This window comes from Spinacia oleracea, chromosome 5 (assembly GCF_020520425.1).
Source record: "Spinacia oleracea cultivar Varoflay chromosome 5, BTI_SOV_V1, whole genome shotgun sequence".
Lineage (NCBI taxonomy): Eukaryota > Viridiplantae > Streptophyta > Magnoliopsida > Caryophyllales > Amaranthaceae > Spinacia > Spinacia oleracea.
Genome location: NC_079491.1, coordinates 123,158,354 through 123,230,442, shown reverse-complemented (window position 1 = coordinate 123,230,442; position 72,089 = coordinate 123,158,354). Strand labels below are relative to the sequence as shown.

The following is a 72,089-nucleotide window of genomic DNA, read 5'->3' as shown; positions in this document are numbered from 1 at the left end:
AAGGGCGATTCGTCTGACTCTGATTCTGCTAGTACTTCGGGTTCTGATTCGAGCAGCAGTGGTGAGGATGATGCTGGTAGCCATGTTGATGTCGTTGACCCTTAGGCGGATGGTTGTTATTTTCTTATGTTGCTTTTGTAGCTTTCTTTTCGTACCTAGTATGATGTAATCTTTGAAGATTTGGTCCTTCGTAGAGGAACATTGATATTGAACTAAATTTGATCCTTCGTAGAGGAACTTTGTTAAGAAACTAAATCTAAGTACTTTTCGAGATTTTGGCTCAAAACTTTCTTTCGTTTCATTCAACATAGCCTTACACTTTATTTATTACAATGATGAAATTACTTATCATTTGGAGACAATGCCCCTATTATGCCCCTATTACATCATTGATACTTAAATACATACCAGACACTTTAGATGTAGAATTCCTTAAGGTTGTCGGCATTCCATGGTCGAGGAAGTTGCTTGCCTTTGGTGTCGACGAGGTTGTAGATGCCAGGTCGAATAACTTTTGCAATCTTGTAGGGGCCCTCCCAGTTAGGTCCCATTTTTCCGAGGGTGCTTCTTCGGCCAGTTGCCTCAATTTTCCTCAGTACCCAATCTGAAGGAAATAATGCCCTTGGTCCAAGTATGCATATAATGTTAAGTCTAATAAATGCGGTTCAGTATTAATTAACAAATTAATAATTCAGTAAGATCAAGTGAGCTGAATGCCTAGCTAGAGGCCGCTTCAGTTCAAGTGGAATTAGTGATATTAATCCACAGCTTACTCTTGACTGAACCCGTAGGGTCACACAAATAGTACGTAAACGGATCAAGTATTTAATGGCATTAAATACTCCATCTATGGATATTCGGAATTGACGGATCTTGGTTTCAGTGGGAGCTGAGATCGTCAAAGGCAAGCAAGTGAATACTCTGGAAACGATGATATTGCCGGAAACGGAAATATGGATCGTATAGGAAATATAAATATTATCCAAGTCGTAGATGTTGCCGGAAACGGAAACATGGTACATATCGGAAAATATTATTGGAAATGGAAATATTGTCGGAATCGGAAATATTGCCGGAAACGGAAATATTGTCAGAATCGGAAATATTATCGAAATCGGAAAATAATTCCGGAAACGGAAATATTAAATATTCATTCGAAACGGAAATTAATTCCGGAATCGGAAATATTAAATATTGTTCGTATCGGAAATGAATTCCGGAATCGAGAATTTAATCGGAAGCGTATCGTACGAATTAGCATCGGACGAGACTTGCTAGACGAAGGCCCAGCACGAAGCCAGGCCCGCGTCCAGCAAGCCAAGCGCCCAACACAACGCAGCCAAGGCCACGCCAGGCCCAGCGCAAGGCCAGGCCCAGCAAAGGCCAAAGGCGCGCGCGCGCGGGCTGACGCTCGTGGGCTGCGAGCAGCGCCTGCTCGTGTGGGCCGCAAGGCCTGCGCGGGCTGTGCGGTACGCTCGTGGTCGTGCAACGTTTGTGTTCGATACGAATCCTAAAGCTGATGGAATTCGTTCATTGATTAAATCCTAATCCTAATGAAGATAGAATTAGTTTAAAAGAGTTTTTATATTAAACTAATTAGTATCCTAATAGGATTGTAATTCCTTTCCATGAACTCTATAAATAGGTGCCTAGGGTCACATATTTACATCGAGGATTGAAGTATTCAAAGGTAAGATTTTGGAACAAAATCAGCCAAACACTTGTAGCCTATTAGCCGAAAATTCTTAGAACCTTAAGGGCGATTCTAGTTGGTCAAGCTTAAGGCGGATCCGGACGTGTTGTGGATTATCTACGGAGGGACGACACTTGGAGTCCTAAAGACTTGTTCTTGTTCGGTTCGGGCGCAGCTAGGGAGGGCACGCTACAAAGTGTATGCATCTAAATTATGCTAAATGATTATGTGTAAATAATATGTTTCCTGGCATTAAGGTTTTTCCGCATGATTTATGTTTTGTCATATGTATCATAACCTAACAGTGGTATCACGAGCCTCTTATTATTTTCATAATATAAATTGCATAAACATGGTCAAATTTTACAAATTTGCAAGGAATTAAAGGGGTGATTAGTTTTCGTAATTAATTGCAAATTGCGTTTATTTAATTATATGTACGTAGTTTTTCGGCAGAATATTCGTTACTCAACCAAATCGAGTGATTTTTGTGTCAATTTCGGCCGAACCCAGAATTCCCAAATTCGAAGCCTAACTATGACTTTTCGGAGGTTTAAGTTTTTCGAACGCAAAAGTTTGTAAATTTTGGATGTTAAATTGAATATTTGCGATTCTTGTTGATAAATCTTGAGTTTTTGATTGACCTACAGTATATGTTTTACAATTATGAATGCCTAGACTTGTTAATTTTACAACCTAATTTGTAATTATGATTAATTTGTTGAAATTCGAATAATTTAGAATTGATTTGTTTTTCATAATTAATTAATAATTTAATTAGGTATCCATGATTAAAATCCACCATAAAAATTGTTAATTTATGTTAAATTTTAAATTTTTATGACCTAGATTTGAATCCATGATTAATCGGAAATTAATTAATTAATAAATTTTCGATTTTTAGCCCTAAAATTATGAAATTAGTATGATTTATTAATTTGTCGTTAATTTTAAATTAAAAATTCTAAATTTTTATGAAAACGCTCATAAATGTTGCACGCACAAAACAAAGGAAGCTACGTGTTACCCTTAAGGGGTGTTGTATAGTGCGGGCACGCGACGATGAGCAACGGAGCTCGTCGCCCGTGCGGTACGAATGCAGCGAGCAGCAGAGCATGGCGCGCGCGCAAAGCAAAGGTGCTGGCCGTGTGTGCTATGCGATGGGCGTGGGCGAGGGGCAGGGCAAGCGAGCAGTCGACGTGTGGGCAGCAAGCGAGCTGCGCCACAACGCGCACTTCCTCACGCCAGCGAGCGCTGGCTCGCGTGCAGCGAGCGATGCATCGCGAGGGAAAGCAGCAGCAGACGCGACACAACACAGAGGCTGCGCGCAGCGTGGCCAACGATGGCTGCGTGTGCGTATGGCCTGTGGCTGCGTGTTGCGTGGAGCTATGTGTGCCTTGTGCAGCGACCAGTCGTGCACACGATGGGACTTGGGCGCAAACCCAAGTGCTCGTCGTGTTACGATTGAATCGTTTTGAATTTTAATTTTGAGATTTTCAGTTCGGAAATAATTTTAAATAATTTTAAAATTAATAATTTAAATTGTTTTCTTGGATTTTAACTTTGAATATTATAATTATTATAAATTTTATTTATACTAATTATTTTACTAAATTAAACCTTGAATTAATTTAAATTTATTTAATTCAACTGAAAAATAAAATAAATAAATGGATTCGATTATAATTTTATATGAGCTTTAAATTTTAATTAAACTTGTATGTTTCCGGTTAGACTAGAAATACAATTTTATGTTTAAAATTAGTAAAGCATATAAAGTTATTGGTTTAAGTGGGAGAAATTTTAGTCATAAACTCTTGATTAGGTCTACAAATCCTTTAAGGTTAAACAACTCGATTAGAATTAATAAGGACTTAATAATTGGTAGATTATTGGTGCCCTTGATTAATTGCTGCAAATATTTATGTGATGCATACAACGTGTTTTACTAACCAGCTATGTGGGCCATTCATGATAATGAATGGGTGAATGGTATATATTGTATATGTACTGTTTTGCAGGTTATGAAGTAACTAGTATGGCCCAAATATGATAGAAAATATGGTCTGCGTACCATTAATTTGAATGTAATTGGTCTAATGCACCAAATTTGTTTTTCAATTCAAATATGGTCTGCGTACCATCAAATAGTTGTAATTAGTTTAATTATAGTTGATCCTATTTGAAGAAAATGGCGCCTCCCACGGTGAAATTCAAGATGGAGTTTCCAATCCATTTTCAAGACGGACTTTGAAGTTGAAGCTTCAAGATGAAGTCGGGCCATACTAGATCACATTTATCTTATGCATGCTTTAAGTTATTTATTGCTTTTAAATATGTCTTAAATATGCATGAGATTGTGGCTTGATTTTGTTGCATGATTAAGGATTTTAGTTCACTTAAAATCTAACCCACATAGTAAGAGCCTTAAATTTCAAACTTAAAAATTGAGTTAAAAGGTGCCATGCCAAAATAACACTTACTTGGATAACCTTTACATCAATCTAGTAATAGTTTTACGCTCAGCGAGGTGTTACTTAATGATCCTAAAGGGGTAAGGTACACAAATAATTGTGAGTACATGTTAGTTTTGGTGAAACTCAACGATATAAGTAAGGAGTCCTTTTATGTCGTGGCAAAATTGATAGGTTTACCTAATAAGCTCTTAGACGTACCTATTAACCAAGAGTAGTTTCTAGACTATTAGCAAAAGGCTTTTGCTTACCTAAAAGATTTTAGAATTGAGTCTAAATACATAATGTGCTTAATTCTTCAATGGTTTTTAGGGTCTTGGAATCATTTTATTCACACCTGCCGGAACAATAAAATCGAATAAAATGCTAATAACTTGTTTGAATTGCATGATTGCTTTAATTTCAAGTTATTATTCATGATAAATGTTTAGACTTTGCATGCTTCAATGTATGTTTTAATTATTGTTTATAATTAAATATCTTACACTGCAATAAATCCTTTTAGAAAGGTAACAGTAAATTTCCTCGATTGGTAGTGAATCCAAGAACGATTCACGGAAATGAGAGAAAATGAGCAATTTAAAATGTACGTTTCTTTTAGCGACTTTTATGGTTGTTTTCGAGTATCAAAGTCGAATGGCAAACCGATTGGTGCTTGTCAATTCAAAATACAATGTAGTTTTGAGATTATAAAGCATTGAGTCTAAACACTCAGCTTTACCAATGGTTAACAACCTAATATCTTTGTCCATTTAATTCTCGAATGAGTCTAGTCCCTAGACATTCGAATAGATCGATGCTTAGAGAACTTTAGAAGCTTCTGGTAAGATCATCTAGTTGAAAAGAACATTCAACATAAATAAAATGGTAAGAACTTTGTTGGAGTGACATTGGACATGTCTAAACAAAGTATAAAAGTCAACACTAGAGAATTCAATTCTTAAGGCTATTAGAAAGGGTACAAGAAATAGGAAAACAAGGAACGAATGAAAGGAATTTACGATTCCGTTTCTACCTATAAGTTTATGTTTAAAGAGCAGTGACCTAGAAATTAAACTTCCTTGGTATCATATACCGCTTGAGGTTCTTACTTCAGTAATAACTCAAACAATGGAAGCTAGGATACACTAATGACCTACAAGTGGGAAATGAAGCATGGCAATGCTACATTAGTTGTAGGGTCATCTAGTTTGTTTTAAGTCCTTTCAAAGGCTTGAACTTAATGGCTATTTTGTTCCACAATCAGCATACCTAAATATCTGTTTTCAAACACAGAAAGACTCACATTCAGAAGAACGAAAACAATGCTTGTTTGTTTGTTTGTTTATTTGAATGAAATGGTCATTTACGGGTTGAGTCAATATGCTTGATTAAAACAAACAACTCTTTACAATAAAAACTTTACTAGGTTCAAATCAACCCCTTGATTTGAGTTCCACTAATCTTTGGCATTGTTTCTTAGACCATATCAACAAGTTAACATTCATAAGCTCTATTTCGATGGACTTTTGAAAGTTGATTGATTTCTAGATCAATTCAAGACAAGCTAGTCTTACTTGTTGAAAGTAACAAAATATATGAACTATTGTTAGAATGCCTAGACAATAGAGTTCAAAGCTAAAGAAAGATTTTATGACTTTATTATTTCACCTGGATTTGAGTGATATAAATTTGAATCTGTTTGGCTAGTTCAAAGATTCAGAAGTATAAAATCCACTTGGCAAGAAATCATAAAGATCTAGGTTAGATCATGACGATGATTACTTTAAGAACAAATATGATCATCAATGATTGTGCGTTGTAATTTCACGATCGAGCTCCATAAGATATGAAATATCTACGTTGGAATGATCGAAGTCAATTAGTACTTGATTCGATCAATGATGAATCATAAAGACTTTTCCTATAATTTCTAAAACAAAATGCTCAACTACCACCAAACTAAACCAAATTCGTCAAAGCTATTGAAAAGTAATTTCAGAATATCTTTTCATAATTATATATCTAAAGAGTTGCTAAACTCAGTGGGAGCTTAGTGTTTGTTATTCAACAAACGAAGGCCCGAGTATAGATATATGTTTCATTGTGATTTATTCAAATGAGACACAAGGGTATTATTTCTACCACGAATTTTTGAGAACATAATGTTTGTTTGCTCGAAATGATGTCCTTTTGGAGATTCGTTTCCAAAATGACAAGTGGGAGAAAATAGACCTCGAAAGTCTTCGAGGCGAACAACAAACATAGACGGACATTCCGGAGGCTTTTCGAAGTTCTTTAGAAAATACGAACATGTATTCTTTAAGGACTTTAGAAGTGGCTTTTAAAGAATAGGCATCTCTTAGAAGACTTTATAAGTGCTTCAAGGAGAACAGAATATTCAAAGGACTTTCAAGTGGCTGTTGATATTCTATTGTTTGATCGATGTTCTATACCCAAGTAGGCATAGAGTTCAAGTCACTGAAACTATGAGATTCTTCTATTAGATAGTGAAGAATCATGGAGTTCAGGTCACTGAAGCTATGTGATTCTTCTATTAGATAGTGAAGAAACCTACAACTTGCAGTCAAACTATTATCATGTAGATTAATAAGTTTGTGACTTGTAAGAAAACTATGACGAAACCTAGATTCCCTAAAATGGTTAAAGGCCATATATAGACTCAAATGTTTTAGATGGTTAAAGGCCATAAAACATAACCAATGTTTTGGTGACAAAATTGAAATTTTGTTGATTTGCAAGAATGGGTTAACACCTATTGGTTGCAAATTGGTTTTAAGGATAAAAACCATCAAACATGGAATTGTGTTCACTCACAAAGCTAGATTAGTTGCAAAAGGTTACAATCAAATTCACGGCGTGGATTGTGTTGAAACCTCATGCATAATCGTAATGCTTAAGTGTATAATTCAAGCAATGATTGCATATTGGTACATATGGCAATTGGATGACAAAAACAAATTCCTCAATAAAATGTTGGAAGAAACTATGTACATGGTATGTCATAGGATTTGTGGATCCTAATAAATACTTGAAAAGGAAAGCTAGCTTATGAAATCTAAGACAGATTTAAGCAAGCAAATTGGGAATTAAAACTGTATTTTAGTGAAGCTAATAAGTATTTTAGTTTCATAAAATGTACATGATTCTTATAGATATATAAAAAGTTTAGTGGGAGTACATAAAAACTTAGTTGGTCCTATGTGTATCACACACATATCTCTCTATTGTGAAATAACATTCAAATGCTAATAACTTAGGTTTGAAATTATTCATCAATGATGGACCAAGGTGAAACTTATTTACAAAGATCTTATGATATTGTTTTGGATTAAGTAATGGCATTTACTAAATCAAACACGAAAGACTCCATTGGAGATATTCGATCCATATGAATAAATCTAAGTAATGAATCTTTGAACTATGTATAAGCATTTACTAAGTTAAACATCAAAGGATCTAAGTGAGATTCTTAACCTATATTATATGTCAAAGAATTTAGCTGGATTTAGTATCTACTGAAACTAGAATGAGCTAAAGTTACATGAATAGAATTCAATTGGGAATTATTCTGCAAAAGAATTTATCATGTATGATATAATATGAGGATCGCCAAAAACGTATCGTATGACTTTAGGCATGACGAACATATACCAATCTCTATTGATCTAAGTGAAGATCAACTAGATTGAGATCAAGAATACTTATGGTACTTGAAAAGGTACATAAGAATAGTTCTTGATTCAAGGAAATAAAGATATGCTAAATATTGATGCTACACGCATAAACAGTGGTAAAGGATCAAGCAAGATCCCTTTGGAGTTAACCATTGGCAAGGACGACCTATGGAGCATCGTGTTTTGAAATGACAACATGGATCGGAGACCATGAGTTGTTGCGTGGGAAATTAAATATTAATTTCTATGTTCTAAGATACAGCTGGAAAGTCTTCCACATATCTGTGGACTACTTGGACAAGTAAATCCAAACAAAGCATCACTAGCAACCTAAACAATTGAAGAAAAAGTACTTATTTCCTAAGAAGCAATAAAACAGAGTTGTTTATATTAATGAGTGCTTCATTGAACTTGGGAAGATCACATGTCTGTTGACTTAATGGTTCTTCATTGCAAAATTCGTAGAACCACTAATGTAGCAAGAAAGACTAGATCACAAAATAAACATACTCAAAAGATCTTATCATCATATCTCGAAGAACATTCGATGAAAAGGATATTAAGATTGGCAAAGCATGATAACTAAACCTATGCAACAAGTGAGAAGCAACACTCACGTTGTAGCACTGGAAATCAAGCATAGCTTAGAATTCTATGAACTGTTTTAAAGATGGGTTTGAGGCCCATGGTTGTAAAACATTGGGGTTGAACATTTATCATATATGAAATGTATTTTCATATTCCATTTAATCTTGGTTTAGTATTAAATGATGAGTCCCTTCAATTTGACAAAATATTCAAAATAGACTGTCAGGACCAGTCCCGTGACTAAGAAATGTCTATCAAGTGAACTTGAATGTCAAAAGTTGAAAATGGTCCCTGGTCGGAGTTTTCTATAAAGATGGACGCATAGAAAACGTTAGACGACTAGAATGCAAGATGACTAGTAGTTCTGTTTCTTGAACTATGTGGACATGACAATGTCGTAATCATTTGCATAGATACTTACTTTGGGAAGACTAGTATCGGACAGACCTATGAAACTTAACTGTAAGAGATGAAAATCTGTCATAAGTAAATTTCATTAAAATTATTAGACACTAATCCTCAATACCTGAGTGATTTGAGATTACTTGTTTGAGAACTGCTTACTTTGACGTTGACCAACCGTCGCACCGTAAAAGGAGGCTATAAAGGCAACGCTCAAGTAATCACCTATCAAACGAAGTCTAATCTCAAGATCGCAAGATTGGGATTGTCCTCCCATAAATCGGGATGAGATGCTTAAACGTTGTACAAGGCCACTCGGAGAGCTAGAAACTGTAAAATGCATGGCCGTGCTCAGATGAATCATAGGCTATGATTATCTGTTGAACTCTGAAACCGAGAAACACCTCTGGACGTAATAAGGATGACAACGCTTACCTTATGTTCAAGAGCAAGCATCGAGCGACAAAGGAATTAGGAAATGCACACTTGTCCCTAAGGAAAAGTGGGAGACTGAAGGAAATAATGCCCTTGGTCCAAGTATGCATATAATGTTAAGTCTAATAAATGCGGTTCAGTATTAATTAACAAGTTAATAATTCAGTAAGATCAAGTGAGCTGAATGCCTAGCTAGAGGCCGCTTCAGTTCAAGTGGAATTAATGATATTAATCCACATCTTACTCTTGACTGAACCCGTAGGGTCACACAAATAGTACGTAAACGGATCAAGTATTTAATGGCATTAAATACTCCATCTATGGATATTCGGAATCGACGGTTCTTGGTTTCAGTGGGAGTTGAGATCGTCAAAGGCAAGCAAGTGAATACTCCGGAAACGATGATATTGCCGGAAACGGAAATATAGATCGTATCGAAAATATAAATATTATCCAAGTCGTAGATGTTGCCGGAAACGGAAACATGGTACGTATCGGAAAATATTATTGGAAATGGAAATATTGCCGGAATCGGAAATATTGCCGGAAACGGAAAATTGTCAGAATCGGAAATATTATCGAGATCGGAAAATAATTCTAGAAACGGAAATATTAAATATTCGTTCGAAACGGAAATTAATTCCGGAATCGGAAATATTAAATATTGTTCGTATCGGAAATGAATTCCGGAATCGAGAATTTAATCGGAAGCGTATCGTACGAATTAGCATCGGACGAGACTTGCTAGACGAAGGCCCAGCACGAAGCCAGGCCCGCGTCCAGCAAGCCAAGCGCCCAACACAACGCAGCCAAGGCCACGCCAGGCCCAGCGCAAGGCCAGGCCAAGCAAAGGCCAAAGGCGCGCGGGCGCGGGCTGACGCTCGTGGGCTGCGAGCAGCGCCTGCTCGTGTGGGCCGCAAGGCCTGCGCGGGCTGTGCGGTACGCTCGTGGTCGTGCAACGTTTGTGTTCGATACGAATCCTAAAGCTGATGGAATTCGTTCATTGATTAAATCCTAATCCTAATGAAGATAGAATTAGTTTAAAAGAGTTTTTATATTAAACTAATTAGTATCCTAATAGGATTATAATTCCTTTCCATGAACTCTATAAATAGGTGCCTAGGGTCACATATTTACATCGAGGATTGAAGTATTCAAAGGTAAGATTTTGGAACAAAATCAGCCAAACACTTGTAGCCTATTAGCCGAAAATTCTTAGAACCTTAAGGGCGATTCTAGTTGGTCAAGCTTAAGGCGGATCCGGACGTGCTGTGGACTATCTACGGAGGGACGACACTTGGAGTCCTAAAGACTTGTTCTTGTTCGGTTCGGGCGCAGCTAGGGAGGGCACGCTACAAAGTGTATGCATCTAAATTATGCTAAATGATTATGTGTAAATAATATGTTTCCTGGCATTAAGGTTTTTCCGCATGATTTATGTTTTGTCATATGTATCATAACCTAACACAATCTCCTTCGTGCAATGGCCGAGGACGAACTCTGTTGTTGAAGTACCGAGCAATCTTCTGCTTATAGGCAATGGACTTGAGCAGAGTTTTTCCTCTTGTTTCGGGGAGCAAGTCGAGATTAACCCTTTTTTCGGCTTCATTTTTCTCGTAATCGTAGTAAGTCACTCGGGGTGAGGGAATGCCAACTTCGACGGGAAGGACGGCGTCGCTTCCATAAACAAGTGAAAAAGGAGTTTGCCCAGTAGATTCTTTGATAGTGGTTCGAGCCGACCATAAGACACCAGGTAGGTCATCGACCCAAGAACCACTAGACCCCTCGATCATTGTCTTGAGTCCATTCAAGATAATCTTGTTAGCAGATTCTGCCTGGCCATTGCTTTGAGGCCTTGTAACCGACGTGAACCGAGTCTGTATGCCGAAGCGATCACAGTATCCTTTGGTGGCCTTGTTGTCAAACTGTCGACCATTGTCTGATATGAGTGTCCGAGGGACTCCAAATCTCGTGATGATATTCCTCCAGATGAATTGTTGCACTTGCTTATCACTTATCTTTGCCAGAGGTTCTGCCTCGATCCATTTAGTGAAGTAGTCGACAGCCACAATTAAGAATTTTCTCTGACCGGAGGCCACTGGGAATGGACCGAGGATGTCCATCCCCCACCTGTCGAAGGGTAAAACAACCTGAACAGTTGTTAGGTTATTGGCTGGCATCCGAGTGAGATTAGCGAACTCCTGACATCGACCACATTTTTTAACCAAGTCTGTCGCATCCTTTCTTAAACTTGGCCAATAGAAACCCGATCGGAGCACTTTTCCTGCAATGGTTCTTGCTCCTTGGTGGCTCCCGCACGCCCCTTGATGTATTTCCCGGAGTATGTAGTTTCCTTCCTCTGGGGTGACACATTTGAGCAAGGGCTGGGTGTATGAAATCTTGTAGAGAGTCTCATTGTGCCAGAGGAACCAATCTGCTTGCTTCTTAATCGATGCCGCCTCTTTTTCACTGTCGGGGAGCACGTTGTCTTTTTTGAACTTTATGATCTTCTCCATCCAATCTGGACCTCTGTCTAGGCTCATGAATGCCTCGACATTTATGTTTGGCTCTTGGAGCACCTCCAAAATAATTGTCCTCGGCTCCATCCCCTCTGCGGAACTTGCTAGCCTTGAAAGGGCATCGGGTTGTTGGTTTTCTGACCGGGGAATGTGTTGGATGGTGAAATCCTGCAGTTGGTCGATGACTTTCCTTGCCTTTGTCAAGTACATTTTCATGCTGTCTTCTTTAGCTTCGAAATCTCCTTGAATTTGTCCGACAATGAGTTGTGAGTCAGACTTGGCGTGCACAGAGATGGCCCCCGCGGCTTGACACATTTGAATTCTGAGGATGAGTGCTTCATATTCTGATTCATTATTGGAGGCTAGGAATGAGAACTTAACCGCATATTCGAGCCGATCACCGTTGGGCGTTTTGATCAGTATGCCCGCTCCACATCCTGTCCTCGTGGCCGACCCATCAACATAGAGTTCCCACGAATTTTGGCTCGTCGTATCTCTTTCGGGTGGCCGATTAGTGCATTCGACGATGAAGTCGGCGAGGGCTTGTGCCTTGATAGCCCTTCTCGGCTCATATTCCAGGCCGAAATCCGAGAGCTGGTTTGCCCATTCAGTCATGCGGTTCGAGTGATTTCGACTCTCAATCACCTTTCTCAGAGGTTGGCTTATCAGGACCTTGATTGGATGTGCCTGGAAGTATGGTTTAAGTTTTCGACTGGCCATCACTAGAGCGTATACCATTTTCTCAATGAGTGGATACTTGGCTTCTGCTCCTCGGAATGCGTGGCTGATGAAGTATACTGGGTGTTGTTGTTTCTCTCTTTCGGCGACAAGGACCGCGCTAAGTGCATACTCAGTGATGCCCAAGTAAAGGTATAAAGTTTCTCCTGCCAATGGCGAGACCAGCTTGGGAATGGTCGAGAGATGCGCCTTCAATTGTTGGAAAGCGGCCTCGGCTTCGACATTCCAATTAAACCCTATTCCTTTCAGTACTTTGAAGAAAACAAGACTTTTATCAGCTGATCGGGACAAGAACCTGTCGAGGGCTGCTATGCATCCAGTGAGTCTTTGGACTTCCTTGACTGACCGGGGGGATTTCATGTCGAGGAGCACCTGTATTTTGTCAGGATTTGCTTCGATTCCCCTTTCGTCCACAAGAAATCCGAGACACTTCCCACCTTTGACCCCAAACACGCATTTCTTTGGATTGAGCTTCATGTTGTGTAGGCGTAGGGTCTTGAGTGTTTCTTCGAGGTCGGAAGAGTGCTCTTCAGGGAGTTTGCTCTTGACGATCATGTCATCGACGTACACTTCGATGTTCCTCCCAATCTGTTCCCCAAAGATTTTGTTAACTAGCCTCTGGTATGTTGCCCTTGCATTTTTTAGCCCGAAGGGCATCACTTTGTAGCAATATACTCCTTGGCTGGTGATGAAGGCAGTGTGAGCTTGGTCTTTTTCGGACATGGGAATCTGATGATAGCCTGCATTGGCATCCATGAAGCTGAACAGGCCGTGTCCAGCCGTCGAGTCCACGAGCCTGTCAATTTTTGGCAGAGGATAGTCATCTTTGGGGCAAGCTTTATTTAGATCTGAAGTCGACGCACATTCGCCAGGTTCCGTTTGGCTTCTTTACCAAGACCACATTAGAGAGCCACTCTGAGTATTGACACTCCCGGATGAACCCTGTCTCCAACAATTTGTGGATTTCCTCAGCAGCAGCTTGGTTGCGCTCTAGGCCTTGATACCACAACTTCTGTTTGATTGGTCGATGACCTTCTTTGACGTTCAGTTCGTGCACCATAGTCTGTCGGTCGATGCCCGGCATTTCCTTGACCGAGAAGGCAAACACATCCCTGTATTCTCGCAGAATAGCAATGATTTTACCTCGTAACTCTTCGTCTAGGTTCTTTCCAACCCGAACGCTATGTAGCGGGTCTTTGTCGAGTAAGATCTCCTCATCTTCCTCGGCTGGTCTAGGGCGGGCATAATGTTTTGGATCTTCGCCAAGGAATACACCTAGATCGTCAGCCGAGGACCCTTTTTCCTCCGAACGTCTCTTCTTCGGAGGGGGTTCGGTACTTGAGATCGAGTTTTTCTCATTCTTGAAGCTGTTGTTGTAACATTGTCGAGCAGATCGCTGATCCCCATAGAGTTTTCCAACTAACCCGTTGTCTGTTTCATATTGGAGAAGGAGTTGATAGGTTGAGATGGAAGCCTTGATTTTGTTTAGCAGAGGTCTCCCCACTATTATGTTGTAGGGCAAGGGGGTGTCGACGACCATGAACTCTATGGGAAGGCTTCTTCTTTTTCCTTTTTCTCCGATACGGACGGGGAGTTTGATCATGCCGACGGGGTATACTGATTAACAACCGAATCCTACGAGGGGTTGGCTGATGTTGATGAGGTCACTTTTCTTGTAACGTAGCCTCTGGAGGCATTCAAGAGTTAGGATGTCAGTCGAGCTTCCACTATCAATCAACACTCTTTTTACTGTTCGGTTGGCTACCTTAATCTCAACGACTAGGGGATCATAGTGCGGGGTACAGATGATTCGAGAGGGGTTCTCTTGGAACGTTATTGTTGGATACTTGAGGTCTGATGAAGGTGCTTCGACATCGAGGATCTGATGGGTTAGTGCGTGCAAGTGTCTTTTTCTGGCGTTACCGGTTAGGCCACCAGATGCGAGACCCCCAGCTATCACCCCAACATATCCCTCGATATGATCGCTCTGGACATCTGATCCCTTGTTATCTTCCTTCTTTCCAGAGGAGGAACCCTTCAAATATTTGTTCAACTTTCCCTCATCGGCGAGTCTGTCCAAGGCCCTCTTCAATTCTCGACAGTCCTTGGTGGTGTGTCCGCACTCTTTGTGGAACTCACACCAAAGGCTCTTGTCTCTTTTGGACGCGGGGGTCCTGATCGGGGCTGGATTCGGCAACAACGACTTTTCCTTGATGTCAAGGTATATCTCCCTCCTGTTACTGTTATACCGAGGATCGTTTCCATTGTCAGTTTCTCTGGGTTTCTTCTCTTTTTCTCGTCCAACGACCTCTTTTTTCCTCTTAAGGTCAGTCTCGACCGACGGATTGCAGATTTCCGCGGATTGAATGTATCTCTGAGCCCGGACCATTGCTTGGGGTAGGGTAGATATTTTCTCGTCGGCCAAGACCCAACGAAATCGGCTTCCTGCCTTTAGCCCGGTCATGAGTGCAGTGAAGGCAACGGAATCTTGCAAGTTTGGTATGTTCAAGGACTCGTCATTTAATCTCTTGATGTATTCCTTGAGACTTTCATTGGGTTGTTGTCGGACGGACATGAGATGCATACTGGTCTTCTTGTATACTTGTCCGGCAATGAACTGTGATTTGAATAGGGCTTCGAGCACTGAGAATCTCGTGATGACACCGGCCGATAGCTCAGAGAACCATGAGAGAGCCATTCCTTTGAGAGTGGCAGGGAAGAACCGGCACCATGCCGCTTCATTGAAGGAAATAATGCCCTTGGTCCAAGTATGCATTCAATGTTAAGTCTAATAAATGCGGTTCAGTATTAATTAACAAGTTAATAATTCAGTGAGATCAAGTGAGCTGAATGCCTAGCTAGAGGCCGCTTCAGTTCAAGTGGAATTAATGATATTAATCCACAGCTTACTCTTGACTGAACCCGTAGGGTCACACAAATAGTACGTAAACGGATCAAGTATTTAATGGCATTAAATACTCCATCTATGGATATTCGGAATCGACGGATCTTGGTTTCAGTGGGAGCTGAGATCGTCACAGGCAAGAAATGAATACTCCGGAAGCGATGATATTGCCGGAAACGGAAATATGGATCGTATCGGTAATATAAATATTATCCAAATCGTAGATGTTGCCGGAAACGGAAACATGGTACGTATCGGAAAATATTATCGGAAATAGAAATATTGCCGGAATCGGAAATATTGCCGGAAACGGAAATATTGTCTGAATCGGAAATATTATCGGAATCGGAAAATAATTCCGGAAACGGAATTATTAAATATTTGTTCGAAACGGAAATTAATTCCGGAATCGGAAATATTAAATATTGTTCGTATCGGAAATGAATTCCGGAATCGAGAATTTAATCGGAAGCGCATCGTACGAATTAGCATCGGACGAGGCCTGCCAGACGAAGGCCCAGCACAAAGCCGGGCCATCGCCCAGCAAGCCAAGCGCAACAACCACACGCCAAGCATGCGACCAGGCCCAGCGCAAAAGCCAGGCCCAGCCGAAGCTTGGGCGCGCGCGCGGGGCTGCGACGAGTGGGCTGGCGCTGTGCGTGGGCCGCAAGGCCTGCGTGCGGTGCTAGCGTATCACTCGAAGTGTGTTACTCGAATCCTAAAGCGTATAGAATTCGTTTAATGATTAAATTCCTAATCCTAAAAGATAAATTAATTAAATAAGAGTTCCACTAGGATTCTAATTTAATTAATTCGTATCCTAGTAGGATTCCAATTCTCTTTCCATACCCCTATAAATATGTGGCCTGGGTTCACAATTTATAACGAGTTTTCAAGTATTCAAAGTGAGTTTTTGAGAGAAAAATTCAGTCACATACCTTGCCTAAAAGTGCCGAAATTATTAGTACCTTAAGGGCGATTCTAGTTGGTCAATCTTAAGGCGGATCCGGACGTGCTGTGGACTATCTACGGAGGGACGACACTTGGAGTCCTAAAGACTTGTTCTTGTTCGGTTCGGGCGCAGCTAGGGAAGGCACGCAACAAAGAGTATGCTTCTAGACTATGCTATATGATTATGTGTAAATAATATGTATTCCTGTCTTAATGGTTGTTTCCGCATGATTTATGAATTGTCATATGTATCATAACTTAACAGTGGTATCACGAGCCTCTTATTATTTTCATAATCTAAATTGCATGAACATGGTTAAATATTACAAATTTGCAAGAATTAAAAGGGGTGATTAATTTTCGTAATTGTTAATTAATTGCAAATTGCGTTTATTTAATTATACGTACGCAGTTTTTCGGCAGTTTCTTCGTTACTCATCCAAATCGAGTGATTTTTGTGTTAATTCCGCATGTAAAAGGCATTCTAAAATTTTGACAAAAATAATATTTTTCTGCCGAACCCAGAATTCTCAAATTCGAAGCCTAACTATGACTTTTCGAAGGTTTTAGTTTTTCGAATGCAAATTTTCGTAAATTTAAGATGTTAAATTAAATATTTGCGATTCTTGTTGATAAATCTTGAATTTTTGAATGACCTACTGTATATGTTTAACAAGTTTGAATGCCTAGCCTTGTTAATTATGCAATCTAATTTGTAATTATGATTAATTTGTTGAAAATTAGAATAATTTAGAATTAATTTGATTTTCATAATTAATTATAATTTAATTAGATACCTATGATTAAAAACCACCATAAAAATTGTAAATTTATGATAAATTTTAAATTTTTATGACCTAGACTTGAATCCATGTTAATCGGAAATCAATTGAATAATAAATTTTCGATTTTTCGCCCTAAAATTATGAAATTAATATTAATTTATTAATTTGTCATTAATTTTAAATATAAATTTTTTAAATTTTATGCGATTCGTTCATATAACTTGCACGCACAAAGCAATGGACGCTACGTGTTACCCTTAAAGGGTGTTGTATAGTGCTTGCATGTGACGACGAGCAAGGGAGCTCGTCGCCCATGCGGCACGAATGCAATGAGCAAGGGCATGGTGCACGAGCACAAGGCAGCAGCCCTGCCTTGTGTCGTGGGCTATGAGCAATGGACGAATGGGCATGGGCGAAGGCAAGGCACGGCAGTCGCGTGTGGGCAGCAAGCGAGCTGCGCCACAACGCGCACTGCCTCGCGCAAGCGCGCGCAGCCTCGCGCGCAGCGAGCGCAAGCTCGCGTGCCACGAGTGCTGCGCCCAGCGTCGATGCCGCGCGCAGCGAGCGCTGGCTCGCACCAAGCGAGCGCTAGCGAGCGCGCACAGCATGCGCTGGCGAGTGCACGAAGCGAGCGCTGGCCCGCGTACAACGAGCGCTAGCGAGCGAATGCAGCGAGCGATGGCTCGCGTGCATTGAGCGCTGGCGCGCGCGCAGCGAGCACCAGCTCGCGCGATGGCTTGCGAAGGGTAGAAGCAGCAGCTATGCGACGCAGCGCATGGGCTGCGCGCACATGGCCAGCGATGGCTGTGTGCGTGTGGCCCATGGGCGTGTGATGCGTGAGGTGTTTGCGTTGCGATTAGATCGTTTTGAAATTTTAATTTGAAATTTTCAGTTTACGTAATTTTAATTAATTTTAAAATTAATAATTTAAATTATTTTCTTGGATTTTAATTTTGAATATTGTAATTATAATAAATTTTATTTATTCTAATTATTTTACTAAAATTAAAATCATGAATTAATTTAAATACGACTGAAATTAAATTAAACTTTTTGGATTCAATTATAAATTTATATGAGCTTTAAATTTTAATTAAATTTGTATGTTTCCGGTTAGACTAGAAATACATTTTTATGTTTAAAATTAGTAAAGCATATGAATTTATTGGTTTAAGTGGGAGCGCTTTTAGTCATAAACTCTTGATTAGGTCTACAAATCCTTAAGGTTAAAACAACTTGATTAGAATTAATAAGGACTGAATAATTGGTAGATTATTGGTGCCCTTGATTAATTGCTGCAAATGTTTACGTGATGCATAATGTGTTTTACTAACCAGCTATGTGGGCCATTCATGATAATGAATGGGTGAATGGTATATATTGTATATGTACTGTTTTGCAGGTTATGAAGTGACTAGTATGGCCCAAATAGGATAGAAAATATGGTCTGCGTACCATTAATTTGAATGTAATTGGTCTAAAGTACCAAAGTCGTTTTTCAATTCAAATATGGTCTGCGTACCATCAAATAGTTGTAATTAGTTTTAATTATAGCTTATCCTATTTGAAGAAAATGGTGCCTCCCACGGAGATTTTCGAGACGGACTTTGAAGTTGAAGCTTCAAGATGAAGTCGGGCCATACTAGATCACATTTATCTTATGCATGTTTTAAGTTATTTATTGCTTTTAAATATGTCTTAATTATGCATGAGATTGCGGCTTGATTATGTTGCATGATTAAGGATTTTAGTTCACTTAAAATCTAACCAACATAGTAAGAGCCTTAAAGTTCCAAACTTAAAAATTGAGTTAGAAGGTGCCATGCCAAAATATACACTTGCTTGGATATCCTTTACATCAATCTAGTAATAGTTTTCGCTCAGCGAGGTGTTACTTATTGGTCCTAAAGGGGCAAGGTACACAAATAATTGTGAGTACATGTTAGTTTTGGTGAAACTCAACGATATAAGTAAGGAGTCCTTTTATGTCGTGGCAAAATCGATAGGTTTACCTAATAAGTTCTTAGACGTACCTATCAACCAAGAATAGTTTCTAGACTATTAGCAAAAGGCTTTTGCTTACCTAAGATGTTTTAGGATTAAGTCGACAAACTGTGCTTAGTTCTTCAATGATTTTAGGATCTTGGAATCATTTTATTCACACCTGCCAGAACACATAACTTGAATAAAATGCTTAATAAACATTGAATTATGCATGTATGCTAGAATTTAAGTTTATTAAGAGAAACTGTGAATGGTTATTTATTTGTTTATTCTTTTCAATTGTAGTTTTTAATATGGCAAACAACAATTCATTCAACATTCGATCAATTCTCGAAAAGGAGAAGTTGAACGGGAAAAACTTCCTTGACTGGCAAAGGAACTTTCAAATAGTTCTTATGCAGGAAGAAAAGGAGTATGTCCTAGAAGAGGCGATGCCCGAAGCCGCAGGCGACGGGGTCACTCAGGCAGCCCTCAATCGTTGGATTGATTCCAACAAGGATGTGAAATGTCTAATGCTCGCCACCATGAGTGCGGATCTGCAGAAAACGTTCATCAACTCAGATGCTTTCACAATCATCAGTGAGTTGAAGAACATGTTCCAAGATCTGGCTCGAGTCGAAAGATTCGAGACTCATAGGCAAATTCTTGAGACCAAGCTTAAGAAAGGCGAGCCCGTAAGTCCACATGTTCTCAAAATGATTGGACTCATTGAGAATATGAGTCGGCTGGATCAGCAATTTTCTCAGGAAATGGCTATAGACACCATCCTCCATTCTCTTCATAGCGGGTATGATCAGTTCAAACTGAACTACAGTATGAATAGTCTGGACAAAACGCTCACTGAGCTTCACGGTATGCTGAAGACCGCTGAAAAGACGCTCAAAAGTGATAAGCAGGATGTGCTTATGGTGCGTGGGGGCAAGTTCAAGAAATCTGGAAAGAAGAGGAATGCTAAGAAAGGTGGCAACAAGGTCAGCCCAACTAAGCAAACTGGCGCCAAATCTGTAAAGAGGAAGGTCAGTCAACCCACTTCTGAATCCGAATGCTTCTACTGCATGAAGAAGGGGCATTGGAAGAGAGATTGCTTGAAGCTAAAGGAAGATCAGAAGAACGGAACAGTCGTTCCATCTTCAGGTATTTTCGTTATAGACTGTATACTTGCTAATTCAACTTCTTGGGTATTAGATACAGGTTGTGGCTCACACTTATGTTCCAATCCACAGGGACTAAGAAGAAGTAGAAAGTTAAGCAAGGGTGAAGTCGACCTACGAGTGGGAAATGGAGCATGGATTGCTGCATTAGCTGTAGGAACTTACTATTTGTCGTTGCCCTCCGGGCTAGTTTTGGAACTGGAAGAGTGTTTCCATGTTCCAAGTCTTACTAAAAACATCATTTCAGTTTCTTGCTTAGATGCTAAGGGATTTTCCTTTTTAATAAAAGACAATAGTTGTTCGTTTTATTTTAAAGAGATGTTTTATGGATCTGCTAGATTAGTCAATGGACTTTATTTATTAGATCACGACAAACAAGTATATAACATAAATACCAAAAAGGCCAAAAAGGATGATTCAGATCTCACCTATCTGTGGCATTGTCGATTAGGCCATATAAACTTGAAACGCTTAGAAAGACTTCAAAAGGAAGGAATTCTAGAACCATTTGACTTAGAGGATTATGGTAAATGCGAATCATGTTTACTTGGCAAAATGACAAAGCAACCTTTCTCTAAAGTTGGAGAAAGAGAAAATGAACTATTGGGTTTAATCCATACAGATGTATGTGGACCAATGAGTACAAATGCTAGAGGTGGTTTCAGCTACTTTATCACTTTCACTGATGACTTCAGTAGATATGGTTATGTCTACCTAATGAAGCATAAGTCTGAATCCTTTGACAAATTCAAGGAATTTCAGAGTGAAGTAGAGAATCAATTAGGCAAGAAGATTAAGGCACTACGGTCTGATAGAGGCGGTGAATATCCGAGCTATGAATTTGATGACCATCTGAAAGAATGTGGAATTCTATCAGAATTGACTCCTCCTGGAACACCACAATGGAACGGTGTGTCGGAACGGAGGAACAGAACCTTGCTAGACATGGTCAGGTCAATGATGGGTCAGGCCAAACTTCCATTAGAATTTTGGGGACATGCACTAAATACAGTTGCACTCACTATAAATAGAGCTCCGTCTAAAGCTGTCGAAAAGACTCCATATGAATTATGGTTTGGAAAGCCTCCAAATGTGTCTTTTCTTAAGATTTGGGGATGTGAAGTATACGTCAAACGATTAATTTCAGACAAACTTCATCCAAAATCGGACAAATGTATCCTTGTGGGCTATCCAAAGGAAACAAAGGGGTATTACTTCTACAATACATCTGAGAACAAGGTGTTTGTTGCTCGAGATGGTGTCTTTTTGGAGAAAGATCACATTTCCAAAATGACAAGTGGGAGAAAAGTAGACCTCGAAGAAATTCGAGTCGAACAACAAACTCTAGAGAATGCTCAAGATGACATTCAGGATGAAACTCAGAGATCTTTAGAAGAATCTGGTGAGAATCATGGTCAAACTAGAAATGTTACCCCGCGTAGATCGCAAAGATATAGATCTCAACCGGAAAGGTACTTAGGTATTTTGACGAACGAGAGCTATGACGTTCTATTACTTGAAAGTGATGAACCTGCGACTTACAAACAAGCTATGACGAGCCCTAGCTCCAAGCAATGGCAAGAAGCCATGCAATCTGAATTAGACTCCATGTCTGAAAACCAAGTATGGGATTTGGTCGATTTACCAGATGGCTACCAAGCCATTGGAAGCAAATGGGTTTTCAAACTGAAAAAGGACAAGGATGGGAAACTTGAAGTTTTCAAAGCTAGATTGGTTGCAAAAGGTTACAGGCAAGTCCACGGTGTGGATTACGATGAAACCTTTTCACCAGTTGCAATGCTAAAGTCTATTCGGATAATGTTAGCAATCGCTGCATATTACGATTACGAAATATGGCAGATGGATGTCAAAACTGCTTTCTTAAACGGCGTTTTAACAAAAACTGTGTTTATGACACAGCCTGAAGGTTTTGAGGATCCAAAGAATGCTAAAAAGGTATGCAAGCTAAAGAAGTCAATCTACGGATTGAAGCAGGCATCCAGGAGCTGAAATATACGTTTTGATGAAGCAGTCAGTGACTTTGGTTTCATCATGAACGGAGACGAATCTTGTGTATACAAGAAGGTCAGTGGGAGCAAAATTGCTTTCCTAGTATTATATGTCGGCGACATATTACTTATCGGAAATGGCATTCCTATGTTGAACTCTGTCAAGATTTGGCTTGGGAAATGTTTTTCGATGAAAGATCTAGGAGAAGCACAGTACATATTGGGCATCAAGATTTACAGAGATAGATCTAAAAAGATGATTGGACTTAGTCAAAGCACTTATATCAATAAGGTGCTTGATAGGTTCAAGATGGCGGACTCCAAGCGAGGCTTGTTAGGTTATGATACATATGACATTACATAGATCATGCGGAAACAACCATTAACCCAGGAAACATATTATTTACACATAATCATTTAGCATAGTTTAGATGCATACTCTTTGTTGCGTGCCTTCCCTAGCTGCGCCCGAACCGAACAAGAACAAGTCTTTTAGGACTCCAAGTGTCGTCCCTCCGTAGAAAGTCCACAGCACGTCCGGATCCGCCTTAAGATTGACCAACTAGAATCGCCCTTAAGGTACTCAGAAAATTCGGCACTTTTGGGGCAAGATGGGTGTTTGAATTTTCTCTCAAAAAACTCACTTTTGAATACTTTGAAACTTGTGTATAAATTATGACCCCTAGGCCTTTATTTATAGAGTTATGGAAAAGGAATCGTAATCCTAGTAGGATGCGAATTAATTGGAATTAGAATTCTACATGAATTCTACTTAATCAATTTATCCAATAGGAATAGACATTTAATCATACACTGACTCTTGCAGATTCAGGAATCTCGCATGAGCTCAAACTCACACACACACGGCAGCCACAAGGGCTGCCCACGCATGCGAGCAGCAGCCCACGCAGCAAGGCCCACGCATCCGTGGCCTTGGCGCGCGCTGGGCTTGTGGCGTGCGTGCTTGCTGGGCGACGGCCTGGCTTCGTGCTGGGCCTTCGTCCGGCAGGCCTCGTCCGATGCTAATTCGTACGATACGCTTCCGATTAAATTTCCATTTCCGGAATCTATTTCCGATACGAACAATATTTAATATTTCCGATTCCGGAATTAATTTCCGTTTCGAACAAATATTTAATATTTCCGTTTCCGGAATTATTTTCCGATTCCGGCAATATTTCCGATTCTGACAATATTTCCGTTTCCGGCAATATTTCCGATACGTACCATGTTTCCGTTTCCGGCAACATCTACGACTTGGATAATATTCATATTTCCGATACGATCCATATTTCCGTTTCCGGCAATATCATCGTTTCCGGAGTATTCATTTCTTGCCTGTGACGATCTTAGCTCCCACTGAAACCAAGATCCGTCGGTTCCGAATATTCATAGATGGAGTATTTAATGCCATTAAATACTTGATCCGTTTACGTACTATTTGTGTGACCCTACGGGTTCAGTCAAGAGTAAGCTGTGGATTAATATCATTAATTCCACTTGAACTGAAGCGGCCTCTAGCTAGGCATTCAGCTCACTTGATCTCACTGAATTATTAACTTGTTAATTAATACTGAACCGCATTTATTAGACTTAACATAGAATGCATACTTGGACCAAGGGCATTATTTCCTTCAGTCTCCCACTTGTCCTTAGGGACAAGTGTGCATTTCCTAATTCCTTTGTCGCTCGATGCTTGCTCTTGAACATAAGGTAAGAGTTGTCATCCTTATTATGTCCAGAGGTGTTCCTCGGTTTCAGAGTTCAACTGATCAAATAAACAGATAATCATAGCCTATGATTCATCCGAGCACGGCCATGCATTTCACAGTTTCTAGCTCTCCGAGTGGCCTTGTACAACTTTTAAGCATCTCATCCCGATTTATGGGAGGACAATCCCAATCTTGCGATCTTGAGATTAGACTTCGTTTGATAGGTGATTACCTGAGCGTTGCCTTTATAGCCTCCTTTTACGGTGCGACGGTTGGTCAACGTCAAAGCAACCAGTTCTCAAACAAGTAATCTCAAATCACTCAGGTATTGAGGATTTAGTGTCTAATAATTTAATGAAATTTACTTATGACAGACTTTCATCTCTTACAGTAAAGTTTCATAGGTCTTGTCCGATACTAGTCTTCCTAAAGTAAGTATCTATGCAAATGATTATGACATTGCCATGTCCACATAGTTCAAGAAACAGAACTACTAGTCATCTTGCATTCTAATCGTCTAACGTTTTCTATGCGTCCAATTTTATAGAAAACTCCGATTAGGGACCATTTTCAACCTTTGACATTCAAGTTCACTTGATAGACATTTCTTAGTCACAGGACTGGTCCTGACAGTCTATCTTGAATATATCGTCAAATTTGAAGGGACTCATCATTTAATACTAAACCAAGATTAAATGGAATATGAAAATACATTTCATATATGATAAATGTTCAACCCCAATGTTTTATAACCATGGGCCTCAAACCCATCTTCTAAAACAATTCATGGAATTCAAAGCTATGCTTGATTTCCAGTGCTACAATGTGAGTGTTGCTTCTCACTTGTTGCATAGGTTTAGTTATCATGCTTTGCCAATCTTAATATCCTTTTCATCGAATGTTCTTCGAGATATGATGATAAGATCTTTTCGAGTTTGTTTATTATGTGATCTAGTCTTTCTTACTTCGATGGTGGTTTTACTCACTTTGCAATGAAGAACCATCAAGTTAGCAGACGTTTTTCTTGCTTCAAGAGTGGTTCTACGCATTTTTCAATGAAGAACCATCAAGCCAGCAGATAGGTGATCTACCCAAGTTCAGTGAAGAACTTTAAACAACCCTGTTTTATTGCTTCTTAGGCAATAATCACTTTTACTTCAACTGTATAGGTTGCTAGTGATGCTTTGTTTGGATTTACCTATCCAAGCAGTTCATAGATATGTGGAAGACTCTCCAACTATATCTTAGAACATAGAAATTATTATTTTAATTTCCCACGCAACAACTCATGGTCTCCAATCCATGTTGCCATTTCAAAACACGATGCTCTATAGCTCGTCCTTATCAATGGTTAACTCCAAAGGGGTCTTGCTTGATCCTTTGCCAGTGTTTCTGCGTGTAGCATCAATATTTAGCATATCTTTATTTCCTTGAATCAAGAACTATTCCTATGTACCTTTTCAAGTACCATAAGTATTCTTGATCTCAATCTAGTTGATCTTCACTTAGATCAATAGAGATTGGTATATGTTCGTCATGGCTAAAGTCATACGATACGTTTTTGGCGATCCTCATATTATATCATACATGATAAATTCTTTTGCAGAATAATTCCCAATTGAATTCTATTCATGTAACTTTAGCTTATTCAATTTCAGCAGATACTGAATCCAGCTAAATTCTTTGACATATAATATAGGTTAAGAATCTCATTTAGACTCTTTGATGTTTAACTTAGTAAATGCTTATACATAGTTCAAACATCCTTTACTTAGATTTATTCACATGGGTCGAATATCTCCAATGGAGACTTTCGTGTTTGATTTAGTAAATGCCATTACTTAATCCAAAACAATATCATAAGATTTTTGTAAATAGATCTTAATACCCAGTATGTACTAAGTTTCGCCATGGTCCATCATTGATGAATTAGCATTTGAATGTTATTTCACAATAGAGAGATATGTGTGTAATACACATAGGACCAATTAAGTTTTAATTACTCCCACTAAACTTCTTATATATCTATAAGAATCATGTACATTTTATGAAACTAAAATACTTATTAGCTTCACTAAAATACATTTCTAATTCCCAATTGCTTGCTTAAATCTGTACTTAGATTTCATAAGCTAGCTTTCCTTTTCAAGCATTTATTTGGATCCACAAATCCTATGACATACCATGTACATAGTTTATTCCAACATTTGATTGAGGAATACGTTTTGTCATCCAATTGCCATATGTACCAATATGCAATCATTGCTTGAATTATAGACTTAAGCATTACGATTTTGCATGAGGTTTCAACACAATCCATGCCATGAATTTGCTTGTAACCTTTAGCAACTAATCTAGCTTTGTGTGTGAACACAATTCCATGTTTGATGGTTTTTATCCATAAAACAAACTTGCAACCAATAGGTGTGAAACTATTCTTGCAAATCAACAAAATTTCAATTTTGTCATCAAAACATTGAGTATGTTTTATGGCCTCTAACCATTTAAAACATTTGAGTCTATATATGGCCTCTAACCATTTTAGGGAATCTAGGTTTCGTCATAGCTTTCTTACAAGTCATAAACTCATTAATCTACATGATAATAGTTTGACTGCAAGTTGTAGGTTTCTTCACTATCGAATAGAAGAATCTCATAGTTTCATTGACCAGAACTCTATGTTTCCTTACTATCTAATAGAAGAATCTCATAGTTCCAGTGACTTGAACTCTATGCCTACTTGGGTATAGAACATCAAACAATAGAATATCAACAGGCACTTTGAGAGTCCTTTGAATATTCTATTCTCCTTGAAGCACTTGTAAAGTCTTCTAAGAGATGTCTATTCTTTAAAAGCTACTTCTAAAGTCCTTTCAGAATAAGTTCGGATTTTCTGAAGCACTTCGAAAAGCCTCCGGAATGTCCGTTTATGTTTGTTGTTCGCCTCGAAAACTTTCGAGGTCTATTTTCTCCCACTTGTCATTTTGGAAACGAATTTCCAAAAGGACATTATTTCGAGCAAACAAACATTATGTTCTCAAAAATTCGTGGTAGAAACAATACCCTTGTGTCTCATTTGAATAAATCACAATGAAACATATATCTAGACTTGGGCCTTAGTTTGTTGAATAACAAACACTAAGCTCCCACTGAGTTTAGCAACTCTTTAGATATATATATTTGAAAAGATATCCTGAAATTACTTTTCAATAGCTTTGACGAATTTGGTTTAGTTTGGTGGTAGTTGAGCATTTTGTTTTAGAAATTATAGGAAAAGTCTTTATGATTCATCATTGATCGAATCAAGTACTAATTGACTTTGATCATTCCAACGTAGATATGCCATATCTTATGGAGCTAGATTACAACACACAATCATTGATGATCATATTTGGTCTCAAGTAATCATCAACATGATCTAACCTAGATCTTTATGATTTCTTACCAAGTGGGATTTATACTTCTGAATCTTTGAACTAGCCAAACAGATTCAACTTATATCACATTTGAGTAAATAAACCTATATTCACTCAAATCCATGTGAAATAATAAAGTCATAAAATCTTTCTTTAGCTTTGAACTCTATTGTCTAGGCGTTCTAACAATAGTTCATATTCTTTGTTACTTTCAACAAGTAAGACTAGCTTGTCTTAAGTTGATCTAGAAATCAACCAACTTTCAAAAGGTCCATCAAAATAGAGCTTATGAATGTTAACTTGTTGATATGGTCTAAGCAACAATGCCAAAGATTAGTGGAACTCAAATCAAGGGGTTGATTTGAACCTAGTAAAGTTCTTTAAAGAGTTGTTTGTTTTAATCAAGCATATTGACTCAATCTGTAATTGACCATTTCATTCAAATAAACAAACAAACATTGTTTTTGTTTTTCTTTGAATGTGAGTCTTTCTGTGTTTGAAGCAGAAATTTAGGTATGCTGATTATGGAACAAAATAGCCATTAAGTTCCAGCCTTTGAAAGGACTTAAAACAAACTAGATGACCCTACAACTAATGTAGCATTGCCATGCTTCATTTCCCACTTGTAGGTCATTAGTGTATCCTAGCTTCCATTATTTGAGTTATTACCGAAGTAAGAACCTCAAGCGGTATATGATACCTAGGAAGTTTGATTGCTAGGTCACTTCTCTTTAAACATAAATTTATAGGTAGAAACGGAATCGTAAATTCCTTTCATTTGTTCCTCGTTTTCCTATTTCTTGTACCCTTTCTTATAGTCTTAAGAATTGAATTCTTTAGTGTTGACTTTTATACTTTGTTAGACATGTCCAATGTCACCAACAAGGTTCTTTACCATTTTAATTTATGTTGAATATTTTGTTTCAACTAGATGATCTTACCAGAAGCTTCTAAAGTTCTCTAAGCATCGATCTATTCGAATGTCTAGGAACTAGACTCATTCGAGAATTAAATGGAAAAAGGATTTTAGGTTGTTAACCATTGGTAAAGCTGAGCGTTTAAACTCAATGCTTTATGATCTCAAAACCACATTGTATTTTGAATTCACAAGCACCAATCGGTTTGCCATTCGACTTTGATACTCGAAAACAACCATAAAAGTCGATATAAGAAACGTACATTTTAAATTGCTCACTTTCTCTCATTTCCGTGAATCGTTCTTGGATTCACTACCAATCGAGGAAATTTACTGTTACCTTTCTAAAAGGATTTATTGCAGTGCAAGATATTTAATTATAAACAATAATTAAAACATACATTGAAGCATGCAAAGTCTAAACATTTATCATGAATAATAACTTGAAATTAAAGCAACCATGCAATTCAAACAAGTTATTAGCATTTTATTCGATTTTATTGTTCCGGCAGGTGTGAATAAAATGATTCCAAGATCCTAAAATCATTGAAGAACTAAGCACAGTTTGTCGACTTAATCCTAGAACATCTTAGGTAAGCAAAAGCCTTTTGCTAATAGTCTAGAAACTATTCTTGGTTGATAGGTACGTCTAAGAACTTATTAGGTAAACCTATCGAATTTGCCACGACATAAAAGGACTCCTTACTTATATCGTTGAGTTTCACCAAAACTAACATGTACTCACAATTATTTGTGTACCTTGCCCCTTTAGGACCAATAAGTAACACCTCGCTGAGCGAAAACTATTACTAGATTGATGTAAAGGATATCCAAGCAAGTGTATATTTTGGCATGGCACCTTTTAACTCAATTTTTAAGTTTGGAACTTAAGGCTCTTACTATGTTGGTTAGATTTTAAGTGAACTAAAATCCTTAATCATGCAACATAATCAAGCTTTTGATCTCATGCATTTTAAGACATATTTAAAGCAATAAATAACTTAAAACATGCATAAGATATTTGTGATCTAGTATGGCCCGACTTCATCTTGAAGCTTTGACTTCAAAGTCCGTCTTGAAAATCTCCGTGGGAGGCACCATTTTCTTCAAATAGGATAAGCTATAACTAATTACAACTATTTGATGGTACGCAGACCATATTTGAATTGAAAAACAACTTTGGTACTTTAGACCAATTACATTCAAATTAATGGTACGCAGAGCATATTTTCTATCCTATTTGGGCCATACTAGTCACTTCATAACCTGCAAAACAGTACATATACAATATATACCATTCACCCATTCATTATCATGAATGGCCCACATAGCTGGTTAGTTAAACACATTATGCATCACGTAAACATTTGCAGCAATTAATCAAGGGCACCAATAATCTACCAATTATTCAGTCCTTATTAATTCTAATCGAGTTGTTTTAACCTTAAGGATTTGTAGACCTAATCAAGAGTTTATGACTAAAAACGCTCCCACTCAAACCAATAAATTCATATGCTTTACTAATTTTAAACATAAAATTGTATTTCTAGTCTAACCGGAAACATACAAATTTAATTAAAATTTAAAGCTCATATAAATTTATAATTGAATCCAAAAATTTAATTTAATTTCAGTCGCATTTAAATTAATTCATGATTTTAATTTTAGTAAAATAATTAGAATAAATTCCATTTATTATAATTATAATATTCAAAATTAAAATTCAAGAAATTAATTCAAATTATTAATTTTAAAATTAATTAAAATTACGTGAACTGAAATCTTCAAATTAAACATTCAAAACGATCTAATCGTAACGCAAACACCCTACGCGTTGCACGCCCATGGGCTGTACGCACACAGCCATTGCTGGCCATGTGCGCGCAGCCCATGCGCTCGTTGCATAGCTGCTGCTGTCCCATACGCAAGCCTCCGCACAGCGCCCACCGCACGCGAGCTATCGCTCGCAGCGCGCGCGCGTTACCGCGCTCGCTGGTGCGCGAGATCGCTCGCTGGTGCGCGCGAGCCATCGCTCGCTGGGGCGCTGCATCGCTCGCTGGCGCGCGAGATCGCGCGCTGGCGCGCGAGATCGCTCGCTGGTGCGCGCGAGCCATCGCTCGCTGGGGCGCTGCATCGCTCGCTGGCGCGCGAGATCGCGCGCTGGCGCGCGAGATCGCTCGCTGGTGCGCGCGAGTGATGCTGGGCGCAGCGCTCGTGGCGCGCGAGCTTGCGCTCGCTGCGCACGAGGCTGCGCGCTCTTGTGCGAGGCAGCGCGCGCTGTGGCGCAGCTCGCTTGCTGCCCACACGCGACTGCCTTGGCTCGCCCCTCGCCCATGCCCATCCGTTCATTGCTCGTGGCACACGACACAAGGCAGGGCTGCTGCCTTGTGCTCGTGCACTACGCCCTTGCTCATTGCATTCGTGCCGCACGGGCGACGAGCTCCCTTGCTCGTCGTCGCATGCCCGCATTATACAACACCCCTTAAGGGTAACACGAAGCGTCCATTGCTTCGTGCGTGCAAGTTATTTGAACGAATCGCATAAAATTTAAAATTTATATTTAAAATTAATGACAAATTAATAAATAATATTAATTTCATAATTTTAGGGCGAAAAAATCGAAAATTTATTATCCAATTGATTTCCGATTGATATGGATTCAAGTCTAGGTCATAAAAATTTAAAATTTATCGTAAATTTACAATTTTTATGGTGGTTTTTAATCATAGGTTTCTAATTAAATTATAATTAATTATGAAAATCAAATTAATTCTAAATTATTCTAATTTTCAACAAATTAATCATAATTACAAATTAGATTGCATAATTATCAAGACTAGGCATTCAAACTTGTTAAACATATGCAATAGGTCAATCAAAAATTCAAGATTTATCAACAAGAATCGCAAATATTTAATTTAACATCTTAAATTTACGAAATTTTGCATTCGAAAAACTAAAACCTTCGAAAAGTCATAGTTAGGCTTCGAATTTGAGAATTCTGGGTTCGGCAGAAAAATACTGTTTTTGTCAAAATTTTAGAATGCCTTTTACATGCGGAATTGACACAAAAATCACTCAATTCGGATGAGTAATGAAGAAACTGCCGAAAAACTGCGTACGTATAATTAAATAAACGCAATTTGCAACTAATTAACAATTACGAAAATTAATCACCCCTTTTAATTCTTGCAAATTTGTAATATTTAACCATGTTCATGCAATTTAGATTATGAAAATAATAAGGGGCTCGTGATACCACTGTTAGGTTATGATACATATGACATTACATAGATCATGCGGAAACAACCATTAACCCAGGAAACATATTATTTACACATAATCATTTAGCATAGTTTAGATGCATACTCTTTGTTGCGTGCCTTCCCTAGCTGCGCCCGAACCGAACAAGAACAAGTCTTTTAGGACTCCAAGTGTCGTCCCTCCGTAGAAAGTCCACAGCACGTCCGGATCCGCCTTAAGATTGACCAACTAGAATCGCCCTTAAGGTACTCAGAAAATTCGGCACTTTTGGGGCAAGATGGGTGTTTGAATTTTCTCTCAAAAAACTCACTTTTGAATACTTTGAAACTTGTGTATAAATTATGACCCCTAGGCCTTTATTTATAGAGTTATGGAAAAGGAATCGTAATCCTAGTAGGATGCGAATTAATTGGAATTAGAATTCTACATGAATTCTACTTAATCAATTTATCCAATAGGAATAGACATTTAATCATACACTGACTCTTGCAGATTCAGGAATCTCGCATGAGCTCAAACTCACACACACACGGCAGCCACAAGGGCTGCCCACGCATGCGAGCAGCAGCCCACGCAGCAAGGCCCACGCATCCGTGGCCTTGGCGCGCGCTGGGCTTGTGGCGTGCGTGCTTGCTGGGCGACGGCCTGGCTTCGTGCTGGGCCTTCGTCCGGCAGGCCTCGTCCGATGCTAATTCGTACGATACGCTTCCGATTAAATTTCCATTTCCGGAATCTATTTCCGATACGAACAATATTTAATATTTCCGATTCCGGAATTAATTTCCGTTTCGAACAAATATTTAATATTTCCGTTTCCGGAATTATTTTCCGATTCCGGCAATATTTCCGATTCTGACAATATTTCCGTTTCCGGCAATATTTCCGATACGTACCATGTTTCCGTTTCCGGCAACATCTACGACTTGGATAATATTCATATTTCCGATACGATCCATATTTCCGTTTCCGGCAATATCATCGTTTCCGGAGTATTCATTTCTTGCCTGTGACGATCTTAGCTCCCACTGAAACCAAGATCCGTCGGTTCCGAATATTCATAGATGGAGTATTTAATGCCATTAAATACTTGATCCGTTTACGTACTATTTGTGTGACCCTACGGGTTCAGTCAAGAGTAAGCTGTGGATTAATATCATTAATTCCACTTGAACTGAAGCGGCCTCTAGCTAGGCATTCAGCTCACTTGATCTCACTGAATTATTAACTTGTTAATTAATACTGAACCGCATTTATTAGACTTAACATAGAATGCATACTTGGACCAAGGGCATTATTTCCTTCAAGGCTACCTACCCATGTCTCATGGAATGACTCTAAGCAAGACTCAGTGCCCAAAAACACTTGATGAGCGTAGACGAATGAATGGGATTCCATATGCATCATTGATTGGTTCAATAATGTATGCTATGATATGTACACGCCCGGATGTTGCGTACGCACTCAGTGCTACGAGCAGATACCAGTCAGACCCAGGAGAGGCGCATTGGACTGCTGCCAAAAATATTCTGAAGTACCTTAAAAGGCACAAAGATGACTTCCTGGTCTATGGTGGAGATGATGAATTAATTGTTAAAGGCTATACGGACGCAAGTTTCCAAACCGACAAAGATGATTTCAGATCACAGTCTGGTTTTGTCTTCTGCCTCAACGGAGGAGCAGTAAGCTGGAAAAGTGCTAAGCAAAGCACCATTGCGGATTCTACAACTGAAGCGGAGTACATTGCTGCACATAAGCAGCAAAGGAAGCTATATGGCTAAGGAAGTTCATAGGTGAACTTGGTGTAGTCCCCTCCATTAAAGGACCAATAGCCATGTATTGTGATAATAACGGAGCTATTGCACAGGCAAAGGAGCCTAGACACCACCAGAGAGTCAAGCATGTACTTCGTAGATTTCACCTTCTACGAGAGTTCGTTGAAAGAAAAGAAGTCGAGATAAGCAAAATTGGAACTGATGACAACATATCAGATCCATTGACTAAACCTCTGCCGCAGGCGAAGCACAACTCGCACACTGCAGCTATGGGAATCAAGCATATTGGAGAATGGCTTTGATGTCTCTGTTTAATGTTTTAAAGTTTTAGAGTTTAAATCTTTGTAAAACATTATTGGTTAATCATTCACAATAAATGAAAAGAATTCATTTTTCCATTTAATTTGTGGTTTATTAAATGATGAGTCCCTTCAATTTGACGATATATTCAAGATAGACTGTCAGGACCAGTCCTGTGACTAAGAAATGTCTATCAAGTGAACTTGAATGTCAAAGGTTGAAAATGGTCCCTAGTCGGAGTTTTCTATAAAATTGGACGCATAGAAAACGTTAGACGACTAGAATGCAAGATGACTAGTAGTTCTGTTTCTTGAACTATGTGGACATGGCAATGTCATAATCATTTGCATAGATACTTACTTTGGGAAGACTAGTATCGGACAAGACCTATGAAACTTTACAGTAAGAGATGAAAATCTGTCATAAGTAAATTTCATTAAAATTATTAGACACTAAATCCTCAATACCTGAGTGATTTGAGATTACTTGTTTGAGAACTGGTTGCTTTGACGTTGACCAACCGTCGCACCGTAAAAGGAGGCTATAAAGGCAACGCTCAGGTAATCACCTATCAAACGAAGTCTAATCTCAAGATCGCAAGATTGGGATTGTCCTCCCATAAATCGGGATGAGATGCTTAAAAGTTGTACAAGGCCACTCGGAGAGCTAGAAACTGTGAAATGCATGGCCGTGCTCGGATGAATCATAGGCTATGATTATCTGTTTATTTGATCAGTTGAACTCTGAAACCGAGGAACACCTCTGGACATAATAAGGATGACAACTCTTACCTTATGTTCAAGAGCAAGCATCGAGCGACAAAGGAATTAGGAAATGCACACTTGTCCCTAAGGACAAGTGGGAGACTGAAGGAAATAATGCCCTTGGTCCAAGTATGCATTCTATGTTAAGTCTAATAAATGCGGTTCAGTATTAATTAACAAGTTAATAATTCAGTGAGATCAAGTGAGCTGAATGCCTAGCTAGAGGCCGCTTCAGTTCAAGTGGAATTAATGATATTAATCCACAGCTTACTCTTGACTGAACCCGTAGGGTCACACAAATAGTACGTAAACGGATCAAGTATTTAATGGCATTAAATACTCCATCTATGGATATTCGGAATCGACGGATCTTGGTTTCAGTGGGAGCTGAGATCGTCACAGGCAAGAAATGAATACTCCGGAAACGATGATATTGCCGGAAACGGAAATATGGATCGTATCGGAAATATAAATATTATCCTAATCGTAGATGTTGCCGGAAACGGAAACATGGTACGTATCGGAAAATATTATCGGAAATAGAAATATTGCCGGAATCGGAAATATTGCCGGAAACGGAAATATTGTCTGAATCGGAAATATTATCGGAATCGGAAAATAATTCCGGAAACGGAATTATTAAATATTTGTTCGAAACGGAAATTAATTCCGGAATCGGAAATATTAAATATTGTTCGTATCGGAAATGAATTCCGGAATCGAGAATTTAATCGGAAGCGCATCGTACGAATTAGCATCGGACGAGGCCTGCCAGACGAAGGCCCAGCACAAAGCCGGGCCATCGCCCAGCAAGCCAAGCGCAACAACCACACGCCAAGCATGCGACCAGGCCCAGCGCAAAAGCCAGGCCCAGCCGAAGCTTGGGCGCGCGCGCGGGGCTGCGACGAGTGGGCTGGCGCTGTGCGTGGGCCGCAAGGCCTGCGTGCGGTGCTAGCATATTACTCGAAGTGTGTTACTCGAATCCTAAAGCGTATAGAATTCGTTTAATGATTAAATTCCTAATCCTAAAAGATAAATTAATTAAATAAGAGTTCCACTAGGATTCTAATTTAATTAATTCGTATCCTAGTAGGATTCCAATTCTCTTTCCATACCCCTATAAATATGTGGCGTGGGTTCACAATTTATAACGAGTTTTCAAGTATTCAAAGTGAGTTTTTGAGAGAAAAATTCAGTCACATACCTTGCCTAAAAGTGCCGAAATTATTAGTACCTTAAGGGCGATTCTAGTTGGTCAATCTTAAGGCGGATCCGGACGTGCTGTGGACTATCTACGGAGGGACGACACTTGGAGTCCTAAAGACTTGTTCTTGTTCGGTTCGGGCGCAGCTAGGGAAGGCACGCAACAAAGAGTATGCTTCTAGACTATGCTATATGATTATGTGTAAATAATATGTATTCCTGGCTTAATGGTTGTTTCCGCATGATTTATGAATTGTCATATGTATCATAACTTAACATTCATCTCCTGTTTGGACAGTCATTCGGGTCAGAGGTCCCGTCATATGGGTCGATAGAGGGCACCTTAACTTTGTTCGGGGTTGGTGCTTCAATAATATGTCTGCTAAAAGGACTTAGGAAGCTGAGGTTTTCGAGCTGCACCTCATCTCGAGGGGGGGTTGGTTCCCGTCTCCCGGTCCGAGGAGGTTCTCTCCCTGTTTGGGTGTGTCTATCCGCCCTTCTTCCAGATGTGATTGAGTTTTCCTCTTGATCTCGTTCTCGAGAGGATCCGTGTCGAGATCTTGGAGGTTCCACCGGGGTGGGGGAGCGTCGAGGATGATCAAGGGACCTTCTCAAACTCTCATGTTGAGAGTGAGTAGAGATCCTCCCGGCGTCTCCCTGTCTCCCCTTGCTTCTTCGAGAGTTGATGATCTCGCGGGCGTCGAGCTCGCCTCTCCTGAGTCTTCGTTGGACAATTACATTTCGAGCATCGCTTCGGTCATGCCTCTGGGGTGGCGGGGGGAGGCTTCTCGATGCCTGGTGTCTCCCTGTGTGTCGGGGAGGATTCAGTGGTAGTTCACGGTCTCTTTCGGACCGAGGAAGACCGGCCTCTCGTACAGAGTGTGCTTCTGGGGGGATGGATGCATGATCTTGTCTCCCGCTGGGCTAAGACCTCCTCCGATGACCTTGGTTGCCCTCTGGGTCGAGATGGGCCTTCATTACCATCCCGGAGGTTCAACACGGCGGCCTTGAGGCTGCGCTCCAAAGTGTCATTGAACTGCTCAGCCAATCTCCTTAAGTCTTCCTGTGTGACGGGCAAAGGTCCCTCGACTTCTCCAAGAGGTTGCGGGTCGCTGGCATGGATCGACTCGAGCACGTGATCGTGTCGAGAAGACAGCACTGGACCATGACGCAACTGATCATCGACATGTCTGGAGGCCGAGGACCTTCCTTGAGAGGGTGACTGGGTAGGTGAGGGATGTCGAATGGGTGACGGTCGTCGAGCACGTCTGGTGTTCACCATGGCTTTTTGTTAAGCGTTCCCCACAGACGGCGCCAAACTGTTTCTGCCGGAGAAACTGTAACTATATTAACTTGGGAATTAGCTTAACCGATGACGTATTTCACCGTGATCTTCCTATATCCAACCACCTGTGTTACCATTTTTAGACAGTCCCTGAATGTGTCCGAGGAACCTTCGTATGATAATTAAAATTAAATAAGCCGTTGTTAAGTGAGAAGAACTAGAGAGAGAGAATGACTGGTTTGCTTTTTCAGGTAATGATTAGATAGCCTTTTTTAATGACTACATCAGAGTACTTATATGATTACACGTGGGTAATTACGTAATTATGTTTACTTCTAACTAAACAGATGTCCTCCTTAGTTCCCAAGACTCAAGGGCATTTTCGTCTTTTTATACCGAGTTGGGCTGACCATGACAATATATTTTGACATTAGCGGCAATGCGGTGCCACAGTTTCAAGTTTCAAGTGTGGGAGACAAAGTATGTTTAGAGTTGAAAGCACTTGTATAAAGCAAAGTGGGTTTCTCCAATAGTATTAGTATTAGTATTACCATCAATCAATTAGCAATTAGCAATTAGCAATTAGCAATTAGCAATTAGCAATTAGCTTAATGAGGTGTTAATTATAAGTTTGATACGGGATCTAATCGTACAATTATGACATTAACATCCTAACCCTGATTTGGTAAATTAATAAGCTAAAACTCTAAAAGAGTCGATTACAAAAGTGGCGATGATGTCCGACAAAATGAATCCCCCTGATTTGGTTTCCTACATATGCTTTACTCAAGGATTTAGAAATTTAAAAGAGTCTCGTGTTTGTATTATGCTTTACTGAAGTATTATAAAAAAAAAAGTATTTAAAAGAGTCTCGTGTTTGTTTGTCGTATGCGGAAGTCCTTGACTTATCATTCTGAGGTGGGGATATCTCCATGACTTTGCATCTTCATATAAATCATCCCCCTCTTTTAATCATTCATCATTCATCATTAACAGAACCGAACCTAATGCCTTTGAATTTCATCATTATAATTCATACCACAGCCATAATTTGCGTTACGCTGCCTGTTTTTTTAGTAAGCAAACCTGCAACACTTGAGTTGTACCAACTCCTGTTTTGTGTGTTAGGATCCTCTCGTGTGTGCCGACAAGCAGTGAATCTAGATAACATTATACTTGTACATATATACCTGTAGTTACCATACGAATTAATGGCATACAAGTCATACAGTTTTGGACAAAGTACATAGCACCAACAACAGTCAATACAAAATCTACTCCTGCCAAACCAACATGCATTCTCCATCCACAAATTTATTTGCAGACGTGATTTCACGAAGTAAAAGATGGTCGTCCTGGTATTGATGTTGGGTCAATCGAAAACAACCTCTCTGCAATTGTAGGGGTAAGGTTGCGTACGTCCGACTCCCTCTTACCCCGCTTCTTGCAGGAGGCAATGGGGTAATGATAATGAATGACATCAAAAATATTTAAGATTGAGATCCATCTTGAATTCGATAAAGGTTTTGACAGTACAAATAGAGATTTCAGCATATTTTCGACTATTGCATTTTTCTCCATCATTCTCATCCCATCATCACAGATCCACCTTCAGCATCAGGCCTCCACAAGCATGTCAACCTGTTTCTGTTTATCTTCAATTTACATGTTTATTCAGTGTCCAACGTGTCCCGACCACAACAGAGTACTAAAATAAGGGTTAAACTTTCAATTATAATTGTTGTATTGCCGTCTCTATATCTAACTCGTTAAATAAATAACCACTTATAACATTGATTCATGCATACAATGATACGAACTACATTTAGGTGTCACTCTAACAAAGCAAAAGTCAGAAAACAACTCAGCTATGCAGCAATATAGATAAGGGCATCACCATTTTCAACATCTTCAAGTCTACCACAGTTGCATTGCACAATATCCAAGCAGCCTGCCTCAGCGACCAACACTCACTTATCTGCTTATCCCACACCACATTATAAAGGGCCTTAGTTTGATTACTTATTGTCCTTTCATCTCATCAAATCAACAAACCATAAACCTGAATCTGTTTAGGCTACTAAGAGCACAAAAATAATCTCCCCCCCCCCCCCTCTCTTCCGCTTCATGTAGACTGCTAATAGCTTACATTTGTGGTACTTCATACAACCCAAATACACCCTTCTTCACCACAAGGTTTTTGTACATCTAACTGACAAAACAATAAAGAGTCAGCCATCATCGTTTAAGAAAGGGAAGACTACAGAGAGTACAGGAAAAACAAATTTATTACGACAAATTTATAAACATAAATGCTCCGTAATACGGAAATCTTTGAGTAAATTCTAGATTATGTTGATAAAATATATTTACCCAAAAAAAAAATCACTCAAAATCCTCAATAAGATGGTCACCACCAGCCTTTTTCAAAAACAAAAATTTGTCAAAACTCAAATGATAGATAAGATGACAAGGGGGAGGCATAGCTCATATTGAAAGTGATTCACCTTCCCATCAAATAAGAGGTAGGGGTGGGGTTCATTTTGGTCTATACTTGAAAAAGACGATAATTGCCCATTTTCTCACATAACTGAACCTTTTGATTCCTGGTCTGAGGACAGTGATTCATGCATTGCAAAAGGAAAGTGAGATTCATTACTTGGGGAGAGAAAGAACCTGAACTCAGGTTAGGAACCAAGGTTGGACTGAAGAAAAGTGATATCAGGAAGAGAAAGTCTATTGATACCTTCTTGACCAACCATTCCATCAAAACAGTCTTACTCTTACTAACAGATCCCAAACCCAATTCCAAAACTGAATCTGAAAAAATAGCTGTTCACACAAGATCACGAGAGCAGAAAACAAAATTTAATCCATAAAACAGGAGCATTTACGAAGGGGTAAAAAAAACTTATCCAGAAGACAGAAAACAAGAGCATCTACCATCAAAGACAACTCATGTCCACCATCTCACTCTAAACAGAAAAACAGGAGCATCTATGAAAGAAAAACAATAATCCAGAATCAAATTCTTAGTAAGCTTCTACTCAAACTGTACCTGAAAAGGAAGGAAAATCACTCTCTTAACCTAATAAAAAGCAAAAACTTCGACTTTATTATTCTCATCCCCAAACTAGCATAACAAGTCTAAGTTACCAGATTAAAATACCGAATAATTCATCTATCTAACATCTGTAACCCAACCCCAAAGTGTATAGCTAGGAGAATGAGATGTCCTTATAAAACAAACAGCGAGTAAAGTACAGCCTTCAACACTTAATATTGTATGACACATCTCAATGAACTCCAGAAGATTTCTTGCCCAAAAAAGATGAGGACAATTTAGTTCCAGACAAATCCTCCCGGCAAAAACTGGTCCTTGAAAATCCTGCTGTTCAACTCCATCCATATACACCAGAGCACGGAAAATATAAGCAACTAGAAAACAATCTTCCCCTACTCTCCACTAAAAGAGTAAAATCTCTAATTTTCTCAAATCACTCAGATCAGATATAGAAGACAACCCCAATTACTAAAGATAATTAACCTTATCCGTATTTCAAATGTATCAAGAATACTACAAAAGCATAGAAAAAATATACAGTACATATTTCCTCACGACAAATTGGTATCACTATTTCTTTTAAACATAAAAATCCACAAGATCTTCAACCCACAGAGGAACCTGGTCCTTTTAAATTCGGTGGCGTAAAGGGGAAAACTGGAAAAGATTATGCAAGAGAGGAGTTTTCTGGTGTTTGAACTGAAGTGTTAAACATGAAAATCAACACACACACAAAAAGAAACAAATCAAAATAACAACAATGTATAAACAGTAGGAAAAAAGGTGAGCAAACAATGAGGACAAGTTGTCCTCTGATCTGGAAAACAAAATTACATATTTCCCCAAATTCTTTGTACCTCCGCAACCAAGAAACTCTTCAAAGCCCCCGTTGCCTTGGCCAATAAATATGCTAAATATGTGACCTTTCCCCACAATAAGTCAGAAGTTAAAGAAACTCGTGAAAATCCATCTTTCTCTCAAACCACAAACACCAGTACACATAATTTCCATGAAAGCATTCTGCCTAACAATCTCTTCTTCTTACCTTAGCTAACCCCTACAGAGAAGTTGCAGCCAATGCATTATCTCCAAAAGGCAAACCCAAGATTCCTCAGTAATTTCTTAGCACTTATTTTCCCATTTAGTCACTTTTCTTATAACAATTTTCCATTACAGTTGCAAAATAGAGAAAAACACATAAGACTATTGCAATCAGTCCTGTTATCGCTTTTGGGTCAATTGGAAACAACCTCTTTGCAATTGCAGGGGTAAGGTTGCGTACATCCGACCCCCCTTACCCTGCTTCTTGCGGGAGCCTCCTTGAGGCAATGGGGTAATGATAATGATGAATGATGACTATTGCAATCAGTCCTCCATAAACCTCACGTGGGGACATACTTTCAAGAAAGCACTTGCATTGAAATTTCCGTTCTCTTTTTCTGCACAACTCTGTGCCAACAGATCAAAGCATGAAACTAGATTCAATAGAATCACTACAACATCATAACAAACCATTCTAACCTTTGCAAATATCAAAAGCATATTCTCCATGATACCTTTCCCTTTCTCACACCATCCAGAGACTCTATAAGACAGGCGATCTAAAAAAGGGTAAAAAAATTAAGTATAGGGGAAAGGTCACTGAGTGTTTAGAAGTGAATAAAAATTATAGCATGGCAGTCACACTTTGCATCACGTCACCCCTACTAAGAAAAGATATTTTGTTTCAGTTTAAGCAACCCCAAAAACACACCCATACAAAAGCACCAAAGGGGATGCTAGGTGTTGTACTTTTATCCCTTATAATGCCTCCAGGCTCCAGATCTATATGGCTATAACTCCATACCCGGAAATCCAACCATTTCTCTCTAACCATAAAATCCAAAGTATCATACCTATCTCCACAAAGTTTCTGCCTTTATTCCTTCCAAAACACACATAAAACACCTATAGCCTTCCAGGTATGGAAAAACATTATGTGAATGAACCCATTGTATTCCCATAATTCCAAACAAGTTATTTCAAAGATATGTAAATAACTCATAACAGTGTAAGTGCTACAGAACCATTCAAGGTATCCTGAATGTATAAGCCACTTCACTATTCCAGTCAATTGGAGAACCTAGACAAATGAATTCCCTACAACAGCATTTCAATGAATTTACACACAAAGTATCCATAACTACCTGGAGTAGAAGAGCTTGTAGGAAAAACCTTTAAATCATGGAAAATATGAGATTTCCTAGGATAGAAGTGCTAATCTTTCCAAATAAAATAATATAAATCATCTTTGATCCTCCACCAGAGGTATTTCATGTTCCCCCATGGTATTCATATGAAGACCAGACGACATAGGCTTCTTCCTACTCAGAAGAGAAAAGTTGCTAAAAAAATAATTATTACAAGAAAATAGCTAATATTTCAAGTCACCGTTGAGATTAGCTACTGTAAGAGAGTATCTAATACTTTCTTTAAAGATGCCAAATAAAGTCACTGGGAGAGAATAGCTTCTTTGCCAAAAAGATAGAGCTGAGCTTTAACAACTTCTTTTTTTTTTTGGATAGTAGCAACTTTGTTAATTGATCACAATCTAGTCTAGCCCCCTATACCAAAGGGTGACTTATCAGTAGCACCATATTTCTTACCACCTCTTATCTCATTTTAATCGATTGTATTATATAATCAACTTTGCCTTGCACTTACAAAAAAAATATTGGTCCTTGGTGTTCAGTCCTACATAAGGACCGCCAGCGGGAAGTACTTTAAGAAAGCACAAAATAGGGTTTTTCTCAATTTCTTTTTGCATCCCCCGTGATATAAAATCATGCCATGAAAGAGGTCAACCGACTTTATTCACCATCACAGCACTAACAGCCTCCTGAGTCCTGACCTATAAATCTGTAACTCCATAGTGGGAAATTCTACTATTTTTCTAAATCCATAAAACCCATGGAAGCATGCCGATCACCACAAATTTTTGCTACCCTTTTTCTTCCCAAAACATACATAAAAGACTTATAGACTAGTAGAGTTGTAGATATGTTGAAATAAATGCAAAAGAAACCACGTCGCTCCCACATAACCAAATAAATTGTTCCAGTTCCAAAGATATGTAAACTTTTCACAACAGTCTAAAATGTTATGAAAATTTTCCAGCATCACAAATGTATAAACCCACTTAGTTATTCAGTCAGTTGGTTAGCATAAAAAAACGGGATATCTATGAAAGTAACCTTACTAATATAGCTCTCCATACGCTGAGTTACACAGTCACAATGTCACATCTCTGTAGTCAGTAGAAATGACCAGGACCCTACTTTTATTCAAAGTGACTACCTTCAAATCCTCCATGGCTCCATCTAAGCATTTGATGTTTTGGGAAGGAATCATCTATTAGCTTAATGTTGGAGAAGCCTAATTTACTTCAGGAGCTATACCCAGGTTACTCCAACTCCAACACTACAATACGATTTTGTACCTTGTGTGCAACACACATCCAAAGCCTCAAACAGAGCTTTCAATGAAATTTATTCTAAGAGCATGACATTTCATATAGAACTATGTTCTTTGTACCAAGGCTTTATTTGGTTGGGCGAAATTGGAAGGAAAAGAAAAGAAAGGAAAGGAAAAATAACATTTCCCGTGTTTGGTTTTAAATATTATATGGGAAGTGGAAGGAAAAGCCCCTATATACAAGTTTCACTTTCCTTTCCTCCTAAAATTGGAGGAATTTAGGAGGAAAGAGAAAACTAAAATCTGTCAAAAAATATTCCTTGTGTTTTTAATTTTGTTTTATCTTCCCTTCTCTTCCCTCCCTTTACTAATATTGTACCAAATGTGATTCCTATCATTTTCTTTCATCAAACCAAACATGGGAAAAAATAGTTTATTTCCTTATCCATAGAGGAAAATCCTAGTATTATTGTTAGTATCATTTTTTCTTTAACTACAAAACCCAAAGTATCATGCCTACCAACACAAACCTTCTCCCCTTAATCCTCCAAAAACACAAATAAAAGACTAGCAGCCTAGAAAGATACGACGAAACCAAAGACGAATCAACCAACTCTATTTCCGTAACATTAAACAAGTTATTCTCAAGCCATGTAAAGAACCCACAATAGTGTGGATGTTATGAAAATATTCCAGCTTCCCAAACGTATAAACCCACTTCATTATTCCAGTCAACTGGGGAACATAGAAAAACACAATTTCTTCAACAACAACCTGATTGTTATCCTTCTGCAAAATGACTGCTGATTTCTGACTTAATTGTTCAAAGGTGACTACCGTGGTGCCCTCCATCTAAGGGTTTGATCCTCCAAGAAAAACTATCCATCTTAACTTCGTGCGAGAGATTGAAAAACCCAACATTGAGGTTACTCCAACACTCCAATAGGTCTCCGTACATCATAACCCATGTCCATCATGCATCCGGCACCTCAAAAAGAAAGGATATTTGACATATAATAGGAAAATCTACAATTGATTTAAGTAGCCGGTAGCCGTGCTATATACTTAAAAACAAAATTTTAGCTTTTGAAGAGTCCAACACTTCAGATAACATTGCACTAAAATTGTTCCTCTTCATCACAATAACTAATAGTGCCAGACAACTCAAAAAGAAATTTTGCCAACCTTTAATATGCGGAAATATACCAAATACAAACAAAAACAGATCCAAGCTTTCAATAATATTATCCTAAAAACTTGAGATTATGATGGTAATACGTACACTAAAATTCAATAACATAAAAGGAAAAAAAGAGGAAACTAGGGAAAATAAACTATCAAAGGTCCATTATTGTTTATCCGGCTCCATGATGTATAAACTAGGGAGCACGACCACGAGTTTCCATTTCTCATAAACTTTATTAATAAAACAGTAATGAACTCTATACGCGACATTCAAAATTAGCTATCGAATATGCATATCTATCCCATTTAGTAACATTAACGTATATGAACTCCCAAAATTTAACTGGCTAACCTAGGGACACCAGCAATACTTGTTAAGTGTTAACTTACAAAAGGAGCTAACATTTTGTAAACAGCATCAACCCTCACTCACAGAGTCCTTGGTTTTATTCTTGTTGCCGTATATTAACCCGGTTTCCTGCATTCATCCAGCACCCGAAAATCAACACAATCACACTAGTTTCACTACCAATTATGCACAAAAACAAAGAGGTGAAAATAACAGAATTACTTGAGGATCAGGAACTGGTTTTCGCTTCTCAACATATCGATAAGGATCAGGAGTTGCAGCAGCAAGTGCAGCCCTTTCCTATGAATTAAAAAACAACCATCAATTAAAACGCGTGATTTTATCATAAATTCCTAACTAATATGAAATCTTAAAGCTTATAATTAGCCCTTAGGACTGCATATATCAAAACCCGAAAAACAAACGAATAAAAGGGTGAAGAAGAATTGGATTACCTCCTGTTGACGCTTGAGTTCTTGAGATGGTTTAATCCATAGATAATAAGCCATAGTACCAGCTACTATCCATGCAGCAAAGTTTGGACCTCCCCGTAAACCTCCCGTTGCATTTCCCACAAATGATCTCACATTTCCCAACATTCTTCTCAATTCGTTCGCCATTTTCTTTGATCCAACTTTTTTTTATTGGATTTTGGATTACTCTCACCCAAATCAAAAACCCTAAATATATCGAATCAATTGATCATCAAAATTCTTGCAGAACAAATTGTTTTACTGCACAGCTCCGATGAATGTCTGGGTTTGTAAGAAATTCTTCGATTAAATTAAACGGGCATGTACAGTAAAATTAGTGATAAGTTATACACAATCGCAATTGTTGTCTTGATTGATTGACGAACAAGAAAGAAACCGAAGAACGGAGAATTTTTTGGTTGATCTAAAACTGAGCCACGTCGACAGACTACTGTAAGATTACTGTGGGCTGCTGCTGCTTTTTTCCGGACTCTCATTCCTCCATTGGGTTTTTTATTATTGGCTTTGGATTGTGTATTAGTAACCCCTAATTGTTGTACCCAGTTACAGCCAACTCCGGCTGTACCCAAAAAAACGACGTGTATATGTTGTTTGTTCTTTTTTGTTGTACTGTTTGTTCTTTCTTGTTATTTTTTAAATTCATCATAAAATTGTTCATAATTGTTATATTGTTTGTTCTTTCTTCTTGAATTTTATGTTCTTTTCTATATTATTTGTTCTTTTTTGTTGAATTATTTGTTCTTTCTTGTTTATTTGTTTATTCACAATAATCATCTGGTTAGTATTCATAATGAAATTATTTTTTTAATTGATCTTTTATGTTTTTATAAGCGTCTGTATTGTTGGTTCTTTCTTTTTGTTTTGTTTGTTCTTTCTTGTTGTATTGTTTGTTCTTTCATGTTTTTTTTAAAATTCATCATAAAATTGTTCATAATTGTTGTATTGTTTGTTCTTTCTTCTGGAATTTTATGTTTATTTTTATAATGTTTGTTCTTTTTTGTTGAACTTTTTGTTCTTTTTTGTTTATTTGTTTCTTCATAATAATCATCTGTTTAATTATTCATAATGAGATTGTACATATTTTTTTGTTTCATTTGTTCATACCATTTGTATTCTTTGTTCTTTCTTGTTCTATTACTGAGTATCTTTTAAACCCTTGTTCTTTCTTTTTAACATATTTGTTTTCTTTGCATGTTCATCATTTTCAAATCAGTAAATATGCATTTTTAAATTACTTGTGATCATCATATCAAATTACTTACTATTTCATTTTCAACCTATAACAAAGAGGAAATTGAAACCGCGAAAGTCAAATATAATGGGTTAGTTATTATAAGGGATTACAAGGTTTTCTTAATGGGACATATTTATTATAAACTAAATAATTACATAGCGCATCCCATCAAGCCACACAACTTAACAGTTAACACTAGCACGTGTGGATAATATAAGCTATAATGCACTATTTTTTGTTGCTTGTAATAACTTTATTAATCCCCTTCTCAAATTATTATTCCGGTAAAGAAAGTGTAGGAGACAATCGAGGTTATGCTACTTGCGACCATAGAAGGTGTTTACATGTTCGAACCAACATAATATATGAAGTACGGAGTAACATTTTGGTTAAAAACCGCAAAAGTCAAATATTGTGTTCAAAACACACTTCATACACACATTCAAAAGTATAAGAACTCGAGACTACATCAAAAGCAAGATTCAAGATTGAAGATATAGAAAAATAAGTGGATGATTTCTCCCAAAATCTTGTAATTTAAGTACAAGTTTACATAGGCAATGCCTAAAATATTCAATTTTTTGGTAAAACTAGTTGTTGGAACGTGCACGTTCCCCCAAGATATAAAAAACTATTTTCCGGAACACTATACAAATCATAATCCTAATTACTCTATAGAAATGGTTGAAAGCATGAAAACAAACACCGCTGATTACTTGATGTAGGTTACATATATAGAAATCATGGCTAAGCATAAAAAAAAATACATGACTAAGTTAAACACGACCGGCCTAATAGCATAAAGAATAGTCGTGATGGTTCCTCGCCCAACTTTGTGGCAACTTACAACTCTGCAAGAAAAGATACATGATTACTTAGTTGATCAATGGTGAAGCAAGAAAGCAAGAAACTTGTCTGTCCTGCAGTTATTGATTATACACAGACTATTGTCGTACTCAATCACCTGATATAAGGCCTTATTTTTTTCGTAGGTTTCCTACAAGAATTGAAATAATTATCACCCATACAAAACAAATATATTAAACCAACTTGCATAACAAATAAGGAACTTTTGCTATATTTGTAGTTCTAATTTCTATCTTACTTCATACGATTGCTCATTACTGATTCAATATTCCATCGTTCTTAACTATTAAGTCAAGACATTATTTGTAGCCTAAAATAGCTTTTTCGCTCCCAACTTTGAACTAAATAACTTAAGCCACCATATGAAACCTTTTACATGTTTTATAAGCTTAGTTTTAACATTGTAAGACACATTCAAATGTATTTATTCACATTTAATGCTTATTGGGTCGTTATATAACCTATTTTGCCTAAAATGGCATTTTCTCGCCCAACTTTGAGCTAAGGAACCAAACATATCATTTTAAACCGTTTACATGTTTTCTGTGGCACATTCAAGGTTTCTAAGACTCAATCTAATGTACTTATTCACATTTAAGGCTCATTTGGTCGATATAGGTCATATTTAAGCTAAACTAAGGCATTTTCGCTCCCATTTTTTAACTAAATGACCTAAGGGCTGATTTTAAACTTATTACATATTTTATAAGCCTAGTGTTAACTTTCTAAGACATATTCAAATGTATTTATTCACATTTAATGCTTATTGGGTCGTTATAGGTCCTATTTTGCCAAAAATGGCATTTTATAGCCCAACTTTGAGCCAAGGAACCAAACTTATCATTTTAAACCGTTTACATGTTTTATGAGTCGCATTCAAGGTTTCTAAGACTCAATCTAATGTATTTATTCACATTTTAGGCTCATTTGGTCGATATAGGTCATATTTAGGCTAAGCTAAGGCATTTTCGCTCCCCTTTTTTAACTAAATGACCTAAGGGCTGATTTTAAACTTATTACATGTTTTATAAGCCTAGTGTTAACTTTCTAAGACATATTCAAATGTATTTAGATATATTTAAGGCTTATTTGATCGTTATAGGTCATATTTTGCCTAAAATGGCATTTACTCGCCCAACTTTGAGCTAAGGAACCTAACTTATCATTTTAAACCGTTTACATGTTTTATGTGGCACATTCAAGGTTTCTAAGACTCATTCTAATATATTTATGCATATTTTAGGCTCATTTGGTCGATATAGGTTATATTTAAGCTAAACTAAGGCATTTTCGCTCCCATTTTTTAACTAAATGACCTAAGGGCTGATTTTAAACTTATTACATGTTTTATAAGCCTAGTGTTAACTTTCTAAGACATATTCAAATGTATTTATTCACATTTAATGCTTATTGGGTCGTTATAGGTCCAATTTTGCCTAAAATGGCATTTTCTCGCCCAACTTTGAGCCAAGGAACCAAACTTACCTTTTTAAACCGTTTACATGTTTTATGTGTCACATTCAAGGTTTCTAAGACTCATTCTAATGTATTTATGCACATTTTAGGCTCATTTGGTCGATATAGGTCATATTTAGGCTTAACTAAGGCATTTTCCCTCCCATTTTTTAACTAAATGACCTAGGGGCTGATGTTAAGATTAATACATGTGTTTATAAGCCTAGTGTTAACTTTATAAGATATATTCAAATGTTTTAATTCACATTTAATGCTTATTTGGTCGTTATAGGTCCTATTTGGCCTAAAATGGTATTTTCTCGCCCAACTTTGAGCTAAGGAACCTAACTTATCATTTTAAACCGTTTACAAGTTTTATGTGGCACATTCAAGGTTTCTAAGACTCATTCTAATATATTTATGCAAACTTTAGGCTTATTTGGTCGATATAGGTTATATTTAAGCTAACTAAGGCATTTTCGCTCCCATTTTTTAACTAAAGGACCTAATGGCTGATTTAAAACTTATTACATGTTTTATAAGATTAGTTTTAACTACTAAGACACATTCAAATATATTTATTCAAATTTAAGGCTTATTTGGTCGTTATAGGTCCTATTTTGCCTAAAATGGCATTTTCTCGCCCAACTTTGAGCTAAGGAACCTAACTTATCATTTTAAACCGTTTACATGTTTTATGTGGCACATTCAAGATTTCTAAGACTCATTCTAATCTATTTATACACATTTAAGACTCATTTGGTCAATATAGGTCATATTTAGGCTAAACTAAGGCATTTTCGCTCCCATTTTTTAACTAAATGACCTAGGGGCTGATTTTAAACTTATTACATGTTTTATAAGCCTAGTGTTAACTTGCTAAGACATATTCAAATCATGATCAACATACAAATTCTAGCATAGCCTACATATATTGTACATATCTAATCTCAAGAATAAAAATTGAAGAACAATTAAGCTAAAACAATTCATTAGATAAAAGCCCCAAATTAAAGTACTTGAGGAGATTCATGTAATTGAGGGGATGGTGCCTTTAAAACCAATTTACTGTTCATTTGTTCGTCTTAGGCCAACTCATATAATGTCGAACTCTAAAAGTTAGTGAATTTGTACATCTACAAATGAAACATGGGTTTACGTCAGCAATCAGTAGTATATATCTCTGTTTTCTTCCACACCTTAATACGTTGATCAACTAATGTCACTAAAACTCTTCTAATATGCATCAGACTCATTTTAAGTCTTCTACTAAACAATACACCCCACCTAAAGATGGCTGTGGGCCGGGCCGGCCCGAAGCCCGACCCGACCCGGCACGAAAAAAGCACGGCCCGGCACGAGCACGAGCACGCAAAAAGCACGGCCCGGCACGGGCACGTAGTCGTGGGGCGGGCCTGGGCCTTACTTTTTTGGAAAAAGCACGACAAGACACGACACGACTCGACCCGGCACGACAAAGCACGTTAAATTTAGCCAAATTAGCCTTAGGCACGACGGCCCGGCCCGGCCTGGCACGAAAGCACATGGGCTTGGGCCGGGCCTGGGCCTTATTTTTAACTTTTCGGCCCGGCACGGTACGGCACGAAACAACGTGGGCCTGGCGTGGGCCCGACACGGTTAGGCCACGGCCCGTGGGATCGGCACGAAGCACGGCCCGGCCCGGCCCACAGCCATCTTTAAGCCCACCTGTCCATCTTACTTAGTAGAGTCATTAGATCACCTTAATTTTCCACCTTCCTCTTATACAAAAGGGAAATCAAATAGATTATCAAACATACCATTAAATACGTAAATACACAAAACAATTACTCCATCATACCTGTTAGCTTCTAATAAAACAAAACCAAAACCCCTGGAACGCCCAAGTCTTCCGATCCCACATTACTCTAGCATCTCTGCAATGAACAAGAGAAAATCAGATTCATAGTGCCCACCAGCAGTTGGGATATGAGAAAAAGCTGCCTAAATGGTAAGCTCGGAGGATGAAAAGCATCTTACGAGCAGGTTTGATAAGGAGAGAAGCATGCGAACAATGTAGCATCTGTAACCTCAAGGCTCAAATTCCCAACAAGTACGTCATGATGATCTGAAAGGAAAGTAGAAAACATGATCCATTATAAATACAAATCCATATAGGATAAATGAAATGGCCAAACAAAGAATACCACGGACACAAACATCTACGCGCCACGTACTCGTCGTGTCCTCTCTTTAACTGCTCGCATATGCCCAATTAACTTTGATAGGTTGTCCAGAACTGAAATTTACAACAAAAAAAGCTCACCTAAAAGCTATATGATCAGAAAATTTAACTAATAAAATATCCGCATGTCATACTTACAGATGACGTCCATTAAGACTGACAATATTAAGAGAAGCTGATCTTCGATCATAGTAATCCACAAAGCCATAGGACGACTGACAACACAAGTGATGAGTGGAACATTAATCAACAAAAAAAAGAGAGCTAATGTAGACACTTCAGGCCAGTCAAACTTATATCACAAAGACTCGTTGATAGACAACAGTAACCTACCTTCTCTTTCCGAATCAGCTTTCATCCTTCAATAATACCGGTGCTTGAGAAAACTTCCTGGTGAAGTGGATCGGTGACTTGTTCCCAACGTACCTACAATTGTGCCTCACAGATAAGAATTTCAAAAGATTACAACACGACTACAAATATACCTCAAGGTCCTTTGCAGCAGACATATTTTGCACTGACTTGAAGTTACAAGTTTACATAAAGCATTAAACTCGTAACCTAACAGGATCTCAAACACTATGTAAAAAACATATCTCTAACAAAGAAAACTAAAAAGGATGAACAACAAATTGACTCCCAAAAAGAGTGTTGTTACTTTTGGGTATGCTAGATTTAATGTTCTCAATTTTCCATTAAAGATAGCTGTAATGGAGCTATGGCTCTTTTTTCACATAATTGATTTCAAACGGCAAGTTGATTGTGGGAATAGCAGAATAGCAGAATGCAGGAAACCAAATAAGGCCATCCATGATTCCAATAATAAGGCACATGATATGTTTAATCCTTATAAATAGACATTAAATGGAACTTACAGATAGATGAATGATCTTTGATCTACAAAATTCGTGCAGCTTTACTTGTTGCCAGATGCCATTCTACTTTGTTTACCGCAGGAGGAGCACGAGAAACTTTCAGAAACCATTTTGAATTTCTGTTCAAGAAAAGAACCAAAAATCAAATAAAATAGCAGGAAAAGGAACGTTGAAATAGTAAATTTAGCAATTCAATTAAACCAGCCATAATTTAATAAAATCAACAGTTAAACCCAAGAAACAAAACCCTAATTCGGAAAATCCAGAAAAAGGAGACTCAGAAGGAGTACGCGTTTTGTGATAGAACAACAAACAAAATAGAATCAAACAGTAGCAACACCACATACAATCAAATAAAAACCAAGAACAATAGCCAGCCTCAAGCAATTCAACATAGAAAAATCCACATATTCAAATTCTTAACACCAATAAACCAAAATTTCATACCCATAAAAAAGAGGGGAGTAAGTACTAAACCTCAGTGGTGAGTCATATCAAGCTTAGACTTCTCAAAGTAACAACAAAACAACACAAACAACTCCAAACTTCCCCTTCATAGACGGAAAATTAAAATCAAAAAATTATAACCCATAAATAAATTAAGAAGTAATAATCAACTAAACCCTATATTTAATCGAAAAAATCAACAAAATCCATAAACCAAAAACCAGAAAAATAATTTAAATCGGGCAAATTGAAGAAAAAATAAGACAAAGACGAAATTTGTATACCTTAACCACCAGCTATAGTAGAAGATTCATCAAAAACCCTAGCCGCCATTGTAGTATCAAGTTCATCGAAAACCCTAGCCGTCAAATCCGACACCAACATCGAAGGAATTATTCTGTGTAGAGTACTCGTAGATCAGATTAGAAGAATTAAACAAATTTCTATATCCATGAGAAATACTCCACATCGGTTCCTCTTCTTCCTTCTCTTCCATTTCAGATCTCCAAAACATGGAGTTGAATGTGAAGATCGGAAGTAGAAGACAAGAGAAAGGAGAAGCAGCGAAAATTTGAAATGCAGTGAAAGAGAAGAGAGAGCAAAAGGAAAGATCGGAAGAGAGCAGAGACAAAGTTGGAGGAAGAAAGATCCAGGAAGAAGAGAGAGAAAAAAAAGAGAAAACAAATGAGAAAGCTGCGCAGAGAAGCTAACGTGGTTTCATTAGGAGAGAATGGCAACTCAGTAATAAAGAGGTAGAAGGGGGGCAAAAAAGGTAACACACTATTGCTGCAATAGTGAATCAAAGTTTACATGTTTTAAAGGTATAGGATATGTTATTTGGCATGTGTTAATTGCTCAATATATGTAAATATATGTTCAAAGTAATAACATAGTAATGCAATAACTAAGTTCATTTTAAAATTAGTAAATATTCATTTCACAATCAATAGATAAATGTTCATTTCTAAATTGGTTGAATAAATGATGATTTCTCAATAATTAGATTAACGTTCATATTCGAATCAGTATATAAATGTTCATTTCCAAATAAATAAATAAATGTTAATTTCCAAATTAGTAAATGTTCATTTCAAATTAATAAACAAATGTTCATTTCCGAAATAGTAAATGTTCATTTTGGATGGGGGTACAACCAGCTCTAGCTGTACACGGGTACAGCAACAAATTTGCGGTGTATTAGTGTATTACACTTACTAATGTGAGAAATTTTCTAACCGGCCTTGATGACTCAACTCGTACCTGATCTAAAAAGTAAATAAAATCCGAACACATAACAATTAAATCAAACAAAATCATGATGCTGAAAATGAAACTTTTAAGCTCCTTCAGTAAGTGGGTCAAATCAAACAAAATCAAAGTCGTTCTGTTTTTTTCTTCTTAGTTCATTCTTGGCTCACCCTCTTTTATCCATAAAGGTAGGAGTTGAATATCACAGACTTTTTCAGATTAACATCAATCACACGTAAATTCATTATTCATGGTTCACTTCAAGAACAAATCAACCAATCGACAAGTTTTGTTTCGGGTGTTTTTTTATTTTATTTTTGTGGTTACAATCAAACATGTAGTTTTTCCTATGGATGGTTGGTCTTATAACTTAGACCTGTCAAAATTGACCTAGACCCGAAAAACGATCGATAACCCAATTTTGACTCGAAACGAAGATCCGAAATCAACCCAAAAGCCAATTAGTCAGATACCAAACCCAACTGGAATTTATTTGACCTAAAATGACCTGATCCATGAATCGAACCGAACTGAAGTAACCCGTACCGATAATTACCTGAAACCAAAATAAACCGAACCGAAACAACTATAAAAAGTTGAATCAACCCGAATCGATCCTAACCGAAGACCTGAAATCAATCTGAATCGAAGAACAATTCAAATTTACCAATAATTAAGCTAAATAACACAAATATTTTTAAACTTTTAGTATTATTATGCTTAACCTTTTAAAAGCAAGAGATGCCCATTTGGAACAATGAAATGACACTAAAACCCCTAAAATACTTCTTTAAAAAATTCATTATTCTCTTAAGAACAGTGTTTTGACGGATTTAACCTTACACACTCTAATTGCAATTTAGACCTCAATCCTTTTTCTAAAAAAAAAAAATGGTGACAGGTAAAAGAAAGAGAAACTCTCCAGAATACTCTCTTTGTCCCTAAAAGATTGTACAATATCACATTTTTCACTTTATTAAGATAGAATGCAAAATGAAAGAATGTGGGTTGATAGTTTTGTCTTTTTGCTAATATATATAATAGAATGTGAGAGTAAACATGTGAGGACCACATACTATAAGTGGTATGGGAAAAAACTCAAAGGGACGGACCGAAAGAAAATTGGAGCAATCTTTTAGGGACCGAGGGAGTACTCAATAGCCTCCTTAATGTCCTTAGTCCTTCCTAGCTTTTCCTAATTTCCGGAAAATGCCGACAAACAGTAGAAACACAGTGGAAAAAAAATGGAACACATAAATAATGTTAGAAATTAAACTTTTCCATCTGTTGTGGATGGAGATGATCCTAGGATAATTTTCTTGGTTCTTTTGCTTCCTAGCTCAATTAAGATATGTATGCCTCCATGTTCTCCATCTTGCCTGGGTCAGCGCCGCTTCGATCGCTAAAAGGCTCGATTGTTCCTTGCAATTGTTGAACACCCTCCTCTTGTCCACCGCCACGACATCACCATCCACCTTTTGCCTCCCAAAATATGATCCCTCTTTCTTTCTACCAAAACAATCAACTTTTTTCTTTCTTTCCCATCTTCACACAATTCAACTACTTTCTCTCTTAATCAATTCAACTTTGTTGCTTCTAAAATTTCCCCTATTTTCACCTTTTTGTTGTTGTTTTAATGGCAAACATACACACGTGAGTGAAATTCAGCTAAATTGCTCACTCTTTGATACCTAGATTGGGATTTGGGTTGAGTAAATTGGTGATTGATATGCCTATTTTACATAGGGTATTTACCCCCGTCCCTCGTTGATTATTGATCTTAATTGCGCTCTTCAGAGTCATTTGTAGTACTAATGTGCTCCTTGTAGTGTGTTTGTAGTTTCAGATTTATTGTAATACCTCGTATTTTTCAGAATTTATAAATATATTTTAATGTATTTATAAAGTATTTTACGAATTTTAGAAATTTAAATTGCATTTAATATGGATTTAAATGTATTTTTATTTAAATAAAATAATTATTATTTTTATTAAACCCATAATATTTTAAATAAATTTATTATTTATTACCGGGAATTCATTGGACCGTGTTTTAATAGTTTTAAATTAAATCTAAGCGCGTTTCATTCAATTGGTGAACCCAACATGTTAGGTTATGATACATATGACAATTCATAAATCATGCGGAAAAACCATAAAGCCAGGAAAGCATATTATTTACACATAATCATTTAGCATAGTTTAGATGCATACACTTTGTTGCGTGCCCTCCCTAGCTGCGCCCGAACCGAACAAGAACAAGTCTTTAGGACTCCAAGTGTTTCACGAAATTCACCAAATACCCCTGCGTGTTTCAAAATACATAGTATACCCCTATTTTTTTCCAACTGTTCACCAAATACCCCTATTATGACTTTCCGTTAGTCCTCCGTTAAGTCATGTTTATAATTCACCAAATGCACCTATTTATAAACTTTAAGCACAATATACACCTACTTTTAAACTTATTTGCATCAAATACCTAAATTGCTTTTAAATTTTGTATTATACAAGAATTTGAAAACCCAATTACGTACTCCACTTGAGAAGCTCCAAGAAGACAGCAAAAAAATACAACAAATTAAGAGGAGGTGGCTTGGTTTGATAAAATGATTATGAATCGCTTTAGTCGATCATCTTACAAAGCCGTGCCAATGCTTCTTTAATATCACTGCGCTTTGACAAAGCAGATATGAGAATTCGCGTAAGTGATTTTATCTGCTTGCAGACCTTGTTCATTACCCTCCTCAAGCAGTTCATAAGCTTCCTCAAATCTTCACGGCCTTCTTGCAGAGGCCACTTATAATCGCATTGTAGGTATAAATATTAGGAGTCAACAACCTTCTTTCATCATTAAATCCATCAAACTATATGCTCTATCAAAATTCCCTGCCCATCAATGAGGGTTGTATAGGTGTCAATATTAGCAACAGAGCTACCATTTGAATTCCGTATACCCATGAGCCTAACCTACTCAAGTTCAGTGATTCTAACTTCCAAATCATCATCAAGTAGTACCACATTCGAGCATATATTCTGGTGTTTAAACCATGGCTCAACACATCGATCTGCCTCTTTGTCGAGAGTGAATCAGATACAACAATCGCAAGTGCAACAGCAGAAACACCAACAACAACAATTGCAACAAGGGAATCCGCAACAATAGCAACAACAACAATTGTTAAGACAACAAGCACAAGCTGCCTTATATGGGCAAATGAATTTTGGTGGTCAATGTTAGATACACAATTAAGGCAGCAACAATTATAATCTCAGCAACATCAATTACAATTGCAGCAGCAACAACAACAATTACAATCCCACCAACAGCAACAACAACAGCCATCACTAAAACCACTTGTGGCGACTAACAAATCCGACACCCGAATCTTCACAATTGGTTTCTGAAATGACACTACTTGAACATTCTTATTTTCACCCAATTTCCCAACCCAACCCACAAAATTCCCACCCAATTTCCCAACCCAACCCGATAACACCACCAATAATCACCACCTTCAGGTTTCAATTCCTCCCACATCTAATCCCCAAAACATTTCGACATATCCCATCATATCATTCCCACTAAATTCATCTTTCCCAAACATATATGGATGTGAAGTCGAGAAATCAAACCAAATATGAAGCGGTCCAAGCTTTTATTGGGAATGTATTCATAGATTAACATCAAGCTTGTTGATGTCTGAGAAGTAACTGGTAGCTTCGGCGCAACCGAGGAATTCGAACCTTAGGCCGAGGTTGGCGACGGTAGCGGAGGAGAAGGTGGTGACGGAGGTGAGGGGTGGTGTTGGTTCAATGGTGGGGGTTGGGTGGGTTGAAATGTTGAATGAGAGGAGAGAGAAAGCGTAAGGGAAGGAATTGCGCTAAACAATACATAAGGGCAAAAACGTAAAGTCATGGTAACGGAGGACTAACGTCCGTTAAGTTCAAGTGCAATTTATGAACAGTACGGGAAAATAGGGGTATATTATGTATTTTGAAACACGCAGGTGTATTTGGTGCATTTCATGAAACCTCGGGGGCATTTCATGAAAAACCCGTTAATTAATTTATCTTTTAGGATTAGGAATTTTAATCATTAAACAAATCCTATACTCTTTAGGTTTCGTATGTGAACACAAACTCTACACGAGCATGACCCGCAAGCGTGTAGGCCATGCCCGCGCACAGCCCACACGGCCGCTCGGCCCACGCGAGCTACAAGCCCACGCGAGCTGCAGCAATGCTCGCAGCCCATTGCTGCGCGCGCTGCGCGCGCTGCCATGGCCTGCTGGGCCTGGCCTTGCGCTGGGCCTGGCGTGGCCTTGGCTGTTCGTGTGGCGCGCTTGGCTTGCTGGGCGATGGCCTGGCTTCGTGCTGGGCCCTCGTCCGGCAGGCATCGTCCGATGCTTATTCGTACGATACACTTTCGATTAAATTCCCGGTTCCGGAATTCATTTCCGATACGAACAATATTTAATATTTCCGATTCCGGAATTAATTTCCGTTTCGAACAAATATTTAATATTTCCGTTTCCGGAATTATTTTCCGATTCCGATAATATTTCCGATTCTGACAATATTTTCGTTTCCGGCAATATTTCCGATTCCGGCAATATTTCCATTTCCGATAATATTTTCCGATACGTACCATGTTTCCGTTTCCGGCAACATCTACGACTTGGATAATATTTATATTTCAGATACGATCCATATTTCCGTTTCCGGCAATATCATCGTTTCCGGAGTATTCATTTCTTGCCTGTGACGATCTCAGCTCCCACTGAAACCAAGATCCGTCGATTCCGAATATCCATAGATGGAGTATTTAATGCCATTAAATACTTGATACGTTTACGTACTATTTGTGTGACCCTACGGGTTCAGTCAAGAGTAAGCTGTGGATTAATATCATTAATTCCACTTGAACTGAAGCGGCCTCTAGCTAGGCATTCAGCTCACTTGATCTCACTGAATTATTAACTTGTTAATTAATACTGAACCGTACTTATTAGACTTAACATAGAATGCATACTTGGACCAAGGGCATTATTTCCTTCACAACAGAGTTTTAATCATTTCATCCTAAAGCAAACCCACTTATACAAAGTCCAATGTCAATCCCTAAACCTAAGCCCACTAGGGATTAGGAACCTATAAATACAACCTCTCCTCATTAATGATCCCCACTTATTTCATTATTTTTCTCTCTCCTTCCTTGTGCTCCCTCTTGCTCGGCTCTCTCTCCTTGCCCGTCCCCCTTGCCCCGCAAGCAACTGAGCACGTTTCTCGTTGCTCGTGCTCGGGCCCTCGCACAACACCCTCGCCCTCACTCTCTTGCGTGCTGCTCGTGCTCTCGGACAATGCACCACATACCCCCTCCCTCGCCTCTCGCCTCTCGCCTCTCGCTCTCTCTTGTCGCACAGTCGCACCTTGCGTGTTGTTGCTGCTGTTGCGCGTTGTTGTGTTGTTGCTGCGTGGTCTCGTGCCCAACCACACACACCCGCACACTCTCTCTTTTCTCTCGTGCTCGCTGCCGAGCCAAGCACCTTGCCCCTGCTGCCTTGCTCAACGCTGCCCACACGCAACACACGCACACTGTGTGTGTTGTGTGTATTGTTTTTGTTTCGGTTAATTATTTTGCGCCCAATCACATTCAATCGTGATTGTATCATGCTATAGGCCGGTTTGGTATAATTCTCTTCTTCCTTACCTATTCTATTTCAATTTCATATTTTGAAATTATATTATTATTATTATTGATTTTGATTAATTAAACTGCTGGGAACGGTTATGAACACCGTATTGTGATGTTTTATGTGTCTAGATTATTGAGGAGTATTAGTTAAAGAACTATAATTTTCAGATTGGATTAGTTAATAAAGTGTCAATTTTTAATGTGTTAAATCAATTTTTATGACTAATTAGGGTTAGCTAGGGTTAGGGTTTTTAAACCCAATTTAACGGTCAATTGATTTACATAATTTAACGTAGTTTCAATTATGGAAATCAAATCTTATTTTCATATTTCTTTCAAAGCTTAAAAGTGTTGTTTTTAATGACTTTTAAAGGCGAAATATTAATATTTTGGTACTAGGAGTTTAATTTTCAAATGAGATTATTATTTTAATTATAGGAAACCTATTTCTAATTAAATCAAAGGTTTTAAAGTTTATAAATGTTGCTGGAAATTTAGTGAACATGGATAATAACTAAGTTTTATATTTTAATTATAGGAGGTGATTTCTAGCCTTGAGTCGTGATTCGCAAAGTGGCCCCCGTACTTAGATATTCGAGGTACATACATGCCTAGGGTGACCACCGATTACATGAGAATTATGTGATGATTATTAATTGTGAATCATGTGACTTGAAGTATTATTGAATTCATGTTTGATGTTGTGAACAAGCATGTTATGGTTTATTGTTGAATTATGAAGCCTATGTGAACAGTCATGTTGTGATCAATTATAAATCGCTGAATAAAGGGTACCTGTACCCGAAACCGACACAGGTAGGTAGGTAGAGAATACCTAGGGGCGCGAGACAACTCTATCTAAGGAACTCGGCAAAATAGCCCCGTAACTTCGGGAGAAGGGGTGCCCCCTCACAAAGGGGGTCGAAGTTATGTCAAGCATGTTGTTCAAGTTTATATGCATGTATGAGTGTTTCAGATGCAAGGATTATGTTTATGGTATTGTATGGAATGTCTAGCATATACTTTGAGCCAAGTTTTGTGCCTTGTTGCACTATTTATACTGCCCCGTCTGTAGGGTATGTTTGGGAAGTCTATGTGAATTGAACTAAGGAATATTCGTGCCTTGTGCACACCCCGCTTGTTAACTGGAAATGTCGAGTTATCTCAATAGTATATTGAGAAGAAACAAATGGGAGTAATATCACTCGAGTCCTATGTTTGATCATAAGTCCTAAAGGATTAAAACGAAGTGTCATTGTTTGGCTGCTTGTATTTTATGTTTTTTTGTTGTGTCTTGAGTTCACCTTGTGCATAAAATATTAATTAACGTAAAGTGCACCCAGAACGAGCTTCAAAACTCTTGGAACATATATACCTTGAATATGAACAATGGGGGGAGTCTTGCTGGAAAACTTGTACTCCTTGAATGATACAAGACGTTGTTTCGTTCTTTCTTTTAAGCGCGGGAATTCTGTCGGTATGGCCCAACATTTATTCATTATTTTGGTGTGTGGTTGGCTTCCAACACCTTTCTTCCTTTTATGATACTTTATTTTACCTGTTCGAAGCTAATTCTTAATTAATCTGTGAGTCAAGAGTCGTGTCAAGTGTCGAGTCTTGTCTCCATTATTACCTGTTTATTAAATTGCCTTTGCATGTGGATTATTATATTGTTGAGTGAAGCATGTTAGACTCAGGGGCGGAACTAGGGGGGGGGGGCTGGCGGGGGCCATGGCCCCCCCTATGATTTAGGATAAATATAAAATTTGCAGTTATAGACCACATGTTATAAGTAGCGTAGCTGGTTTGAATGTGATGGGAATTATCCAATGCTCATGGGTTCGAAGCCTGCTAGCAGCCTTTTTTTTCAATTTTTTTTTCTTTTTCACTTGTACTTTTTATATTTGAGGGGTTATAATAGTGCTATTACCTTACTTATACAACCGTATTACAGCTTTTTTGGAAAATATACGTACATCTTAGTTAAATTTATTGGGTAGAAGTCCATATATTCAATACCTCTTATCTAAAATTCACAAATATGTTATACTTAAATGTACAATGTGTTTAATGTATTTAGAACAATTTTTGTGTTTCTCTATATTGTGGAGCTCTATGATATTTTATAAATCTGTTAATTTCTATCTCTATTCTCTTATCAGTAAAAATATTCATATCCTTAATTTATTTTCTACTCCTTTGAATAAAATTAAAGAAAATCGAAGGAATATTACTTCAACCTTTGAAATATTATGTGCAATAAATTTTTTCATTCGTATTATTTTTTAGACAAAGATAATATATTCGATCGTACGTTAACCTTTGGCCCCCCCCAAACTTCAATTTCTGTTTCCGCCACTGGTTAGACTAGAATTTCATTCTAGCTTGTTGATACTCAGCTTTCGCTGACTTCGTGCTTCATGTTTCCTTTGGTCATGGCCTTTTCCTTAATGACCCTATGCTGATCCATCATTGCATTTGCGTTGTTGGGGAGTAGATTTTAAATAACAGGTTTGTAGAGATAACTTGCTGGAGAAGTTATCGAGCATGAGATTGAGTTTGAGAGATTGTTTTCTCTTCCGCATTTATAAGCTCTATTATTTTTCTAGTCATGACTACATAAACTATTTAATTATTAGTTAATGGATTTTAAATGTTTTGTTTGGGTTGTAATGGTTCCGATTTGTATGGAAGCCATTAAATACTTGTTATGTTTGAAAGTTAGTTAAATCCCGCTGCGTAATTCTGGTAAATAGCCTTAGCCGTTATCACGGTGGCGGTAATATCTTGGTAATTCATTTATTTTAAGTTGGAAAATGGTTTTATAAAATAAGGAATTATTACGGTGTTATATTTACCATTGTAGGAATTAGCATATTTGGATGCATTTTCTACTCATTTGAACCACTGCAAGATGTGATGTACTTTAGATAGCGTGAACACCGAGTTGGAAGAGTATTGAAGCAAAGCGAATAACGAAAGAAATAGAAAAATGAATGTCGTCCACTATTTTAACTATAACAAAAGTTCGACAAATCCAAATGCAGTGATTCTAATTGGGTTGGATTATAGACTTCAATAGCTTTCTAAAAAGTGGTCACTTGCCTAATTTAGATGAATAACGAAGGAGATATGGTGTTTTGAAGATAGGAAATCGTGCAGTCGAGCAGATCGCCCGATCGGGCGCTCGTCGCCCGATGCCCATCGGGCGATGGGCTCGTCAGTTCTCTCAAACGCGAAATAGCCCGTCGGGAAAATAATTAAGTGATATTCGGGCGCCCGATCGGGTGCCCGTCGCTTGATGGGCACTGGGCGCCTGCGAAACTCTTTGGAATTTGCCGTTGTTGTTGAGTTGCTCGCCCGATCGGGCGGTGACAACCCCTGTCGTGTTTTATTAGTTTAATGAGTCGTTTTTTTTAGGATTTAGGAAAGACTATTTATATTAGAGTTGTATGGAACTTATGGCCCATCTTATTTTCTAGTCTTTTAGTTTACTACTTAGTTTTAATTTCTCTCTAAACTTTTGTCAATTACTTTTATCGTTCAATTCAAAGTTCCACTTTTCAATTCCATCGTTTGTTCTTCAATTCGGTATTGATTATTTCTTTCTTTCGTTATTTAATATTAATCATGTTTTCATTAATTATGATTGTTCGGTTTTCCTTAAGCATGTGTGAGTAGTTTATATTCTAGGGTTTAGGGGATCCATGAATGTATGATTGAGATTGGATTACATTGAATATTTGTTTATTAATTTTAATTTCTATAGCTTATTATAATTGTTCGTCAATCCTGTTCCGCCGGACTACTTTGATTGAGTTTGATAAATCTTAGATTATGCGCCGAGAGGTATAAATCTGATGTTTATGAACAAAATTGTTTGATTCTATTGAAATAAGTTTATTGTGAAACTGAGTGCTCGGAATTTCATGAATAGTATATGTTATTTGTTGGGTTAAGGTATGATTCCTTATAGTTGCTTTCCGTGTTTTTGCCAAATTAGCATGTCGAATAGATATACGTCTTCGCTGAGGACGGGGACACCTCAGACTACGTAGTAGGGCTTCGAGTTCGTACTCTGCGTGCTATGAGGCGAGAGAACACGCACCCTACTACTCGGGCTTCACAGGGGTCAGATGATATCCCTTCTACTTTGCGCCCTTCTACTTCAAGGGAACCGGCTGCTGGTGGAGGCGAGTCTGATCCGGAGGAGGAGCCGGCCTGGATGTGCCCTCTCGAGTTTGATGGGGTTGACTTGCATTATGACCTGGGGCACCATGTGGTGTCAGGATTCAGAGCCGGTAGAGCTGATGTAGATATTGTTTGCGGACGATATGGTGGGTAAGTATTCCCGACTCGTTTAGACAAGCTGGACGCGATGACGCGAAAGGCGGTACATGCTTGCCCGTTGTATCAGACCATGCTTGTCATTAGGGAGCTAGTGCACCCTAATGCGTCTAGGCGGTTTCTGCGGTTGATTATGGAGTGGTGGTGAGATACCACCAACACCTTCCACTTTCCTTGGGGTGAGATGACTATTACCCCCGAGGACTATACTTCCCTTACAGGTATGTCCTTTAACGACACGTCGATTTATCTCCCTAGGGACAGCGAGTTGCCTCCAGAGGATGTGGTCACGGAGTGCACTAGTGCAGATTTGGCTGTTGAGATAAAAGAGATACAAGGGGAAGGGATGCCTTACTCCTTGTTGGTGACAGTCTTGACGGAGGGTTACCCCTCCGGTGCTTCCGCGGAGTTGTATGCCCTTATATTTTATCTATTGTTCTTGAGTTTGACTATTTTGTCGAACCGTTATGAGAGGGTTGACCCATGGATGATTATGTTGGTGCTGGATTGTTAGGGGGGAAAATACCCTCATGGTGACGTGTCTCAAGTATGTCACCACGAAGTGTACATGGCAGCCAACAAGGCACGAATAAATGACCGGACAACTTGCCCTCAACGGTTGAGTGTGACGGCAACGGTTACGAATGGGTAATTAAATGTGCAAACTTGAGTTTAGGGACGCAGCATTAACCGACTTAATTATGTTCAATTGTGTACGTTAATTACGTACGTTACACCTTTGTACAAGGCCTATAAGAAGGCCTAAATGGCTCCCTTGTAAACATAAGTTCACTAGCTAATAATATACACTCTTTATGCTCTTATGAGTTTCTCTCATTATCTCGTATTATCTTGCTGAATCGATTGTTAGCACATTCCCAAAGACAAGTTCGACTCTAAGTAGAATTTTTCCAAAACAATTTGGCGCCCACCGTGGGGCTGACAATCAAAAGCAGCTCGGTAATCCCAATCCAAACACCATGTCCAGAAATGCAAGTTCATCTAATAATGTCACTCGTCGCATTGAATCCATGGAGCAACGCATCAGCCTCCTCCAAAGGGAGAACGAAGCTTTGCAGTCACAGGTCAGATCTGCCACCTCCATCGCCACCGGGTCCAGATTCCAGTACCGTCGAGATGTTAGATTATGAATAATACAACAATATAATTCATGCGGAAAAACCATAAAGCCAGAATCCAAATTAATTGTCACATAGTCAATTAGCATAATTTAGGTGCATACAAGTGATGTGTGCCTTCCCTAGCTGCTCCCGAACCGAACAAGAACAAGTCTTTAGAGCCCCAAATGTTGCCCCTCCATAGAAAGTCCACAACACGTTCGGATCCGCCTTAGGTTCAACCAACTAGGACTTTACTTAAGGTTTTATATATTCGGGTTAGGCTTGTATTATGTTCTCCCTTGAACACAATGGGAACAAAGAATAAGATTTTCAATTCAATTGATGTGTATAATTATGAGGGCCTAGCCTCATATAGGAAATAAGGAATTTGAGTCTTACTAGGAATAGAATTACCAACCCTACTAGGATTGAAATTCTTATTCAATTAGAATTGCAACATTAATTAAACTCTTAATTAATTGAATTCCAGTAGGACTAGGAATACTTAATCCAAGGTTACTTGGGAATTAAGCAACCGAACCTTTCTTGGAGCCCAAGACGAATCAACCAAACGCATCCACAACGGGCCACGTTGGTGCACGTGCTACCTCAGCCCAGCCACAGCTGGCCGAAGGCCCAACGCGTTGTGGCCTTTGCCTCGGCAGACCTGCACTCCTTGCTCGCTGGCTGGGCGTGGCCCATGAGCTGTTGCCTTGCTCGCAGCTTAGCGCGGCCCATTGCGCTGCTGCCTTGCTCGCAGGGCGCGACCCATGGCGCTGCTGCGTTGCTCCCAGGGCGCAACCCATGGTGCTGGCTTGCTTGTCGAGCGATGGGCCGACTCGCTTGTCGGCTTGTCGCTCGTCGAGCTTCCGATTCGTTTTCCGATTCCAGAATTCATTTCCGTTTCGAAATATTTACGTTTCCGTTAATATTTCCGATTCCGAAAATAATTTCTTTTCCGACAATATTTCCGTTTCCGGCAATATTTCCGATTCCGATAATATTTTCCGATACGAACCATGTTTCCGTTTCCGGCAACATCTAAGACTTGTATAATATGTATATTTCCGTCATGAACCATATTTCCGTTTTCGGCAATATCATCTTTTCTGGAGTATTCTTTATTTTGCCTTTTGACGAATTCAGCTCCCACTGGCACCGAGATCCGTCGTTTCCAAATGTTTCATAAATGGAGTAGTTAATGAATAATATATTCACTTAAATACTTGATCCGTTCACGTACTATTTGTGTGACCCTACGAGTTCAGTCAAGAGTAAGTTGTGGATTAATATTATTAATTCCACTTGAACTGAAGCGGCCTCTAGCTAGGCATTCAGTTCACTTGATCTCACTGAATTATTAACTTGTTAATTAATACTGAACCGCATTTATTAGACTTAGCATTAAATGCATTAAATGCAAACTTGGACCAAGGGAATTACTTTCCTTTAGTCTCCCACTTGTCCTTAGGGACAAGTGTGCATTTCCTAATTCCTTTGTCACTTGATGCCTGCTCATGAACATAAGGTAAGAGTAGTCATCCTTATTATGTCCAAAGGTATTTCTCGGTTTCAGAGTTCAACTGATCAAATAAACTGATAATTATAGCCTATGATTCATCTGAGCACGGCCATGTATTTTTCAATTTCTAGCTCTCCGAGTGGCCTTGTTCAACTTTCGGCATCTCATCCCGATTTATGGGAGGATATTCCTAATCTTGTGATCTTGAGGCCAGACTTCGTTTGATAGGTGATTACCTGAGCGTTGCCGTTATAGTCTCCTTTTACGGTACGACGCTTGATAAAGTCAAAGAAACAGTTCTCAAACAAGAAATCTCAAATCACTCAGGTATTGAGGATTAGTGTCTAATAATGTAATGAAATTTACATATGACAGATTTGAAGGAAATGTGTCCTTCACCCAAGGTGAATTAAGTCTAATACCAAGGTTCAGATTAATTACGAACAATTAATTCAGTGAGATCAAGTGATCGGAACAGCTAGGTGGAGAAATACTTCCGATCAGTGAGTTCTAATCTATATTAAGCTCGCAGCTTACTCTTGACTGAACCTATAAGGTCACACCAATGGCATGTAACAGATCATCGGATTAAATGAATCGGAAATCTATACTACTATTTAATAGCAGGGAGTTTGGAGTGCCACTTGTTATCTCCTTATTTTTTCTAATTTAATATTTATTTTCTTTGAAAAAACTCCTCAATAATCTTAGTAACTAACATTTTTCAAAGTGTCCTTTCATGTATTTCATGAAGCAAAAGATAAGTAACAACTCTCATATTTTCTTTCTTCCCTCTTTCATATTCCATAATATATCTTATATTTTAAAACAGAAATATTTGCGTGCCCACTTGTCACCACCTTAAAATCTCTTTTATTTTTATAAAATTTAACTTATTTTGTACAACTCTCCCTAAATATATAATAACAAAACTTTTAATATTCTTAAAACTCCCAATTAATCAATACTTTATTATTTAGTTAATTGTCCGGCCTTCAACGTTTATATCTAACATTATTATTTAATTTGATTAAAAAATATATATCGTGCGTAGCACGGGCAAAAAGACTAGTTCATTTAATAGCTAATCTGGAATTAGTTCGGAAAAACATAATATACGATACGACATTGCATCGGAATCGTATATCGTATAGCGAATATTCGTAAGCTAGGCGAAAAGAATAATCGTATCGTACGAAGGTGATTCGTCGTGTACGATACGATGAATAATAGCCATAAGGCGTTCGTCGCGAATACGAGCCGCAACGGAGCTGCCGGCCCGTCGAGCCAAGCGCGTATGCGCGCAAGGCCCAACGAGCCAGTGAGCTCCGCGTGGCTGCGAGTGCATGCATAAGGACATCAACAAGCAGCGAGAAAGCAAAGTGAGGCCCATGGCCCATTGCTGCTGCTCGGCTGCGCTGTGGGCTTCGGCCTGCAGTGAAGGAAATAATGCCCTTGGTCCAAGTATGCATTCTATGTTAAATCTAATAAATGTGGTTCAGTATTAATTAACAAGTTAATAATTCAGTGAGATCAAGTGAGCTGAATGCCTGACTAGAGGCCGCTTCAGTTCAAGTGGAATTAATTATATTAATCCACAGCTTACTCTTGACTGAACCCGTAGGGTCACACAAATAGTACGTAAACGGATCAAGTATTTCATGGCATTAAATACTCCATCTATGGATATTCGGAATCGACGGATCTTGGTTTCAGTGGGAGCTGAGATCGTCATAGGCAAGAAATGAATACTCCGGAAACGATGATATTGCCGGAAACGGAAATATGGATCGTATCGGAAATATAAATATTATCCAAGTCGTAGATGTTGCCGGAAACGGAAACATGGTACGTATCGGAAAATATTATCGGAAATGGAAATATTGCCGGAATCGGAAATATTGCCGGAAACGGAAATATTGTCAGAATCGGAAATATTATCGGAATCGGAAAATAATTCCGGAAACGGAAATATTAAATATTTGTTCGAAACGGAAATTAATTCCGGAATCGGAAATGTTAAATGTTGTTCGTATCGGAAATGAATTCCGGAATCGGGAATTTAATCGGAAGCGTATCGTACGAATTAGCATCGAACGAGGCCCGCTAGACGAAGGCCCAGCACGAAGCCAGGCCATCGCCCAGCGAGCCGCACGCAGCAACGCACGCCTCGACCAGGCCCAGCGCAAGGCCAGGCCCAGCCAAGGGCACGCGCGCGCAGCATCGCGTATGGGCTGTGCGCTTGTCGTGGGCCGCAAGGCCTGCGCGGGTGCACGGCTTGTACGATGCGTGTGCGGGAAATCCTAATCCTATTAGGATTCGTGCGAAGATTAAAATCCTAATCCTATTAGATTTTCTTTGTTATTTAGAGTCCTAATAAAGTTCTAATTAACAAATCCACATCCTAGTAGGATTACAATTCCTTTTCCATACCTCTATAAATAAGGGCCTAGGGTCATTATTTGTATATACGATTCAAGTATTCAAAGTGATTTTTGAGAGCAAAAATTCAGTCATATAATTGCCTACAATAGCCGAAAATTCTAAGTACCTTAAGGGCGATTCTAGTTGGTCAAGCTTAAGGCGGATCCGGACGTGCTGTGGACTATCTACGGAGGGACGACATTTGGAGTCCTAAAGACTTGTTCTTGTTCGGTTCGGGCGCAGCTAGGGAAGGCACGCAACAAAGTGTATGCATCTAAACTATGCTAAATGATTATGTGTAAATAATATGCTTTCCTGGCTTTATGGTTTTTTCCGCATGATTTATGAATTGTCATATGTATCATAACCTAACAGTGGTATCACGAGCCTCTTATTATTTTCATAATCTAAATTGCATAAACATGGTTAAATATTACAAATTTGCAAGAATTAAAAGGGGTGATTAATTTTCGTAATTGTTAATTAATTGCAAATTGCGTTTATTTAATTATACGTACGCAGTTTTTCGGCAGTTTCTTCGTTACTCATCCAAATCGAGTGATTTTTGTGTCAATTCCGCATGTAAAAGGCATTTTAAAATTTTGACAAAATTGTATTTTTCGGCCGAACCCAGAATTCTCAAATTCGAAGCCTAACTATGACTTTTTGGAGGTTTTAGTTTTTCGAATGCAAAATTTCGTAAATTTAAGATGTTAAATTAAATATTTGCGATTCTTGTTGATAAATCTTGAATTTTTGATTGACCTACTGTATATGTTTAACAAGTTTGAATGCCTAGCCTTGTTAATTATGCAATCTAATTTGTAATTATGATTAATTTGTTGAAAATTGGAATAATTTAGAATTAATTTGATTTTCATAATTTGTTATAATTTATTTAGATACCTATGATTAAAAACCACCATAAAAATTGTAAATTTATGTTAAATTTTAAATTTTTATGACCTAGACTTGAATCCATGTTAATCGGAAATCAATTAAATAATAAATTTTCGATTTTTCGCCCTAAAATTATGAAATTAATATTATTTATTAATTTGTCATTAATTTTGAATATAAATTTTTAATTTTATGCGACTCGCTCATATAACTTGCACGCACAAAGCAATGGACGCTACGTGTTACCCTTAAGGGGTGTTGTATAGTGCGGGCATGCGACGACGAGTAAGGGAGCTCGTCGCCCATGCGGTACGAATACAGCGAGCAAGGGCATGGTGCACGAGCACAAGGCAGCAGCCCTGCCTTGTGTCGTGGGCTGTGAGCCATGGGAGTGTGGGCAAGGGCGAGAGCAAGGCACGAGCAGTCGCGTGTGGGCAGCAAGCGTGCTGCGCCACAACGCGCACTGCCTCGCGCAAGCATGCGGAGCCTCGCGCGCAGCGAGCGCAAGCTCGCGTGCCACGAGCGCTACGCACAGCGTCGATGGCTCGCGCGCAGCTAGCGCCAGCTCGCATACTGCTGCCTCGTGCGATGAGCGCAAGCTCGCGTGCGGGAAAGGCAGGCGCGCAGCGAGCGATGGCTCGCATGGATCGAGCGCTGGCGAGCGAGCGCAGCGAGCGATGGCTCGCGTGCATCGAGCGCTGGCGCGCGCAGCAAGCACCAGCTCGCGTGTTCGATTGATGCCTTGCGATGGTGAGCAGCAGCGATGCGACGCAGCGCATGGGCTGCGCGCACATGGCCAGCGATGGCTGTGTGCGTGTGGCCCATGGGCGTGCGTTGCGTGGGATTGTTGCGTTGCGATTAGATCGTTTTGAAATTTTAATTTGAAATTTTCAGTTTACGTAATTTTAATTAATTTTAAAATTAATAATTTAAATTATTTTCTTGGATTTTAATTTTGAATATTGTAATTATAATAAATTTTATTTATTCTAATTATTTTACTAAAATTAAAATCATGAATTAATTTAAATACGACTGAAATTAAATTAAACTTTTTGGATTCAATTATAAATTTATATGAGCTTTAAATTTTAATTAAATTTGTATGTTTCCGGTTAGACTAGAAATACATTTTTATGTTTAAAATTAGTAAAGCATATGAATTTATTGGTTTAAGTGGGAGCCCTTTTTAGTCATAAACTCTTGATTAGGTCTACAAATCCTTAAGGTTAAAACAACTTGATTAGAATTAATAAGGACTGAATAATTTGTAGATTATTGGTGCCCTTGATTAATTGCTGCAAATGTTTACGTGATGCATAATGTGTTTTACTAACCAGCTATGTGGGCCATTCATGTTAATGAATGGGTGAATGGTATATATTGTATATGTACTGTTTTGCAGGTTATGAAGTGACTAGTATGGCCCAAATAGCAATGGACGCTACGTGTTACCCTTAAGGGGTGTTGTATAGTGCGGGCATGCGACGACGAGTAAGGGAGCTCGTCGCCCATGCGGTACGAATACAGCGAGCAAGGGCATGGTGCACGAGCACAAGGCAGCAGCCCTGCCTTGTGTCGTGGGCTGTGAGCCATGGGAGTGTGGGCAAGGGCGAGAGCAAGGCACGAGCAGTCGCGTGTGGGCAGCAAGCGTGCTGCGCCACAACGCGCACTGCCTCGCGCAAGCATGCGGAGCCTCGCGCGCAGCGAGCGCAAGCTCGCGTGCCACGAGCGCTACGCACAGCGTCGATGGCTCGCGCGCAGCTAGCGCCAGCTCGCATACTGCTGCCTCGTGCGATGAGCGCAAGCTCGCGTGCGGGAAAGGCAGGCGCGCAGCGAGCGATGGCTCGCATGGATCGAGCGCTGGCGAGCGAGCGCAGCGAGCGATGGCTCGCGTGCATCGAGCGCTGGCGCGCGCAGCAAGCACCAGCTCGCGTGTTCGATTGATGCCTTGCGATGGTGAGCAGCAGCGATGCGACGCAGCGCATGGGCTGCGCGCACATGGCCAGCGATGGCTGTGTGCGTGTGGCCCATGGGCGTGCGTTGCGTGGGATTGTTGCGTTGCGATTAGATCGTTTTGAAATTTTAATTTGAAATTTTCAGTTTACGTAATTTTAATTAATTTTAAAATTAATAATTTAAATTATTTTCTTGGATTTTAATTTTGAATATTGTAATTATAATAAATTTTATTTATTCTAATTATTTTACTAAAATTA

The 72,089-nt window shown here is 38.6% G+C and overlaps 3 protein-coding genes and 1 long non-coding RNA gene across 7 annotated transcripts; all 4 read right to left on the bottom strand.

Annotated features, from left to right (window-relative positions):
- Window positions 1–14,147: 14,147 nt before the first annotated feature.
- On the bottom strand, window positions 14,148–15,224 carry LOC130461840 (uncharacterized). The gene has a single exon (XM_056830072.1). The coding sequence runs from the start codon at window positions 15,222–15,224 to the stop codon at window positions 14,148–14,150; it is 1,077 nt and encodes a 358-aa protein (XP_056686050.1).
- Window positions 15,225–35,957: 20,733 nt separating this feature from the next.
- On the bottom strand, window positions 35,958–36,960 carry LOC130461839 (uncharacterized). The gene is made up of 2 exons (XM_056830071.1): window positions 36,660–36,960; window positions 35,958–36,565 (listed from the first exon to the last, which is right to left on the bottom strand). Exons 1-2 carry the CDS (start codon window positions 36,958–36,960, stop codon window positions 35,958–35,960), a joined length of 909 nt encoding a protein of 302 aa, XP_056686049.1.
- A 735-nt stretch (window positions 36,961–37,695) lies between these two features.
- LOC110794985 (uncharacterized) lies at window positions 37,696–46,003 on the bottom strand. Of its 4 annotated transcripts, none has more exons than XM_021999957.2 (4): window positions 45,470–46,002; window positions 45,237–45,314; window positions 45,056–45,143; window positions 37,696–38,618 (listed from the first exon to the last, which is right to left on the bottom strand). In XM_021999957.2, the coding sequence occupies exons 1-3, from the start codon at window positions 45,632–45,634 to the stop codon at window positions 45,084–45,086; spliced, it is 303 nt and encodes a 100-aa protein (XP_021855649.1). In that variant the 5' UTR covers window positions 45,635–46,002; the 3' UTR covers window positions 37,696–38,618; window positions 45,056–45,083. The 4 variants fall into 4 exon arrangements, with proteins under 4 accessions (XP_021855649.1, XP_021855650.1, XP_021855648.1 ...); XM_021999958.2 differs by lacking the exon at window positions 37,696–38,618 and adding an exon at window positions 39,003–39,175 and having other exon boundaries at window positions 45,069–45,143; window positions 45,470–46,003; XM_021999956.2 differs by lacking the exon at window positions 37,696–38,618 and adding an exon at window positions 39,003–39,175.
- A 4,901-nt stretch (window positions 46,004–50,904) lies between these two features.
- On the bottom strand, window positions 50,905–51,526 carry LOC110794998 (uncharacterized). Its single transcript, XR_002535184.2, has 4 exons — window positions 51,427–51,526; window positions 51,281–51,342; window positions 51,084–51,171; window positions 50,905–50,980 (listed from the first exon to the last, which is right to left on the bottom strand). It is a non-coding gene; the product is annotated as an uncharacterized lncRNA (long non-coding RNA).
- Between the last annotated feature and the right edge of the window lie 20,563 nt (window positions 51,527–72,089).

Bases quoted from the DNA above. Each gene is read 5' to 3' on its own strand.
- LOC130461840 (XM_056830072.1), bottom strand. From the start codon at position 15,224: ATGGCTCTCTCATGGTTCTCTGAGCTATCGGCCGGTGTCATCACGAGA.
- LOC130461839 (XM_056830071.1), bottom strand. From the start codon at position 36,960: ATGGTGAACACCAGACGTGCTCGACGACCGTCACCCATTCGACATCCC. The intron at 36,566-36,659 runs GTAATGAAGGCC...CCATCCCCCCAG, and splicing joins CGTGTTGAACCTCCGGGATG to AAGCACACTCTGTACGAGAG.
- LOC110794985 (XM_021999958.2), bottom strand. From the start codon at position 45,634: ATGGCGAACGAATTGAGAAGAATGTTGGGAAATGTGAGATCATTTGTG. The intron at 45,315-45,469 runs GTAATCCAATTC...TTTAATTCATAG, and splicing joins AACTCAAGCGTCAACAGGAG to GAAAGGGCTGCACTTGCTGC. The intron at 45,144-45,236 runs GTAATTCTGTTA...GGATGAATGCAG, and splicing joins AACCAGTTCCTGATCCTCAA to GAAACCGGGTTAATATACGG.